This window comes from Miscanthus floridulus, chromosome 8 (genome assembly GCF_019320115.1).
Source record: "Miscanthus floridulus cultivar M001 chromosome 8, ASM1932011v1, whole genome shotgun sequence".
NCBI lineage: Eukaryota > Viridiplantae > Streptophyta > Magnoliopsida > Poales > Poaceae > Miscanthus > Miscanthus floridulus.
Window position 1 is genome coordinate 9,628,589 of NC_089587.1, and position 72,089 is coordinate 9,700,677.

The window sequence follows — 72,089 nt, forward strand, 5'->3', positions numbered from 1 at the left end:
GTGAACTGGAACACGGGTTAAACGTGGACTCGGAAAGGAAAACGGAAGGAACAGGCAAAAAAAAAGTACGTCCGAAATTGGGAAGCGGACTGGAATAAGGATTGGAGTTGGATTGGAATATGGATTGAACATAGACCGGAAAAGGAATACAGGGAAGGAAGAGGCAGAAAAAAAGTATGGTGAAAATTTTGTCTCTTTATTATTAGGTTATAGATTTATTTGGCGGAAGATTCTTTTCCTTTTTTTTCACCCAAACACATACGTAAAATATCAACTTTGCTTTCTAATGAAAACTATGTATAGAATTCTAAAGTCAAACTGAGCGGCCTTTGCAGGGAGCAACTTTGTTTAATACCAGGGGAAAGCAAATATGGGGTACAAGAAGAAAATGAAGGCATAGACATATTTCCGTAGCTAAAGATTAGGATATTCATGTTGCTATTGCTAATAGCTAGCAACTACTCTCTTTATTTTAAATTATAAAATATTTTAGTTTTTTCATATACATAGATTTTGCTATGTACTAAGATATATACTATGTTTAAATACATAGTTAAAATAATATATTAAAAAATCAAAACGCTAAATAATTTAAAATGGACGGAGTAGGAACTAGTAAGAGGGGATTAAAAAAGCCACTGGCAATAAGTGTACTAATCACTGGCACGGTTTAACAAGTTGGAGGCTACTAGGAGATGCCAATGTAGTAGTTAGCCATGCTAATTTTAAGCGTTCAAACAGCCCATAAGGTTCTATATAAGGGGGTGTTTGGTCGCCGCTCTAAAATTTTAGTCGATGTCCCATCGGATGTTTAGACATATGCATGGAGTATTAAATATAAACTAATTACGAAACTAATTACATATTTTGCGACTAATTTGCGAGACAAATCTTTTGAGCCTAATTAGTTCATGATTTGAGAATGTTTTGCTACAGTAAACATATGTTAATGATGAATTAATTAGGCTTAAAAAATCATCTCGTGGAGTACTGACGTATTATGTAATTTATTTTTTATTAGTATCCGAACACCCCATGTAACATCCTCCCGACATATCTTCTAAATTTTAGTAGCCGGATCAAAACACCCCTTAAGACTATAACGAGGGTTGCACACTGAGGAAAATTTGTTCGGATGACATGTCAGTGTTTACTCGTTTTTTTTGCAATTGCATGACATGATTTACCATTTAAATAAACTAGTTTCATGTATATTAATATATGCAATATTTAGTGTATTTCTGTTTTTTACTATAAAGCTTGTTTTTCCACACCAATATATTTGAGTAGCCTATCCAACTCGATTAAGACTAAAGGTTTTGTTATCGTAGTTGTATATAAATATTAAAATAAAATGAATTCATATATTTTTGAAAATAATCAAATACACCCTGTTTTCACATACTATTTTTTAAAAGCAACACCATGTTTTTTTAGGAAAAAAAGCAACACAGATTTGCGAGTATATATGAGACTAAAGCCCAGATACGGGAAAAAACTTCCAAAGAAGGCCCAACTCGGCATCTGGACTGTTTGTTCTCAAAGCCCTGCGCCCCTGCTCCGACCGCGACCACACTCCATCTCGCCGCCCAAAACCCACCCTCTCCAAAACCCTCCTTCCCGCGGCGGCCGCCGGCGTAGCTGACGCCGACGACGGCGAGGCAGCCATGGCCGCCCCCGCCGCCCGGAGGATAGTCGGCGCTGAGGTTCCCATACCCGGCTCGGACAAGCTGCGGTGGATCGACCTCACCATCCCCTCCTCCTCCGCCGCGCCGGCGAGCCCCTCCGATCCCTTCGTCCTCGTGCCCCCGCGCGCCGCCTCGGGGTGCCACATCATTCCTTCCGGCGATTCTCAGTATTACCTCTCGTGGTACGTGTCGGGGCTTCTCCTCACTTTCGAGCTCTATATCATGGTTCTGTTCAGATGAGTGGCACATTTTGTTAGCTGGACATCGCGCACATTAGACTTAGCTTCGAATAGTTTTGGCCTTCGGAGTTGTCTGTGCTCATGTGTCATGTTTATGTGATATGAATCCTTTTAGAACTATAACTTAAATAAGTGCACTTTCAGTATTGCTTTGATACTTGCCATGTTTAGAGAAACCCTAGGTTCATAGTAGGTGGGGATTTTCTGAATGGAGCATATGGTTGCCGACTTGCCGTCTTACAGGAGGATTCACGAGGAACACCCAAATGTGCTAGAGGTCATTGAGCTTAGTGCCTCCAAGGAGTTCTCTAGCTTTGGACTGCGGTTGGTCTTCCAGGAGGCGCTATGTCCATTTGCATTTTTATGTGAAAGAGAGGTTGATTCATTCATGACATTTTATGCCAATTGTTTGTTTTCAGTAACTTTCTGGAACATTAGAGACTAGACTAGTCACTTCTGTGGCAATGCAGGGTCGCAGGCAAGGGGAGCTTGTATATATGCTATATGTGCTTACCGTTTCTGGAGTTGCTCTCTTGTGCCACTTACGCAGTCCATTTTCCTACGTATCTGGTTCAGTGCTGCATCAGGATGATATAGTTGAGTTTAATCTCCAAACTCAAGCTCAGAGTGCAAAGGTTACAGCGGTTAACAGCGAAGCCAGGATGTATAGTGATTGGTCGACAAGATGGGTCCATCTGTTCTTACAGTCTTGGCAAATTAGCCCCGAACTCACCAGGCATGTGCTCTACTGTCAATTCACAGCAGCAAACTCATTGTTCCGCGGATTTATTGGGTTCCAGATGATTGAACTTGGGGCCTTCTTGCTGTAACTCTCCCCGAGGTTTCTGAATGTTATTGTCTTCTACTGTAGGTTTCTCGAATGAACTACGAGATGATGCTGGGATTGGACGTTTATGGACTCTCGTGTCAAGGTACTATCTTGGATTCTTGGTTATAATGGTCCACCAAGCAATAAAGGCATGATCAGCTTATCAACACGAGAATTGTTGCTAGAACATCTACTGTTTTCATGTTTCGCTATTAGCCATTGCCCCAGCTGCATAGATATTTTCAGAGACTGCCATAGCATAGGAAGAAGGAACAGCATGTGCAGTGTTCATATGCTTGTTGACTCAAATGACACTTCCATTTGTTGCTGCTATTCTGATGGTAGCATATTTGTATACGTGAATGAGTTCCAGTTTACTTCAAAGATTCTTTAGTTGTTCTACAGTCTCATGTTTTGTATTTTTGTATCTTTTTGCATGAAATTTACCTACATTATTTTGCAGAACAAAGACTGTGGGTCCTGTGCAGGATATAGTGGCAACTGTTGTAAATGAAAGGGACCTGTTATTTGTTCTTCATTTGGATGGACACTTGCGCATATGGGATAATCACATGAAACTTCTCAACTATAATGTTCACTCAAATGATATGGAAGGTAATGTCTATGTTATTTGTTCTTTGTAAGCAATGCTGCTCTTTTTACAATACAGGCAATGTTGTTGTGACACGTGTAAGCCACGATCTACATCCTTAAGTCAGTTCTGCTTCCAGCCTCATATCCAATTTACCCAAGCTGCTGGTATCCCATGTATATACTATTGTTGGATGGCATATAATTTTTGTGTGGTGGGCTGATGATAGCTTTATCTGTGCATGCTTGTTTCAGTGAGCTCATTGACATTGCTTTAAATGTGGAAAAAGTACAGTGAGGGTCAACTGTAACTTACATGCCACTATGCCAGTTTTATTTTTATTTTTGCAATAGTGCTATCTAAGAGTTAAGGGAAGGGTTTGATTGAACAATTTGAGATGCATAAAGAATAATTATTTCATGAATAAACTTGTGCAGTTGAGCTTTGTTGATGCATTGCAATTTTGCGGTCGCCTCTACAACGCTGTCCCTTGTTTGGAAACCATGGTTTCGCAAAAACGAGTTTAAGCTTTGCTTGCACATAATGCTGTTCTTGAGCAGTTATATCTATTGACAAGTTCTCTTTATCTCAGGTCATCCGTCTAGGCTATGGGTTGGTGAGGCTGATGATGATCAAGAGTTGATATCCTTGGCAATTCTGCATCAGAACACTGTGGTATGTCAAGAATGTTGTCTCACCAGTTATTTACTTGCTCATCTGCCATTCAAAAAATCGAGTATACTAGTACAACATAAGAACATAGCCTACGTTTGTAGTGATAAATTACTAGGTAACTCCACTTTTTGAAAATGGTAACAGAATGTTCTATTCTAGGTGTAACGTTAATCTGAAGTTGTGAAGTGTATCATGTTAGATGTGTCTATTGTATATGTATTTAGTCAATAGTCACTAGTGTAGGGTGCTATCTGCACTTTGTACATCTTCATATGTGGCCCCTTTGGGCATTGCAATAGATGAGTTTTGCATTCCTAACATATCAAATGTGCATACTATGTGCCAAGAATATCTCCAAACTAATTGCAAGCTGTGTCCTGCCAGTGTTTTCATGTTGGCAAACCACTTGATCTGAATGTGATTGAGAGTAAAGAAAACTTTTTCTACCATGTTGAGCAAAAGGAGTTGGACAGATTAGTGATGGCAGCTGGATTAGTTTCGAGGTTGCCTTGGTTAGTATAGTATCAAGATTGACTAATGAATTGGTGACAATGTGACATAATGATACATTACTGTGAAACATTATTGTCCCTATAAGATGATGATATTTACTAGCTGTGGACTATATAACCACAACCTGGTGATTATCTTATGCTAACTTCAGCCGGTAATAAATGATGTTCCAACTTCCATCAGCAGAAGTAGACTTGCTGCTAGTACAAAGTACAAACCTCCTGTCAGAAACTTAAATGTTGGATCTGTTATTCTACCCTTTGCTTGTGCTCATGTTTGTCACTTCATGAAATCTAATTTTTCTATTGTGGGTTGTTCGTCATTGTATGACGGACATACCTGTGATGGAAAATGTTATCCTTTTCTCATCATTATTGCTGCAAAGAGCTGACTGGTTAATATTATGATATTTTAAAGGTTCAAGATTGTGATTATGTTGCTGTGTATGGCTTCAGTTTTTCTGCTGCGGAAAGGTTCATGTTCTCTTCTGAACCTTCAATTTCTACTATACCTTTGCTAGAGGTAAAACACCACTGCTAGTTTGTTGACATTCTTCAACAAACTTTATTTTTGCAAGATTTCCATCTACTTAACTAATTGGAAATGAATCGGATGAAGGTTGATGTAGAGTTATCTTAATCTTGCCAATCAGAGTTACTATGGAGTATGGAGTTTCAAATATGTTATATTTTTATGCATTTCTGCTGAAGATACTATGCGTCATCCTTATATTTTCAAAAGTAGGTTTCCAAATATTTATGCATTTTCTTGGAAGACAACATTGATGCATCGTTGTTCCTTATATTTTTAAAATAATAGCACCCCCACCCCCAAAATAAAAAATAAAAAATCCCACTGTAGGAAAATCAGAATTGCTTTCCTTGTGTCTGGTTATTCTATTTAACCTATCACATTTGCTGCCCACAGATAGCTAATATTTCCAACCTTCTTACTCAGGGGAAGCTTGTGGACTTGAAAATAGCCACGGATAAGCTTTGGATACTTAAAGAATTTGGCTCCATGCTATATGAAATATTGCAGTATGACACCGAAACGTAAGTCTGTTGTACCTCATTGTTGTCACTATTGTTCCATTGCAATCCTTCAACCAGTGTTAGATTGGTATTTATTATGTAACTTGATAACTTCTGTTGTGCCATCAAATTGGAACTAAGCATCTCTTATTCAATGAGCTCGATTAGTGTATGATCAACAAAAGGCTAGCTAACTAACATGTATTACAGAACACACAACTCTTATTTTTTCTTTGTATCATATACTAGCAAACGTGTCCGTGCGTTGCAACGGAACCCAATACGTATAGGAATCGGACTCTGTATCATCGCTAGATGCGAGTTGTTCTAACTCGTATGAGCGCCGGTCATGAGTCCGAGTCACATACAGAGCTACGTAGGGCGTGACCCAATACTGTATTGTAATCAGGCATCATATTCATCATCGCTAGACGCGAGTTGTCATAACTCGTATGAGTATGAGTCATGAGTCCGGGTCACATGCGAGACATGGAGGGCGTGAGTGCAGTTTGAGAAGTAAAAAAAGTGGGATGGAGGAAACTCTCCACTACGTGGGTAGTTATGGGGAGGTGTACGGAAAAAATGGGTGGAGAGAAATTTTGCCTCTTTAATATTATTAGGTATAGATATTATCAACTTTATACACAAAAATTTGTAAGCCTGCATGCAGTAACATATCATACCTCCATAAATTCTTGGGGAATATTCAGGCGTGCACATGTGTAATCTTTAGTCAGTATTTGGTTTCCTTTCTTACGTAAATTCTAGACACAGTAGCTGAATTATATCGAGTAATGGTAATGGATTGGGCCATTTTTATTTATAGTGTAAATGTTGCAGTGAGAAGATTTGCTGTTATGTGCTACAAGAAGATGCTATCAGTGAACTGTTGTTTCAAAGTTCTGACAATGCATTGGATGATTTGGTCTGGACAGCTGATTCAATGTTCTCCTCCTTGAAGGTAGCTGTAATTTCCTTATGGACAGTTCAAATTCTGGAACACAGATATGTTTCAATGATTTTATCATTTAGGTTAATGAATTATGTTTAACTTGAAACATGAGCTTGCTACTTTGCACTTGCTGTTAGGTTTTTGTTATCTTTTCCTTTAAATTGAGTGATCTGCTGATGTACATTTAATTATAATACACTTGGTCTCTGGAACTCCAGAGATTATTCAGCGTACATTTGTTCTCAACTGTTGAACATTTCTCTTTGTAATTAGATATTCATACTCCCATAGTAATTTATGCTGTTCGTAATTTTGTTTAATTTAAGATTGTAACCAATTTGATCCCTCCACTTGTCTTCTTGTCTCATTTTTTTGATCTTATAAGTTTCAAAATGACCAATTTTATCAGCACTACTGAACCTGTCTTTTCAAGTGAGAAATGTCATTATTCAGTCAGTAATTTCTACACCTGTGCAGAATATATTGTTTAGCATTTCAGAACTCTTCCATGCATTTTGTCTCCACCTTTTTTGTGTGTGTTTTTGTGACTGTAGAGCACTTCAATATCCTTAGCTTTCTATACATCTTCGGTATCTGTAGGAGCAGGCATTCACTTTTATTTCATCCATGTTTCTGCGGAGGCTACTTCAACCAGGAGTAAACCACTGTTCTGCCCTGCGTGAAACCTTACTAGAGCACAAAAGGTTCCTATCGGATTCTGAGTTCCAGTCACTTACAGCAAATGGGCTACGAAAAGAGATATTATCTATTATAGAACAAGAGGTAATCTTTTTTTTTTTGTCTTTTGTTTTGTTCCTTTAAGGCTTCTATTTTCTAGTTTTCCTGTATAGCTGAATTTCCAGAATTCTTTTGGTTTTAGGGAAGTTCACAGACAGCAAGCGCTACAGCTTATCACTGGAAACAATTCTCTGCACGGTACCTCCACAATTGGTGCTGGAACAATAAGCCATATGGGTTGCTTCTTGATACTAAAAATGAAGTGTTTGGTTTAATAAGAAAGGGTTCATTTTCTCTATTCCGTTGTTTGGAGGGTGTGGAAATGCTTATTTATGGTGTGATTCTTTCTTAGTATTTCTGCAATAAATTTCAGGTTATCTGTTGGGAGCAATTAGGTAATGCTAATTAGCCTACCATTTCAGGTTCATCTGATGAATTGCACAATATTGATGACCTTGGGATGAACTTATTGGATGACATATCTGATTTTGAACTCCTCAATGAGGTCCTCAGATGCATGGGCCATATACACCATTTACTGGGGAGATCTTCCATAGCAGTATACTACGAATCCCTAATTAGTTCTATTATATCGTCTGATGAAATTGCTTCACATATAGTAAAGATTCTAGAGACGGGTTTTAGTCCTCAATCATCCTCATCCCTCATTTCATTACTTGGAACGGATACTTATGTAGAAAGAAGGCAGGCAGCTCACAAAAGTCAAAGGAAGTTTTCTGTTGAGATGTTACTATCTTTTCAAAAGTTGCAATCAAGATCCGCATCCTGGTCTTCAGTATTCGATGTGATCGAGAAGTTTATGAAGTGTTTGAACACAAACATGAGCGTCCAAGAGTATGGATCAAAGAGAGTTTGTAATGTAAATTCTGTGTTACTAGTTCAAGCTACTTCACAGGTTGCAAAAACAATGTTTGAGTGTGCATTTGATCTGTTTCTGTTCCTTAGTTATCTGGTTGGTGTTGGTGGCCAGGTATGCTATAACTTTTGATTTTTGATATTTCTGTCTGCTGTGTACCATAACTTCGCCTACCCCAACTTGCTTGGGACTAAAAGGCTTTGTTGTTGTTGTTGTTGTGTGTACCATAACTTCAACTTTGCTTCTTCGACCATGTATACTCATATAGTTTAAGATACACATTTTTGAGCTTTCATGAGCATGCTTGCCTTGTCTCAGCTGTAACTTACAATAGCTGGTCAGAACTCTCAAGAACTTTGGCCATTAGTGGGATTTTGGGCTGCTGAACCAGTCTTGTCCACATGCTATATGGCTAACTACCAACAATTGCTATGGTCTCAAAATCAGGCAGATGAATATTTGCTATTTACATGCCCTTTCAGAACGCCATCGTAACACCCTAAGGCCTGTGGGCTCAAATTGTTCATTCCATATGCAAAATATTAAGTGACAATGCCTGTTTTTTTAATCTTGTACCCCTTTGCTTCTAGTTTGAAAATTGCAAGTTATTCATTGATACAGTTATTCTTCAATGTCTTTTTGTTTCTTTCTTTGGTAATATAATAATTTGTGAATCAGGTCTCCTTATTGCAAAGTGATGTTGCCAGAATGAAACTGAAGTTGTTCCCAATGATTCGAGACATATTGGGACAGTGGATTGTTCTCCACTTTGTAGGAATCTCACCAACCTCACCACCAACCATTGACGATTTTAGCTATCAACTTTCTTCTCTTCAGCTTGGTAATACCTAAAAGATACGATTGTGGTCCTAACTTTGTTGTTGATTAAGATATGATTGTAGTCTTACCTTTGTTGTTGATACACATATTTTGAATGGGCACCCTGCTACTACATTTAGTATCTTAATGTGCTCTGTTTTTACAATGGTGTAATGAGTCCATACCTAAGGACATAACTTGTCAGTTTGGTGTTTTGTAATGGCATTCACAAGGTTTTGTCTACTGTATTTTAGGGACAGTTTTTTGTGATCATTAGCTAGTATATTCTATAGGACAATGGAGACCCTGGTCTATTGTGATTTTGTGAATTTGCTTTAACTAACTGTACAAACTCCTTTGCCTCGAAATATGTTTCCTGTGCAAGAGCCCAAAGAATGTTTTGTTAACTTCACATTCACTCGTTTTAAAACTTGTATTCCTCCTTTGATTGCATTAAACGTAAGGTTTTCTTTGACAAACTGCAAAAATATTGAGAACAAGGGTACTGTGGTGTATTGCCTCTGATTGTAGAGTACACATTTTTAATCCAGATAAAAAAAGCCTAAATTTCACTAGCTTTAGACAATAGGCAACTAACTATCATTAACTCAGCTTGCCCCCAATTTACTTTCCTGGGCCAATTACAGATATGCGTTGTTTTCTTGCCCTCTCAAGCAGTAGGGACTTAGCGAGGGCCAAATGCCCCCCCCCCCCCTAGTCTAGAAAAATCTTTAATGGAGTCCTTAATATCACCACTTGAAGTGCTAATGAAATACTAACTAATCTGCCCCCTCTCCTTTCATGCCCAAGCTCTGCCACTGCTCCCAGGACTGAACATGATTTCTTTGTTTGAGAGAGAGAGAGAGCCAAATTTGGCCTCCGCCACTATCATTCTAACGATGTTAGGCAGGGGTCGGCGAGGAAAAACATATCATTCTGGAATTTGTGGTCCTGAATATGCATCTAGTGACAGATTTGTGCTCTACAATAGCTTACATGCAAATTTGAATATAGGGAAATGAATGGGATGTCATATTTATGTAAATGTACTGGCAACTGTACTCGTTTTTTTTTTCATATCAGTATATCACAAAGATACTATTAAAACGTTTTATGCTGATTGCCGAACATTTTGGCTTCAAGAACTTTAAATTTGAAGAAATTATGTCTTAAAGCCTAAAGTCGTAAACCATGTGGATAGGTGTCTAAGACAAAAAAAAAGACCCCCCCACCCCCCCCGCGGTGGTGTCTAAGAAAGTAGATGTAATTTTTATTCTATCTCTTGTGTCAGTCTGTACACTGTACCTCATTTTATCGTTTTTCTGGTAGCTGATCTATATATTCTCACCATTTGCCTATTTAACTTTTAGTATGTGTTCTTTTCATGTATAAAATCTTTGAAGGTTGTTACTTATTTTAATTACACATGCTGTTCTCTTATTACAGGTAAAGCAGATGAACTGTCTTTGCACAGAAAGCTTGGCTGCTCTGATTTTACATTGGCTTGTTTACTTGACTTTCCAAAATCTCCTGAAGGGGACGTTATGTCACCTTGTTTTCCCAGTCCAGCGGAAGTAATCAATCTAGTAAGGAGGTTTAGTAGTTTGATTATGTGTGGAAGAAATTTTGAGTGTGTACAAACTTTCTCGGGATACACAATTAATCTATCAGCTGTTCTCATCCGACATGGTCAGTATGAAGCTGCTCAGGTACTATATTTTGTGTTTGGTCTAAAATTCATTAGAAACATACATTTTATTTGAGTGTTGCTTTATCTATATAGTATCAACTATCAGATAAGCTCTCCTTATCCTCAGTTTTTATCTCTAACAGAATCTGCTGGGAATTCTGGAAACATACTTGAACAATGGAAAAGTATCCCATACTGGTCAAGATGCAGATACTGCATGTTCAGCATACCTTCATCTCAATGGATTTTGCCTTCTGATGCTTGCACATGATGAAGCAAATATTATTTTGAGAGAATCCAAGGTTCATGATGCTATCCGATGCTTTTTCAGGTACTACCTTTTCACTATGTGGATTGAGCCTTTTTGACTATCATCAAATGACACATTTCTGGAAACCATCTTTAGTGGTTGGGTACTGCAATATTATTCTTATTTTTCCTATTGTGATACTGGACAAGAAATATATAACATAAACATATATGTTACTGAGCTATTGAAAATAATAGGACCAGCCTCAGTCTAACTGGTTATTTAAAAGCTTAACTCACAGACCAGGCGCTTGATCTACTTCTGCTGTTTAAGTTAAGTGGTAGCTGATAACATATGGTTCTCCGTCCTTAATCCCACATCTATGTACAAAAATCGTCTTTAATTAGACATATTTACTAGGGAAGAACTCACAGTCACCATTAACCTGGTGGTCATAAATCTTTGTGCTAGCACCTTGCAATAAGTCTGATACTTGGTTTTTGCAAACTCAAATTTTATAGAATTGTAAGCACAAATGTAGTAGTTACCTTACGAAATAGCGATGCAGAGCAACTCATCTTTGCCCACAACATTTGATTTGCTGTGTTTTGAAAAAGAAAGGGATTGCACATCCCTTTATTAGAAATGACAAGTAACTAAGCGAGCTTGCTATCAGCATATCATCAGGACATCTCCTTGTGTCTTTTGATAAATATCGGTAAGGGATTTTCAATCGAGGAATCCAATAGTTTAATGTTTTCTGGTATATAGGAGTCACTTCATTTGATCTAATTACCTAGTTCTCGGGTTCTGTGAAACAAATAGTTCAGACTTGAGAACTGAGGCAGCACCATATATTAGTTACTGCTATCGGATCAAAGGTATGTAACTGTTAGGGTCACCTTATTTAAGATAAAAAATTGCAGGAGTGTTTTAGTTTATCTTTGAGGGGGTGGGGTGTGGATCCATAACTCAAGATGGATGGAACCCTGAAAGGCTTGAAAATCTACTAAGAATAAAACTCTTGGATGTGTATACTTGCCTCATTGTTTAATTCCTTTTTTAATATTGCTGGGTTTTTTTGTTATAAACTTATAATTGGGCTACCTGTTGGCACTTTCTCTGGTATTAACTTGACAAATACTTTGGAAAACAGGGCTGCATCCGGGTATGAAGCTCCAAAGGCTTTGCAGAACTTTTCAATGGAAACAGGGTTTCAAGTTTCTGGTGATATCATTCTCCTAGCTTTACTTGTTCTATATATACTGCATTTAATTTATATTCTAACTGTTTGGCTTTTTTTTCCCAGGGGAATCTAGATCTATTCCTCTGTGGAGACTTAACTACTATGAGTGGGCAATGCAAATTTTTGAGCAACACTCCATGAGCGAGGGGGCATGCCAATTTGCTCTTGCTGCTCTTGAACTAGTTGATATTATTGACGGTTTAGATAATGGAATTGAAGCTGAGGGTCTTCCAGAGACCGCAGCAATGATTAAAGGACGACTTTGGGCTAATGTATTCAAGTACAGCTTGGATTTGAAAAACTTTCGAGATGCATATTGCGCGATCGTCTCAAACCCGGATGATGATAGCAAATACATCTGTTTGAGGCGTTTCATCATAGTTCTTTGTGATCTTGGGGAGACAAAGGTTTGTCATATTAAGTTGCTTATTTGCATTATTCTTTACATCTTTTTCCCCCCGATTTGTCCATGGGCATCTTTAGTGTTTTGAGGTGGACCATAGTGCCTAGGCAGCAATAAGTTGCTTGGCAGGCACGTGATTTTGTAAGTATTATAGCTAGTGGTCATGACACATGTTTACAGCCATATATAGGTACCATAAGACTTCTATCTTGGTTGTTGACATGATCTACCACATTTGATTTTGTTCTACATTTTTGGTATTCTTACATTGGGGAAAAGGGGGTTCATGCATTGTGGGATGTTGTCCAACGGGTTTCTGCTAAATTTTGTTAGAGAAAATCTACAAGTGTGCGATGTGTTAGCTATTTGATTATTTTCTTTTCGATTGTATAAGCAAGGTATGTTAATGGATCAAGCTGGCTCCTCTAATTACTATTATTACCTAAAAATCATGACTCGGATGCTTTTGTTGTGTTTGAGCCTTTTTTTTTTCTTGTCTTCCTTTTATTGTATGAAATGCATGTTGGCCAGTCTATCAGCCTTTCCCCTAAACATTGTTAGTTAAAATCATTTTCTGTATGCAGGACATATTGACCAATCTAGCAGGCTTTTCTCTAAACATCATTAACTAGAAGTCATATAAATCAAATTTGTCTGTGTTTGTGTTATCCAGTTGTTTTCCTCATCATTTTATGCAAGGGATGCTCACTATTAGATTGGAGCTTAGATTTGCCTCTCATTCGTGGAAATAGGTTCTTTGCAGTGGAGAAATTCCATTCACTGACTTGGTAGAGAAAGTGGAGCAAGAGCTCTTCTGGAAGGTTTGCCCATTTTCAGCATAGTCCAATCTTTGTGTCTTCCTTTCTTCCATGCCGATCTTATTTTTGTTTTAGCAGGCTGAACGCTCAGATCTGTCGTCTAGACCAAATCTCTATAAGGTTCTTTATTCATTTGAAGCACATAGGAACAAATGGAGGAAAGCAGCTGCATACATGTACAGGTACTTTGTTAGATTGAATAGAGAAGGTAATGCAGGTGGCAGCCACCAACTTCCTCACGTGTTGCAAGAGAGGTTGCATGCTTTATCTGCTGCTATCAACGCATTGCACCTTGTTGATCCCTCATTTGCATGGCTTCGACTCTATTTGCGAAGCTGATGATCAAATTTCTCCAAGTAAAAGACCTCGGAATCTTTTGATGGAGAACTGTATGTTTTGTCAGACTTTTAATTGCTGTTTGATTTGTCTCATTGCACAGCAACATGCTTGGTTTAACTTTTGTTCTCTATTCCAGTGGCTTTTGGCACAGATTCTGAGCTCTCTAGATTACAATTTTGTGTTGACATTGAAATCCTTGAAAAAGAATACATATTAACAGAAGCACAGTATATGCTCAGCACTCTGAAATCAATATTTGATTTTTCAGGTATCTCCAAAACTAATCGTAGGGACTTTATTGCTTGAATTTATGGAGATCAATATCTTAATTAACAATCTTTAATAATTAACACTGAAATCCGTTTTTGTGTGACTGCAGAAAGCCAATCAATTGAGTCCCTGATCGATATTCTTATAAATGAGAAATTGTATGACATTGGCCTTCACAATTGTGCTCAAATTTTGGAAGGAGTCAGGAATGAAAAAGTACTTTGCATTTACTTGTTTGGTTTCCTTTTTTTCCTGTACCGCTGTCTTAATGGGTTGCTGTTTGTCATGTTCTCTTCTGTGTCTATGATTCAGTCTGACTATCTATTGTTTCAATTGTTCTGCTGTAGGCAATTGGAGCATGTCTTTTCAGTCATTGCTCAGCAATGCTGCCCGAACAGAGCAGACAACAAATCAAGGTATGTTGACTGGCCCCTCTAATTGCACATATGGGCAGATTATTGTGCTGACAAATAATAGTGTTAACTAATGACTTGAGATGTGAACCTAATTACAGGAGAAGTTTGACTGGCAGTCAACAAGTGCCACTGCTGCCTTCTTCTGAGAATGATGCATGGGAGATCAACAATAAGAGTATTCCTGTGACCCAACAACTGCAGGGGAGCAACCACTGGGAAACCCTTGAACTATATTTGGTATGTCTTTATTTGAATGGTCTTCTTTTATTACTTTTCTCTAAGTTGGGGATCTCTATCCCCGGAGTACTGTGTTGAACTATATTCCCTCCTTTTCTTTTGTAAGGCTTGATTTGACCTGGTGCTGTCTCCAAAGTCACACTTTGACCGTTAATATCTCATATATTATAATGTTCATAACTATGAATTTGATGTCATATGGAAGGGTTTTCAAATATGAATCCAATAATACCAAATCTGTGTGGTATCATTTGCAAATTCTCCCAACTTGCTTGGGACTAAAAGGCTTTGTTGCTGTTGTTGTTGTTGTTGTAAGTGTCAGTAAAAAATTAACAAGTTCAAATCTTGGGTTGCACTAAGGAGTTGTTTTGTTGGCATTTGGCTGGGGCCAGAGGCATCTCCTTCCTCTTTTTTGCTCTTGGCCCAGTGGGTGAGTCTTAGGTGGCTCCCATGGGTGAGATCCTTTTTAGTTTTCCCGTCTTGGGGTGTGTGGGTGTTTGTATTTGAGCCTACCCCAACTTGTTTGGGACTTAAAGGCTTTGTTGTTGTTGTTGTTGTTGCGTGTGCCCCTTGCAAAAAGAAAAGGAGCGAATACTTTGTTACTGTTGACCGTCAGTCAGCAGCGGCATATGCATATGAAAATTTACTATTCTTTTATGGTGCTGCTTCTATAGGAACCAGTGCTAACCTTTTAGGTCCTTCCTAAGGGTGAGATCCTTTTTAGTTTGGGATCTGTTCTTGGGGTGTGTTGGTGTTTGTATTTGGGCTTTTGCCCCTCCTTTCTTCTTAATATAATGATACACAGCTCACCTCCGTGTTCGAGAAAAAAAAACTTGGGTTGCATGTGCCCCTTGCAAAAAGAAAAGGAGCGAGTACTTTGCTACTGTTGACCTCGTGGGACAGTCAGTGAGTAGTGGCATATACATATGAAAATTCACTATTCTTTTATGGTGTTGCTTCTATGGGAACCTGTTATGACCCGATCTACTGCGTAATGCGTAGGAGTGGGAGGTGCTCGGACGAGGCTTGAAGGCCCGACGGCGAGCTGGCGGCGCCGTGCTCGGCGCCGGTGTTTAGAGTTCGTGGACGGAGGGTGAGAGCGCTAGGGCGCCAGGAGGCTAGAGAGATAACTCTAATCTCTGGCTGATCTCATTTGCTCACAATCGTTCAATACATAAGGACTCCAATTCAAAAGCTACCAAGTACAAACAAACTGCATGCTAAAGTTTAGGATTTCAAACAAACTCCTAATGACTCGACTGACTGACTGAACCACCATGGTGACCGCGCTGCGCGCGTTCGCGCACGCGCGTCGCGGCTTTCCTCGTTTTGCCGGCTCCCTGGCTCACGCTTTAGCCACGTGCACGCTTCGTCCTCTGATACTTGTTGCCCACCATAACATCTCTCCCTCCCTGGAGAAACAGCTCGTCCTCGAGCTGGAACGTTGGATGAGCCTCGCGGAACGCTTCAAGTGGCTCCCAGGTGGCCTCCGACTCCGGCATGTTCGCCCAGTGAACGAGCACGTGCCAGATGTCGCGACGCAGGCTGGCATGCAGAACGCGCGCTGGCTGCGGAAGTAGACGGCCATGTCGTAGTGGAGGTAGTGCCGGTGTCGACGACGGCGGGGTGCCCCAGAACGGCTTGAGCACACCACCATGGACGACGTCGTGGATCCGGGCACCATCTGGCAGCTGCAGACGGTACGCCACGGCTCCGACGTGCTCCAGCACCTGGAAAGGCCCGGCGTAACGCGGGCCAAGCTTGCCGCGGCTGCCCGTCGCCAGAGTTTGGGCAGGTCGGTGTAGCATGCGCAGCCAGACCCAGTCTCCGGGCGCGAACTCCAAGCGACGATGAGTGGCATCATAGTGACGTCGAGCGTACTCCTGCGCCTGCAAGAGTCGAGCACTACCCCTCGTCCAGGAACGCATCCCGGTCTGCCAGCATGGTGTCGACGGTGTCAGTGCGCGCCGCACCCTGCTGATAGGGCACGATCGCCGGCGGTGGCCGACCGTACACCACCTGGAAAGGGGTAGTGCGCAGCGCGGAGTGGTACGCCGTGTTGTAACAATACTCAGCCCACGGGAGCCAATCCAGACACGCGCGGGGACGATCACCTGTCATGCAACGGAGATACATAGCAATGGTTTTGTTAACGGCCTCCGATTGCCCATCAGTTTGGGGGTGGAACGCCGAGCTCATGCGAAGCTGGACCCCTGCCAACCGGAAGAGGTCGCGCCAGACATGTCCAGTGAAGACCGGATCGCGGTCCGACACGATGGACTCCGGGAATCCATGGAGGCGAACAATTTCGGCGAAGAAAGCTCTGGCAACTGACGCTGCTGTGTATGGGTGTCCCAATGGGATGAAATGGGCGTACTTCGAGAGGCGATCAACCACGGTTAGAATAACACTTTGGCCGTGTACCTTAGGAAGTGCTTCGACGAAGTCCATCGATATGTCCGCCCAAACTCGCGACGGAACCGGCAGCGGTTGGAGCAGGCCAGCGGGGTGCAGAGCTTCCGTTTTGTTGCGCTGGCATGTCGTGCACGCGCGAACGAAGTCACGCACAATGCGGCGGTCATGCTCGACGTAGAAATTAACTCGGAGTCTCTGAAGTGTCTTCTGTACTCCTTCATGCGCCACTGTGTGTGCAAGGCGCAGTACCTCTGTCAACGGGGGCGATGTCTCCGGTATCATGACGCGACCATGGTGGGTGATCAGGCCGTCAGTCACCGCCCAGGGCTCGCCATGTTAGTCGCTGAATTCTCACTCTTGGTAGTAGGAGAATTCTTACTCTCATCGAGAGAGAATGACACTAGGAGTTGGGGCAATTTTCTTGTCTATTTCTTACACAAACTCACACAAATGCCATACCAACCTGAGGGGTTGGGGTTACATATTTATAGGGTGCTAGCCAGCCAAGCATATGCCAAGATGCTAGTCTAAGATGCTAAGATGTTGTCCTAGCTAAGATGCTGTCCTCTAAGATGCTGTCCTAAAAACAGAAAAACAGCCACAAGGACCATGTGAGCAGCACAACCTCACAAAGACCAGCCACACATGAGACTTATCCATCATTCTCCCCCTAAGTCTTGTGCGTCGTCTTGTGGGAGAGTTGAACCATCCCGGTCCTGGAGCAGAGCTCAAGGAACTTGATCCTCCCAAGGGGCTTGGTGAGCAGGTCTGCAAGCTGGTCCTTGGTGTTGATGTAGCTCGCCTTGATGCTCCCTTCCTTCAAACAGCCTCGGATAAAGTGGTACCTCACCCGGATGTGCTTGCTACGTTCGTGGAACACGGGGTTCTTTGCCAGGGCCAGAGCGGACTTGCTGTCCACTCTGAGCTCCACCGCTCTAGTGTCTCTGCCGAAGAGCAGTCGAGCGAGCCAGAGCGCCTGAGTCGAAGCGGTGGAGGCCGTTATGTACTCGGCCTTGCAGCTGGACAGGGCCACCACCTGCTGCTTGACCGACTGCCAGCTAACGAGGCACTTGCCGAGGAAGAAGAGGATCCCGCTCGTGCTCTTGCTGTTGTTGATGTCGCCGGCGTGGTCGCTGTCGCTGTACCCGACGAAGTGTGCCGCCCCAGGGCACCTCGGGTAGTAGAGGCCGTGGTCGAGAGTCCCCGCAACGTAGCGGATGATCCTCTTCACAGCCTGTTGGTGCTCCGTCGTCGGTCGCTGCATGAACCGACTAACGTAGCCGACAGAGAATGCCAAGTCCGGCCGTGTGTGGGCGAGGTAGCGAAGGCTCCCCACAAGACGCCGGTACTGCGTAGCGTCCACCTCCGTCGTGCTGTCGCGGCTCAGCTTCAGCCTCCATCGGAGTGAGAGCTGGGTTGCAGTCGGTGAGCCCAGCTAGCTCAACGACGTGCTTGGCGTAGGCGGTCTGTCGAAGCGTGATCCCAGAGTCATCTTGGTGCACCTCGATTCCCAGGTAGAAGGAGAGAGGCCCCAGGTCACTCATCTGGAAGGTGGCCTTCATCTCTTCCTTGAATTCCGCCACCTCCGCATCCTTGGTGCCGGTGATCACCAAGTCGTCGACGTAGACACCCACCAGCAGGGCATTTCCTCCATTGCTCCGTCGGTAGATGGCCGCCTCGTGCGGGCTTTGCTCGAAGCCCATCCCCTTTAGCGTGGAATCCAGCTTGGCATTCCATGCCCTCGGTGTCTGCCGCAAGCCATAGAGGGCCTTGCGCAGGCGGAGTACCTTGCCCTCCTTGCAGGGGATCGCAAATCCCGGCGGCTGGTGCACGTAGACCTCCTCCTTCAAGTCGTCGTTAAGGAACGCCGACTTGACGTCCATGTGATGAACACGCCAGCCCTCCAGGGCAGCTAGCGCAAGGAGGAGTCGCACGGACTCCATCCGTGCCACAGGAGCAAAGGCGTCGTCGAAGTCGACCCCTCCTGCTGCACGAAACCTCGTGCCACCAAGCGAGCCTTGTGCTTGACGATGGCACCGGCTTCATCCCTCTTCAGCTTGTACACCCACTTAAGGGTGATCGCGCGGTGACCACGAGGAAGGTCAGCAAGCTCCCAGGTGCGGTTTTTCTCAACCACATCCATCTCCAACTGCATCGCGGTGCACCATGCCGCGTGTCTCTCGGCCTCTGCATACGACCGAGGCTCGCTGTCGTCACACGCAAGGTGCAACTGCGCCTCCAGGTCGTGAGGCACCGGTCCTGGCACCGGCTGGTCGCCGAGAAGGTTCTCCATCGTACGGTACCGCAACGGCTCGCCGTCGTGGTACGCGTTGACGCGCTCCTCATCATGAGAGCGGAGTAGCGAGCTCAACCGGGCCGTGCCTGACACGAGTTGGTGGCGGAGTAGACGTGCCCGGAGTGGTGCCTGTCGGTGCTGGAGTGCGTGGCGTTGCCGGCTGTGGTGGAGCCGGCGAAGAACTCATCGCAGCCGAGGTCCTGGCTGGAGAGCGTGGTGCTGTCGGAGTAGCAGGCGCCGGGGTCGGTGGAGGCTCGGGGACTGGGGTAGACGCGCTCGCCGAAGAAGAGCCGCCTACTCCCCCAGCTCCCTCGAAGTGGACGTACTCGACAGAGAAGTCGTCGTACGTCGGAGCCGAGCCGTCGTCCACCGCCTTGTCCCACGCCCATCCTCGCCCTTCATCGAACACAACGTCGCGCGCCGTTCGCACACGCTGTGTCTTCGGGTCGAGGATGCGGTAGGCCTTCGAGCCCCCCGCGTAGCCGATGAACACTCCCGGAGTGCTCCTGTCGTCGAGCTTGCTGATGTGGCCAAGCTCCTTGGCGAACGCGAGGCAGCCGAAGACCCGCAGGTGGGAGACCGCCGGCTTGCGCCCATGCCAAGCCTCGTATGGCGTCCTGCCGTCGAGCGCCTTGGTAGGCGAGCGGTTGAGGATGTAGACGGCTGTCACCACCGCCTCTCCCCAGAAGACTGCCGGCATCCCCCTCTTCTTGAGGAGGGCCCGAGCCTGGTTGCGCTGCTCGACGACGCCGTTCTGCTGCGGGCTGTACGGCGCGGAGTAGTGGCGCTGAATGCCCTCATCAGCGCAGTACGACGCGAATTTAGCCGCCATGAATTCGCCGCCGTTGTCGGTGCGCAGCACGCGCAGCTTGCGGCTGCACTCCGCCTCCGCAGCAGCCTGCGCGCGCCTGATGGCGTCCGCAGCCTCTCCCTTGCTGCCGAGGACCATCACCCACATGTAGCGGGAGAAGTCGTCGACGAGCAGCGGGAAGTAGCGTCGTCCTCCCGGTGTGGCCGGTGTCACCGGGCCACACAAGTCCCCTTGCACGAGCTCGAGCCTCTCCTTGGCTCGAAAGCTCGCCCGCTGGGGAAAGGGGAGTCGCCTCTGCTTCGTCAACACGCAGACGTCGCAGAGCTGCTCCACATGGTCGAGGCACGGCAGGCCTCGCACCATCTCCATGGCACTGAGCCGCTTCAGGGCCTCGAAGTGAAGGTGCCCGAAACGCTCGTGCCACTGCCACGCCTCGTCGTCCCGACGAGCAGCGAGACAGAGGGGTTGTGCCACCTGTACGTTAAGGACGTAGAGTCGATTTGCGCTTCTGGATACCTTGGCAAGAAGGCGACGACGGCGATCCCAAATCCTCATGACTCCATCCTCAACCACCACGCGCGAACCGTTCTCATCCAGCTGTCCCAAGCTGATGATGGAGTTCCTCAACGCGGGGATGTAGTAGACTCCGGTGAGCAGCCTGTGCTCACCAGACACGGCGGTGAAGATGATGGAGCCGACGCCCTTGATCTCCACGCCGGAGGCATCCCCAAACTTGACGGAGCCTCGAACGCTAGAGTCAAGCTCGGTGAAGAACTCCCGTCGACCGGTCATGTGATGGGTGGCGCCGGTGTCGAGGCACCACCCGTCAGTCTTGTCGTTGCAGGAGCTGTCGCTGAGGAGGGCGTGTGCTTTTGGCTCGTCAAGGTGGAGGAGAGCCGCTACGGCCGGTGCCGCTGGAGGTAGCTCGATGCTAGCATGTGCCATGAACAGAGCCGGCTCCTCCGCCTGTGCGACGTGGGCCTGGCCGCGTCGTGGCTGTCGACAGTCCTTGGCCCAATGGCCAAGCTGGCCACAGTTGCGGCAGGTGTCGTCTCGTGCCGGCTTGTGCCTGCCGGCGGCGCCGCCCTAGGCGCCTCCGCGGGCATCACCCTCGGCACGTCCTCGCGCCCTGGCCTGGGCGTCTTGCGCGGCTTGCCACGCTTGCGGCCGCCTGTCGCGGAAGAAGGCTCCCCCTTCCTCCGGTCACCTTAGCTGGCAAGCCACTGCTCCCGAGTGAGAAGGAGCTTCCCGCCAGTGGTGATGGGCCCCGAGAGGGACTGTGGCTCATCGCTGTCGACGACCTTGAGGCGACCTATCGCCTCGATCGACATCGTGGAGAGATCCAGCAGAGACTCGATCGAGCGAGCCATCTGCTTGTACTTCTCGGGGACGCAGCGGAAGAGCTTTTTGACAGCTCTCTCCTCGCCGTAGGTGTCGTCGCCGAACTGCACCATCTTCTGCAACAGAGTGTTGAGACGGAGAGCAAAGTCATCAACGTCCTCACCTGGCTTGAAGGCCAGGTTCTCCTACTCCTTGCGAAGTGCCTGCAGTGTGGACTTGCGGGCGCGGTCGCTGCCGATGCGTGCCGCAGCGATGGTGTCCCAAGCCTCCTTGACAGTCCGCTTGCTGGTAAACGAGAACTGCATCTCGGGCGGGACTGTAGCGATGAGAGCATCCAGCGCCCGTCGATCTAGGTCGTAGTCGACGTCGCCGTACCGGACTGCCTCCCACATGTGCCGCACCTGGAGCTTTACCCTCATCACCGCAACCCACTCGACGTAGTTGGTCTTGGTGAGGGTAGGCCACCCACCGCCGGGGCCGACGTCCCTGACAACAGCCTGGAACCCGTGGTAACCACGGTACCGATCCGGGGAGAGAGAGCCATGCTGCCTGTGAAGGCCGCGATCTCCATCGACCTGTCCGCCACCGTTGCTGTGCGCGCCTCCTCCAGGAGCGCCGCCAGCGCGTCTGCGCCTGTCTGGGCTGCCGCCACGCTCGTGGACGTGCGCGGCTGCCCCAGGAGCGCCACCGCCGTGCGCGCCTCCACCAGGAGCGCCGTCAGCGCGTCCGCGCCTGTCTGGTCTGCTGCCACGCTCGTGGGCGTGCGCGGCTGCCCACTGCGTCGCCCGTGCTCGCGCTGCCTCCCCCTCTAGCAGCTCGAGGTCCGCGTCGGCACTGTCGTCAGCACAAATGGAGCTGCTGACGCTGCCGCGCAGAAACTCGACCTCCGCTGCCGCCGCACGCGCTGCATCCGCCGCCGCCGCTGCTTCCGCCTCCGCTCTGGCTGCTGCCAGCTCCGCCGCTGCCAGCCTCGACGCCCTTGCCGCCGCCGCAGCGGTCTCTGCCGCCGCTCGCTCGCGTTCCTCTGCCGCGGCAAGTTCGGCCTCCTGCCGACGCCGCGTGCTCGAGGCGACCGAGCGCTGAGACTGCCCTGCGGACATGACGCGCTACGGGGGGCTGCTGCGTGGGGGGAGGGCTGCTTCAGACGAGCTGGGAGAGGAGTGAACAGGAGCGGCCGGAGGAGCTGCTGCTGCCAACAGCTGGGGCTGTTGTGGGGCTGGGAGAGAAGATGAGCAAGAGATGCTCAGGCTACAGGATAATACGGCTCTGATACCAGTTGTTAGTCGCTGAATTCTCACTCTTGGTAGTAGGAGAATTCTTACTCTCATCGAGAGAGGATGACAATAGGAGTTGGGGGCAATTTTTTTGTCTATTTCTCACACAAACTCACACAAATGCCATACCAACCTGAGGGGTTGGGGTTACATATTTATAGGCTGCTAGCCAGCCAAGCATATGCCAAGATGCTAGTCTAAGATGCTAATATGCTGTCCTAGCTAAGATGCTGTCCTAAAAATAGAAAAACAGCCACAAGGACCATGTGAGCAGCACAGCCCCACAAAGACCAGCCCCACATGAGACTTATCTATCACGCCACGTGCACCGGAGGCAACGTCCTTCCGTAGCTGCTCAAGTTCAGGCAGGTTCACGAGCTCCCGTCGAACTTCATCATAAAAGCTGAATGATGGTGCAGTAACCGCTGACAGCTGCAGCTCTTCGGCGTCGCGCCGGGACAAGGCGTCCGCGACTACGTTCAGGCGACCGGGCCGGAACTCGACATTGAAATCGAACCCGAAGAGTTTGCTAACCCATTGGTGCTGTGGAATCGTCGATAGACGCTGATCGAGGATGAACTTGAGTGCGTTGTGATCTGTACGGACGACAAACGAACGACCCCAAAGGTAAGGGCGCCAATGTCGGACTGCTTGCACCAATCCGATTAATTCCCTTTCATATGCTGCCAGCTTCATGTGCCGTGGTGCAAAAGGCTTGCTGAAGAAAGCCAATGGGCTGGCACCTTGGTGTAAGACAGCGCTGAACCCTGTCCCGGACGCATCACAATCCATGACAAAAGCCTGTTCAAAATCCGGCAAATGCAGTACTGGCGCTTCCGATAGAGCTTGCTTCAGGGCGTTGAAAGCGGCAGTAGCTGACTCTGTCCAGTGGAAGCTTTCCTTCTTTAGAAGCTGGGTCAGTGGAGCTGCAACAGTGCCGAAACTCTGAATAAAGCGCCGGTAGTAACCGGCCAATCCGAGGAACCCGCGCAGACCCCGCACTGACCGTGGCTGCGGCCATGACTGAATGGCCTGAATCTTGTTCTTGTCAACTGCAACTCCTTGTGCTGAAATTACATGGCCTAGATAGGAGACGGTAGAGGTGGCAAATGAACACTTCGACCGTTTGACATGGAGTTGATGCTCCTTGAGGGTGGCCAGAACTGCTCGCAGGAGCCGGAGGTGCTCAGACCAAGAATTACTGTAAACCAATATATCATCAAAGAAGACTAGCACTCCCCGGCGTAAAAATGGGCGCAATACTATATTCATAAGAGCTTGAAATGTCGATGGCGCATTAGATAATCCGAAGGGCATGACCAATAATTCAAAATGCCCGTGGTGAGTGCGAAATGCTGTCTTGTGTACATCATCCGGATGGACTCGCACCTGGTGATACCCGGACTTAAGATCCAGCTTCGTGAAGAACTGAGCACCGTGCAATTCATCAAGGAGTTCTTCGACGACTGGAATAGGGAATTTGTCTTTCACTGTACAGGAATTCAGGGCTCTGTAATCGACACAAAAGCGCCAGGTTGCATCTTGTTTCTTCACCAGCAAAACCGGAGCTGAGAATGGGGATGTACTCGGTCGAATGATGCCCTGAGCCATCATTGTGGTACATTGTGCCTCGAGCTCATCTTTCTGCAATTGTGGATATCGATAAGGTCTTACTGCCACAGGCTCCGTGTTGGGCTTCAGGTGAATGCGATGGTCACAGGGTCTGGCCGGAGGAAGTCCCGTAGGAGCTGCAAAGACATCCTGAAAAGAATCCAACAGCCGATCGAGGAGGGCCGGCTCGTCCTTGCGGATAGAATGAAGACGACCAGTGGGTGCAATGTCAGTTCTCGTCGATCCAATGCCCTTCCAAAAGACTCGGCAACCACCGCGCCAAAACGCCATGCACAGATCATCAAAATCCCACAATATCGGCCCCAAGGTACGGAGGAAAGCTATGCCGAGCACCATGTCATGGCAATCAAGGGGGATCGTGTAGCAGTCAAGGGTGAAGTCCTCATGTCCAACTCCCTGTTGTGTAATACGCAGGCCAACATCACGTGCCAAACCACGGCAAGCCACCCGATCATCGTTGGCGACCGTGACGTGGGCGCCCTTGCTACTATGGAAGACCAAGCCGGCTCTTTGTGCCGCGCTGCTACTGATGAAGTTGTGTGTGGAGCCCGAGTCTGTCAGGGCCGTGAACTCGTGAGCTCCGATGGTGACCTTGAGCTGCATTGTTTCCTCAGTGCGGATGCCGGCGATGGCGTGAAGGGAAATCAACGGATGGTCATCATCCAGGATCGACTGCTTGATGGCTGGCTCCGCTTCCTCGTTGACATCATCACTGACTTCCAAGTAGAACAGCCTTGCACATCGATGACCCCTGACGTATTGTTCGTCACAATTGTAACAAAGGCCCATGCGACGGGGCTCTGTCATTTCTGCTGGCGTCAAGCGGCGCCGGTGGCGCTGGCAAAGCCAATGGGGCAGTTGCCGGAGGCAGAGCCGCTGGCGCCGTGACAGTAGGTGGCGCTGCGTACTGTCTTCCTTGTGGGCGATGCGGTCGCGCTGTTGCAGGCAGCACCACTAGGACGTTACGACGTTCATACGCACGCGCCAGCATCATCGCGCGTTGGAGATCCGTCGGCATCTGCAGCTCGACGTCCGTCCGGATCGGATCTGGCAGGCCCCCCGTGTAAAGCTGCACTTGTTGGACTGGGGCCAACACACCGGCGTGCGCCAAACGGGCGAGGAAGGACTCGGTGTAGTCATCAACTGAACCACCAAACGGAAGCCGAGCCAAATCTGACAAGTGGTTGGTGCAAGGGGGGGCCCAAAACGCTGTTGGCACATGGCACGGAAGCGTTCCCAGGAGACGGCGGCGACACCACCTTCATCGCGCTCAAACATGTAGTACCAGTGCTGTGCTGCCCCCGTCATGTGGAATGAAGCCAACCACACCTTGTCGGCCTCGCGCGTTCGCTGGGCGCGGACGAAATGATCACACTTGTTGAGCCAATCCAGAGGGTCTGCCTTGCCGTCGAACGTGGGGAACGTGAGCTTATGAAACCTGGGCACCGCACCACCGTCCTCTGGATCCCCGGCAGCCGAGTAGACGGGCGTGTTGAATGGGGCTGGGAGCGGCGATGGCGGGAAGGAGATCTGCGTGATGGGTACAGGGCGGCTTGCCATAGTTGGGTGAACAATAGCCGACCCGGATGACGGCGCAGAAGGCAAGCCCCCGTAGCTCGTCATCCCGAATGGCAGCGACTGCGGGTGCACCGACGAGCCCGCACGCCCATCGCCACCGGTCATCCTCGTGGCCAGTTGACCCATCTGCCTCTGCAGCCCGTAGATGGCGGTAGTCAGGGTGTCCAGAACGCCTGCAGAGACGACCGCCTGGGAGGGACCAACGGACAATGGAGCAGTGGATTGCGGTATGGCGGCGGCGTTGGTGGTGGCTGGTGGGGCGGTGGTTTGAGGAATGGCGGCGGCGGCGGTGACAGGGATGGGTGCGGAAGCTCCAGACATCGGCCCAGACCTGGCTGATACCAGATTGTTATGACCCGATCTACTGCGTAATGCGTAGGAGTGGGAGGTGCTCGGACAAGGCTTGAAGGCCCGACGGCGAGCTGGCGGCGCCGTGCTCGGCGCCGGTGTTTAGAGTTCGTGGACGGAGGGTGAGAGCGCTAGGGCGCCAGGAGGCTAGAGAGATAACTCTAATCTCTGGCTGATCTCATTTGCTCACAATCGTTCAATACATAAGGACTCCAATTCAAAAGCTACCAAGTACTAACAAACTGCATGCTAAAGTTTAGGATCTCAAACAAACTCCTAATGACTCGACTGACTGACTGAACCACCATGGTGACCGCGCTCTGCGCGTTCGCGCACGCGCGTCGCGGCTTTCCTCGTTTCGCCGGCTCCCTGGCTCACGCTTTAGCCACATGCACGCTTCCTCCTCCGATACTTGTTGCCCACCATAACAGAACCAGTGCTAACCTTTTGGGTCCTTCCAACTATCTGCAGTGTTTTGCGATCAACAATTTTTTTTCCATCTTTATCTGATTAGTGTGATTTTACTACTCTCTAAGTAGTGGAATAGACCTTTGTGCATGGGACTCTATGCAGCTGAGTTTAGTGTCTGGCAGAGGCCCCAATTACTATCCACTATTTGTAGATTTTGATCAATAAAATAGTTCTTCCAGCGAGCACAATTATGTTGTAGGTTTTGATCAATCAATAGTGTAGAGAATTAGGGAACACCTCACACCCATTATGGGGTGTTGAAGTTCAGAATTTCTGCTGAAACTTATGCATATATAGTACCCTTGAAACTAGATTATTCTGAGAAAGTCTGCAAACTAGAGAAAGTACAACTTTAGTCATGCCTTTTCTGCGCCTTATGGCCTGTTTGGATTTTAGAGTTTTGAGACAAATACCATGGTTTCTAAAAATACCGTAGTATGAAAACTTTGAAGTGCTTGGATACCACAAACTATGACGTTTTCTAAACTGTAGTTTCTTCGATACCATGGTATTTTTGGACTTTTTAAACATCCACTTTTTGTAAAACAGTGCTATGTCTAGCGTGCTCTTCATGCTCTTGCTGCAGAAGTGAGGTGCTTGACAAGCTAATTACACAGCTATCAACTCAAGCTGAGTCTTTTGGAAAAAAGATCAAACAGCTACATGACTTTTATTAAAAAAAAGAATAGAGCAAACAAAAAAAAAACATGTTTAATCACCCATACATAAAGTATTATGACTTCTACCATTCTACGCATCTCAATGTTGTATGTAGTGTTACATGTAAAAGCTAAGTACAATAGAAATGTAAGAATATATATGTAGGTTCTGGTTTATTAATTACATTCTACTTAGCTTGATAAATATATGATTTATAAAACGCAAAGCACTGAACTACATACTGCAATAGTCAAACAAATCGTGGTTTCCTAAAGAACTGTAGAAAACCATGGTTTTGACAAACTGTGGTTTCACACCTTACAAATGCAGTATAAAAAAACTGTAGTTGTAGGATACTTTAATATCCAAACAAGCACTTAATGTATTGTGTTTGATATTTTCTGTGTTCCCAACAACGAAACAGTACCTGTATTGCGTTGTCAATACTTTTGTTCCTGCTTTTGCAGGATAAATACAAAAATCTGCATCCTAGGTTGCCAGTCATTGTTGCTGAGACGCTTCTTTATACTGATCCCGAGATTGAGCTACCACTTTGGTTGGTTCAGATGTTCAAGGTGGGTTCCTGATAAATACTGTCTGTGGCTAATTATATATTTTTGTATAATAGTGCTGATCGACCTTTTGTTTGGCTGCTACCCTTTGCATTTTTTCAGACTAACAAGGCAGGGAACAAGATCTCGTGGGGCATGTCTGGGAAAGAGGCAGATCCTGCCGCCTTATTCAGACTATACATAAACTACGGACGCCATGCAGAAGCCACCAACTTGCTGGTGGAGTATTTAGAGTCGTTCGCATCATCGGTAATGGATCGACAGACTGAAATATCCAAATGCAAGATCTTTACAATCTTAACATATAAATCCCTGGGACCATTTGCAGAGGCCAGCGGACCTTCTCCACCGCAAGAAGATGTCTGCCGCTTGGTTCCCGTACACGGCCGTGGAGAGGGTGTGGTGCCAACTGGGTGACATGCAACGCGCCGGCCACAGCATGGATCAGTGCGACCGGCTCAAGAAGCTGCTGCACGGAGCCCTGATGAGCCACTTGCAGCAGGTTGGTAGTGCCACATCCGAAAGCAAAAGCCCGCTCTGTTGCACATATCAGTGCTGATTGCGTTCATGTTGTTCCACAATTGTAGGTTGTGGTCGACTCGGATGACGTGCTGTCGTCAGTTGGAGATGGGCAGGGGATGGAGGGCCAGAGCAGCTGAAGTCCTGGAGATCGTGTTGGTGTCGGTATATGGTGTAGAGAACGATGCGCCACCGCTGATCCTGTATGTAATTGTTTGTATGGTTAGCCTGTGTCTTTTATAGAATTATTAGAAGAAAAACAAAGATGGAGTGATGGCCCCATTTGTAACGTGAACATGGAATTGTCGATGATAACGGGTTCACCCTCCCACATGTAGAAGTAGAAGATGGATTGACGCCTCCATTACAGCACTGGTATTGTATCGATTCTGGGTGTCTAGCTTCGTGAATTGTGATGGTTGTTTGGGAAATATGACAAACGAAGCAATGGGGTTACGCCAATTGTAGCCTCCATTATATTGCTGCTCGATTTTGTTGCACTGGCGAGTGGCGAGATGGGACATGAGAACTTGAGTGAGAAGAAAAAGAAACGAAAAAAGAAAAAGGAAAAGGAAAAAACAGGAAGAATGCTAGAAGGCGGCAGCATCTTACTATTACTATTCTGAGCCTCCAAAGTTAATCCTAATGTGATGCTCTAAGAAAATAGATAAATCCTAGAAATTCACACAACATTTGAAACATAAGCCATAAATCAGAGGCTTTACATTAATCCTCATGAGATGCTCTAGAAAATTAAATAAATCTTTAAAATTTTCAAAAAATATATAAAAACACCCGGCCATCAGCCATTCGATCTATTTCATTTTTGAAAAAATTAACCACGTTTGGTATGAAAACACCATAAAATAAGCCTCGGAATCTACATATAATTACCCACCACTGCCACTATAAATTTGTTTAGTAAAACTAGATATGTACATCCCAATCGCACATTGAAAGCACCTTTGAATCAAAAAAAAAAAAAAAAGCCTACCGCCGCGTCATCCTGGAATGACACGGAGTTCTCAGCCTCGCAGGGGCTGATGATCCATCCAGTGGTAGCCGTCATCGAGTACGTACGTGGAGCTGAGGAAGTTGACTGGTACCCTAAACCTAAAGAGATGAGATGAGATGATCCATCTGCTGCCTTGGCCTCGTCAGAAATTAAAGATGCTCATCTTCGATCGATTACGCTTCCTCTACGACTTGCAAGTTCGATCAGCTCTTAGCTTTATCGCGCAAGAGAGGGGGCTGTGCACGACCAGATCGAGTTTTGCGTGCAATGCAGCACCAGCCGTAAGCAGCCTAGTTCTCGTGCATACGTAAGCCTTGTTTAGATTGAAACTTTTTTCAACCTGATGAATAGTATCATTTTCGTCTTATTTGGCAAATATTGTCCAATCGTGGACCAACTAGGCTCAAAAGATTCATCTCGTGATTTCCAACTAAACTGTGTAATTAGTTATTTTTTTTACCTACATTTAATACTCCATGCAAACAGCTAAAAATTGATGTAATGGAAAGAGAGTGAAAAAACTTGAAACTTTGATGGGATCTAAACAAGGCCGTAGTACGAGTTAAAAAGGACCTGCTGGTGTGTGCTTCACGCCATGTCTTCTTTGTGTGGCCATGGAAGACCGATCGAGGGCAAACAAGTAAGACGCACCAGGCTATATATACCAAAATAGTGGAATTCTCCGAGTGTTTATAAGTAATAATAAAACAACATCACTAGTCATGAAAATCCTCGCTACGAGATATTTAGTAGGGAAAGTTTATATTAAATTTTGAATGTTAAAACACTAGAAGAAGTCTAAAATTCTGGTTGTGACGTGCTTGTGCTTATTTGTGCTACACGATCCATATGCATTCAGATATGGTATTGCTTGTTGTAGAGTGCTTAGGTCCCAAATTAGAGGTTATTTTGGGTTTTCTAGGTACATAACTTTTACTATGTATTTAGATATAGATATGTCTATATATATAATAAAAGTTGTGTATCTAGAAATACCATAACGATCTATAAATTAGAACATAGAGAATAGTAATTTGGAGTTTCTTTTCTTTTCTTTTTCACTTTTGGGCTATCGACTCGAGCTTATGTCTTATGTACTTATCATGCGAATATTTGTTGAAACTCCATATTTTTAGGTCATAATATAAATGGCATGCTTCTTGTTCCAAAAAGTTGATGGCAACATATAGCGCCACTGTAGTGTCTCGAGGAGACCACCGCCAATGATTTATTAGCTCACGATTTTTGAGATCGGCGGACTCTGTCCTCCGGAAGAGAAATCCTAGCGTAGCCCACGATCGAACTCCCACACCGTCTGACCTGGAGTTATCTATCGATTGCACCCATGGACCACCATGGACCACCACTCTCACCCACCGGTGATTTACAGCGTGTTTGGATTGCATCACCGACCCGTTCCGGAGCCATCCGACCCTACGGACTCGTTTGGATTGAGGCATAGAATGGTGTCGTCCGACACCGAGCGGTTACGATCGTAGTTTAATCCGCGGAGAGTTCACCTCGTCCGGAGTCACCCTGATCCGGACGACTACGTCGACCGAACCAAACAGCCTATTACTGACTTAGACTTATGAGCTAACTCTAAACCTATTATCATATTGTAATAGTAGTTGGCTGTTGCGTTTGATTTTAACTGTTTTTTTAAGATCCAAGAACATAATGTTCTGGTTTATATGTTTGATTTTAACTATCCATTGCATTGTCATCTATATGATTTGTACCTCAGCGAGATATGTCGTTGGCCAGTAATTAAGCACAGTAGACTGGAAGCTAACCACGTACGTTAGGGCGATAGTTTTCCGGGTCGGCAAGTTGGTGGTTGGTGTTTGTGTGATATTAAGCTAGTTGGTGGTTGTGTGACCACCCTCGTTTAATACCGTAGTTTTTCGGGTCGGCAAGGCTGGGCTACTGCTGATGCTGATTCGTTGTGAGAGAAAAACACAGTTTCATGACTGAAAAGTATTGCTGATATGCTCAAGCGAACATGGTTAGCGCAAGTACACAAATGGAACAAGGCCATGTTTAGTTCCACCAAAATCCAAACTTTAGCACTATGCAAAAAGAAGATTCCCCGTCACATCAAACTTGTGGTACATGTATGGAGCACTAAATGTTGACGAAATCAAAAACTAATTGCACAGTTTAGTTGTACTTTACGAGACGAACGTTTTGAGCCTAATTAGTCAACGATTGAACAATTATTATCAAATACAAACGAAATGCTACAGTACACTACATGAATGAACAATAAATCGGGCGGCGCCAACTTTGGCAAACTAAATGCGGCCCAACCAATGATTCACTGCCTGAATAATGGGTTGAGACATCTTTTGCCTATTGCGAGCAGAGGTTGTAGGGTTGGGCATGGAGTCATGTGTACGCTGAGGAGAAAGGATATTTCACAGTTAAGTTGCATCATGCATGAATCCACACAATACCTTATTCTTGAGACCGAGCTTCAGCTCGGATGGCAAAGGCTTGCGGTGGGCAGCCTGCCCACCAGGGTGTGCTCACTGGGATTTATTTCCAAAAAAATCTGTAGCCTCTCTCGCGTGAAGCCACAAGGGGATTGTGACGCACCCGTCGCCTACGAAATCTGTGCATTTTGGTGATCTCAAGAAGGACACGATCTTCTGATCTGAGTGTAGCTATAGGTTTGTTTGTATATGGGTGGTGTGAGTAGTGTGCGTGTGTTGTGTGGGCGTGCTTATGTACGAACAGATGCTACAGTTGTACCCAGATGAGAAGCAATAAAAAAAAACCTTATTCTTTGGATAATACCATCACTATTAACTCTGTTTAGTAACTCCTTGTGTTCCTTGTCAGATACAATTTTTTTTTATTTTTAACATTTTTTTGTAAACTAATTTTAAATCTAACACTGTTTTATTTTTTTTCTTCAAAACTAACACTTTGGCCGTGCCTATTTCTCTGGCGCGGCGAAACGCCTGTGCCGCGCCATGCATGGTCGCGGCGAGAGAGATGACGTGGCGACGACCGGGGCGTTGACCGGTGATATGGCAGGGTCTGCCGCACCACGGATCTTCGGTGCGACAGTCCCAGGTAAATATCGCCCGCGAGCCGCCCTCCCTCTGTCTGCCTTAACGCGGTGAATGACTTTCATGCCGCGCCCTCCCGCCACTCCCAAGTGTTGTCGACGTCCGACCCTCCGTTGTCGCCTCCCTCCCTCCCTTCCCTTCCCTTCCGTTTCCTGGCCGCCTCCCTCCCTCCTCAGCCTCGTTCAAGGTAATGACACATTTTTTATTTTCGTTTGAACGGTGGATTAAAATATTATGAATGGGAGTTAATGTTAGGAGAAAAATTATGTTTGGGAACTATGGGCTATGGTTTGAAGGAAGATATTAGTTTAATTTTATCAATATTAAGGTTAATTATTTAGTTAGAAGTATGTTTATCATGTATATTTTTGTTGTTATAAGTGTTGGTTATATTATTTGAGTTGCAATGCAAATGATTAAATTTTACATTAATTTGCGTTGTTTTGATTGATGTTTAATTTGAACCGTTTTATGAGATGGAAGACATGTTTTGGGAGTAGTTGTGGTGAAAACGGAGTCGTCCTAGAGAATTATACCCCGACGAGTCTAGCAAAGATGCCCCCGTCCCTCCTGACCTCCCTGTCCCTAACTGTGACTGTGGTCGTCCGACCGACGTGTTTCAATCGAGATATCTAGATATAGCGGCTCGTTGCTTCTACACATACAGTCGTTTTAATATAAGTAATTATTTTTGTATGTTTTTTTTCTTCATTTGTATTACTAGGTTACTAATATTTTGTTAAAATTTTGTTGTGTAGGCCCATGAGAGGTGTTTTTTCTTTCAGTGGATCGACGGTGTAGACAAGTTTGACCTCAGGTACCTCCTTTTCGACGATTAGTGGAGAGGGCGACATCCACGAGAGCACTTCGAGCGGTGGGTTCCACCTCCCCCTAACCCCCTCCAATGACGGCTAAGGAGAAGTACTTAGCCACAGTTAGACGACTTGAGGAACCTTCTCTGTGCGATTACGGATATCGAGCTATGATAAACCATGAGAATACGTTGGAGTTTGTGTGTCTAAACAAGCATGAAGTAAGTGCAAAGTGTATGTGTTGAAATATTGAGCTATATGTGTTCATGTACTAATATCACCTTATTTAGGTGTTTTCAATGGCGAAGTGTCGTTTCAAGGAGTGGTTATATGGTCCTAAGAACCAATGGCCGGAAGAACCACAAAAGGTGAAGGAAAAGAAGAAAGAAAGGGTAATTTACAAAGCACCTCCTGTCATGTGTGAATGTGGTATTAAATCCAACTACGATCTAGTCCTTTCGAAGCTTGGAATAGGCTATTATTGCGGCCATATGGTTGATTATGATGTGGTTGGTTATTGGTGTTGAAAACCTAAAATTATATTTTTTAGATTTTTTGAAGAATTATGATATAATTTTTCGTTTGAACAGAGCAGTAGGAAATGCAAGTGGGAATCTTATGATGGTCAAGCTAAGTTCTTGGATGACTTGAAGGGGATACAAGTAATTGCATGGAAGAGGGGATATGGACGTGACTATGTCGACCACTTTGTTAAACTACGAAAGAAGAACATGCGTGAGTTTGCTAGAAAGAGCGATATTCGTAACCTGATCGATGTCAGGCTTGACAAATGGGGGTCAGAGAAATGGAGGGCGTTAGAGGAGGATAGGGCAAGGAAGGCTGCAATGGAGGAGGAAACAGTACAGATGCAGGTCTTGAACGACCATGTTGCTGTATTATGTGCAGTGTTTTTCTAAACGCTAAACGGTAAACAGTCGGTCACCTACCATTTAGCCATTATTCAGGCAAAACGTCTCTAAATAGGCTAAACGGCCAATTAAACGGGGTAAACGGGTGATTAAACGGAAACGGCACACTACCGTGTAGCGTTTACACGGTGTTTAAATGGGCTAAACGACCGTTTATGCGAACAATGATTGTGTGCAAGTGAGTCATTGGAAGCCTTCTTACTTTTGTTGTCTGCTTTTAAATGTATTATAATCGCGTTGGTAACTTGTTGCATTTTATACATGAAGGGATTGGATGCAGTGGGGACCATGCCACAGAGGTGGCCCATGCAAGTTATGTGAAAAACAAGTTACATGAGCACATAACCCGAGCAGGTCGCAGCATTCTATGTCCGATTGTGTTGGACAATGAGGGGGACGAGGATGAGGACAACATTGCCAGGTTGATCGATCTCATCGCTCTAGCAGAAGCGGGCTTACAGGTGGAGAAGGTTGAGGACGACACTAGGAGACTGAGCGAGCTCATCGCTCTAGCAGAGGTGGGTTTGAAGGCGAAGGAGGATGAGGAAGCATTCTTCTCTCAAGCCGCAGAGGCCACAGATGAAGCGGATGCCGCTTACTATAGGCGACAGGCAGATTAGGGCAATGGGGGTGAGCCTAGCCACATGAACGAGGAGGAAGAGAACGCGTTCTTGTCTTAGTTCGTAGATGAAGCGGAGGCCGCTTACTACATACGAAAGGTAGATCAGGGCAATGCAGTTGACCCTAGCCACAGCAACGGGGTTGTGGTAGAGGATTGGTACTCGAATGATGAGTTGCTTACTCAGTATGTTTCTGACTGAGGATTTTTATTGCGCCGTCTTTTAGTTCCATGCTTATTAATGATCAATGTAGCTATGTACTAGAACTTTCATTGTATTGTCTTGTTTTCTATTTGAACTATTGATGTATTGTACTCATGTATCATGTACTCAGATTACCCATGGTTGATCTTAAGTGATCCCATCTGTTTGTCACCCTCCGACCCATCCGTTTGTTGCTCTCCTTTGCATCTAAGTTTTTTTAATAATAGTGAATGTGTTGAGAATTTCTAAAATGAACAAAATCGAGTAAAATTATTTTGAATACAGTTGGCTGGCATATATATCTTGCATGTTTCCCATGTATTTTAAAATAGTAGCGTGTAATTTATGTTATTAGCATCAGTTCAATATAAAATAACAATAATGTTATCACTTTACTCCAGCGTTCTTTTTTCATGAGTCACGTTTGGCATGCAATCCAAGCCTAGGCACTGCCACACCATAGCCCATGGTGCGGTAGGACCTAGACGCAGACAGAAGCCGACCAGCCTTAATTGCAATTGAATAGGAGCTGCTGTTGGTGCTATAAACAACTACAAGTGCTGTCGCGACGCATTGAAACGAATATGAAGCAAATAAATAGAGTTCGTGCGCAAGTTGATAAGTTGTCACATAACATTTTCATTGGTTCATGAGTCTGCAAGTTTTGGACAACAATATTTGTTCGACATAAGTTCGACATAACCAACTAAGTCCTAGGGGTGTAAGGATCCCTCGGACGCCTCTGTCTCTTTAAATTTATAGGCAACACATTGGGAGTGTAGCCAACATCGGTGTGGTCACGTTGCCGGTGCTTACGACTCATACCCTGGAAGTATATGATACATATGATTACTTATAATCTTTATGATTGTTAGTTCATGGAGCCTACGTATTTAAAAAAACTACCTTTGTTACTACCTGTGAGGCTCCTTGGATACCAAGCGGGGCACCACCTAGCTGAGACATGCTGATCTCATCCTGCTGCCAAGGGTCCCACTGGTGGTGCTATATGCGGAAGCCCGAGGGGTTGTCATCGTCATCATTGTCCTCGTCATCCTCATCTGTAGGGTCCGTCCCAGCGCTATAATGTGGTGGTGTACGCACAGCGGAAGTGGCGCCTGTCACCGGTTGAGAAGAGCCGGCTGGTGTCCTCAAAGAGCCAGAAGACGTGGCACCCGACCGTGCCGGGTAATCAGGTTCCATCCAAGGAGTGTCCATGCAGCTCAACTTCTGAGCTAGCTTCCTGCAGCTTTGCTTCACCTTTTGCATGAACATACATTAAAGTTAGTGCATTTTCTAAACGCATATACACTAAAGAAACATTTTTGGAATGAACAAGTTTATGTTTACCTCCACAAAAGCCTTGAGAACGCCTAGCCCCTGCCCTCTAGACTCATGAAGCCTAAAACGCTACTTCATTGGACAGCCTTGACTAATTGTGTTGCCTAGGTACAGAAATACGGATTGGACAATTTTAGTACATACTTAATACCAAATGGATAACAAATTATACCATTCGAGTATCTTACCACGTATCTTTGAAGCGGGTCTCTCTGTAGTTGTGTGTCGTCCCTAGTGGCAACGTCGTACACATCTTCGATCACATCTTCCCCGTCGTCCTCGTCAATCGCCTCCTTAGTGTATGAGGACTTGATATGTGTCCTCGTAGACCTATGAAGCCACCGTAGGTACTCGTTGAAGGTGTGCTAGTCGTGTGGGAGATCCGCATCGACCGACTGTCGATCCCTAGGTCTACCACAACTAGATATACTGCATTGTGTGTCATGCGCCAATCCTTGGTCTTGTACCTCTTCCTGTGATCATACCTACAACAAAACTGATTGTTAGTTGTACCATACACACCTCTGAATTGTAGCTTTGTTATTAATCGATAACGCACCCATGCAATTCTTGGTTGGTGGAGTAAAGCGGTGGTGGGTAGCCTATCATTCTTCCAAACTACCTACAAACCCTGATGGACAAGTGAATCTCAACCACATGGAAGAAAATAAGAGGGATGTTGCAGCGATACTCGTCTGACTCATCCCTATTGATAGGACTCAGATAGTCCTAGAGCTCCAGAGCATCCCAAAGACACTAATGCACCTAAACATTTCGTAATTGAGTTAGGTTGTGATATAGTGTACATCGAACAAGACACATGTATGATAGTAAAGAGAGCATAACCTAGTGATGTGTTAGGACGTCGAGACAGTCTGTGTACTCCCTGTACTTGTGCCTCATATTCCCTCTAACTAACTCTGCTTGCATCTAGATATACAGAGTTATAGGCAGTGTATCCTACCCATTCCAATGCTGCATTGAACATGATAATGAATTAGTCATTAATAATTTCATCATATGTAACTATCTCGAAGAATATAGTGAACCGAAGTACTTACAGGGAAACCAGTAACAAGGGGCCTCCCAACGGACCATCGTTCCCAACACTAAACCTAGAGTAGGTAGGAGCAACCCTAAGGTTCGCATACCCTAAGATGCGACAACAGGCAACACATAGCTGTTGATACGTTCATGCTAGGACCGCGCTGCCCCAGCTGTACGCCGCTATGTTATCCCATGACTGGCGTAGTATGTCAAGAAAGATCTAGCTGATGGTGTTGTCCAAGGCGTCTGGGAATAGGAAAGCACCAAGGAAATGCCAGAGCCACACTCTAGCGAACCTATCGATCTAAGCCTCATCAGTATGTGGGTCCAAGTAATCAAAGCGCTCTATGATCCACGACGACAAAACACCAGAACTTTTCCTGAAATTCACCAAAGAAAATGAGACCCGATGGCTACAGGAAAGCAATGCAAGTATTAAATAGACTTGTATTGCTCACTTATTTTTCTTGAAAACCTCATCGTCCGGTGGAAGAAAGCCAGTGAACTGAGCCATCAGCTCCCTCCAGTGATCGTTGTCAACTATACCTATCACTAGAAGTCCCCCCCAACCGAAGACCAAAGATAGCCTTCATGTCCTGGATGGTCAAGGTTATCTCATCGCAAGGTAGGTAGAACGTGTGGGTCTCAAGCATCCACCTGTTATAAGAATAGAACGACTGCTAGTTATCTCAAATTTGTTATAAGATTGTTTACGTACAATGAAGGCACTCGCACCTGTCTATAGCTGTAGTAAGTAGTGCTGGGTCAAGGGGCGGAAGACCGTAGTTGACAACATGGACAAGCTCAAGGAAGCCAGCACATCATATGTACGGCATGTAACGCTCGTCCCACTGGTGCGCCCTGGTGTGCGTGCGGGGCCTCAAAGGAGGCAAGGGCACCTCTGCGTCGGTGTTAGTTAAGAAGTGTGCTCGGTGCGGGTCATCGTACTCCACCTCAAGAAGAGGGTACAACTGGTGCTATGTGGGAGGGCCCATCCTGTTATAAATTGATAAACAAAGGGTTAGAGTATTCAAATTAACAATATTCAAATTAACATTATGTAGCATTGCAAAATTTGAACTACTTGTTATGCAATAGGAACACAATATGAAAGCACATGTATATATTCAAAGTAACATTAACAAACACATTAAACAACTTCACTAGGAAAATAAGCAACTTCTATGTATGGACCTACTGCCCTCGTCTTCTATGCCTGCTAGCCTTGTGACCAAGTTCTTTGCAAACAGAGCAAAGATTTCTACCACGGGTCTCATTGAAGTCTCCCCCTCTATACATGTCTTCGCCATATCCTTTCATAGCATCCATGTCCCCCTTGAGTCGCTTCTTCTTCCTCCTACCCTTCCCTACCTTCATTAGGTCTGGATGCGGTAAGTAGTCATAACCATGATAAGGGGGCCACTATGTCGGGTCAAGGTAAGGCTCAAAGATCTTCTCCCATATACTAAGGGTGTTCGAGCGGAGATACAAGGGTGACATGTATGGCAGAGCCTCGAAGTCATATCCACAGACCCTACGGCCGGTGATCATGTGAGAGTAAGGGGCATGCATGATCTGAAGGACATTGCAACCGCACTCTACTTTCTCAAGATCAATTTGGTAGTTTCATCCACCATAACATTCGCCGCCCAAACTTGTGCCACCCTTCCCTTGCACACTAAAGACATGCCGGTGAGGTCCATACGGCTCGGCGGTATGCTACTTGGCCAATTCCTCGGCCTCCTTCAAATGTTTTGTTCTAGCTTTTCCAAATCAGCCATACTCAGCTAGATTCCTCTGCGCAAGTTCCCACCTCTTGCCAAAATATTCGTTGCACTTTTGAAACAAGAACTCAACAATTCCAGACACAGGCAATGACCGAACTCCGATAAACACATGGTTGAAAGACTCTGATGAGTTGGTGGTCATGATGTCGTACCTGAATCCACCCTCATCATATGCTAATGCCCACTTAGCCTTATGTTCCATCTGCGCCTCGAACCATGCCTTGCCAGCTTTGTTAACCATCTTGTCTAGTTCTCTCTTTATCTCCTTGAACTGGTGCTCTATACATACACAACATAGAGCCTTTATCTTGTGACAAACCTCCTTCTTCCTCTGACGCCGCCAGAAATTAGTGGCAAAATGTCGCATGCACCATCTGTGCACTATAGGCGTGAACCCATCGATATGTTCACTTGCAGCATTAAGAATCCCAGGGTGACAGTCCAAGATCAAACATACAGTGCGAGATGGGCCAAGCACTTGAACACACAGAAGCCACATGAACCATGACCACGATTCATTATTCTCTCCCTCTGCCAAAGCAGAAGCCATGGGTACTATCTGGTCCTCTAGATCAACAACAGCAGCCATCATCAACGTACCCCTATACTTTCTGGTCTGGAAGGTGCCATCAACAAGTACGACTGGCCGACAAAACTAGAATGCATGTTGCGTCTACGCGAATGATCAGAACACACGATACAAGACATGACTCAATGGGTCCCAGAAATACATCCATCCGGTGTCTACAAACCATTTCAAGTCAGGATTGTAGTAGTGCATTGCACATAATATCCAAGGAACCCTGTTGTACGCTTCCTCCTAGCTACCCCAACGAATAGCCAAGGTAATTTGCTTAACATGCTAAGCCTTTTCGTACTTCACATCATACTTAACGAATTTGGATATAGACTGTTGTAGTGAAGACACTGAAATGTCGTTATTCTCATCAACGAGCCCCAATATACGACATGCAAGGTAACATGCAGTGAGCTACTGATGATTTTCCTTCCCCTTATTTGATAGGCAAGTGTGGGGTTGGACCACTTTACTTATCCTTCAATTGCCATCACCCTATCTCTTTCATGCATTTAACCTCCACATACAACCATTTTTGCATATCACGTGGTACCTTAACTCCTGGTCTGAATGTGTGATGGTGTACGGCCTATGGTGATACACAACATAGTCCTGAAGGAACAACTTCATCTTTGACATTGTATTGAATATCATCCCCTTGCTGAGGATTTCATTCTCATGGTCATACAATGATTTTCTACACATCTGCACACCGGTGTCATAGACTACCATATTCGTCATGCTCACATTCCTATAGTTCGGAATGCCACTAAAAGGTATGTTCATCTCCCTCAGTTGGATAAGCGCTGTCTCTATGTAAGGTGGTGGTAGAATGTACTGTTGTGCTTGGCTAATTCTTCACCATGAATCATAGGGGGTACCACCCTCTGCCAAATCTGTGACTAGCTTACCGTGAGCCAGCATAGCATGAAGTGCCTTAGTTGGTACTAGTAATGCCATAGCATGAACTGGTACTGGCATGGCATGAACCAGTTGTGGCATGGCATGAACCGGTTGTGGCATACCATATGTACCTCCTTTGTCATCATCAGATTCCTCTGAATCACTGCTAACTACATCACCGATCCTATCCTCCTGCTCCTGCTCCTCCTCTTCCCATTCGAACTCGTTCACATCGAAGTCATTGTTTATACATCCTACTGGGGTTGAATGAAGCTGCTCATGTGTCAACTGATCCTCCAAATCCATGTTACCCTGAGTTAGTTCCCCTTCCACCCACAAATCTTGTTCATTGCCTCCAAAACTGTCATTGGACGGCCCTTCATGATCACCATGCATCCTGTACCCATTCTCCACCACCATCTCAGGCATGGGCACATTGGAACCTTGGAGCACCCTATTATAGCGGGACCAGTAAGCAGGGTCGCGCAAGGGCATCAGCACATAGTATGCCCTAGTCTTCCCACTATCAAACCTCCCCTTTAGTGTAAAATCACTGCCAAACTTTGTATTCAAACAGACACAAACGTCATTGAAGCTAGGAGGTTCATCAAACTATTCCAATTCTTCTTCCATATCCTAAAACGTACCATCTTCTTTTTTAACACTTTCTCCGTAAAAAAACTCGGACACAACAATCCATCTACAAAAGCATTTGATGAAACTTTATCAAGTCATCCAAATCGCCGTATCACACACTACTAAGTACCGACACTTGAAAACTAGTATCTATACTGACAACCTTTACTACTATAAACTAACTAAATAATAAATACCTAATCAATCCCTAAACCCAAAGTCCTAACTAACAGTAACCTAAACCCTCACTACCTAACTAAACCTTAACTATACTACAACACACAACCTAAACCCTAAAAACTACCTACCTAAATAAACAAATTCACTAACCTAACTATACTAAATCACTAACCCTAACTATCCTAAATTACTAAGCCTAACTAAAATAACATTCATAATAATAAGAAATCTAGAGAGGGGGCTACCTTGATATGAGCGGGGACCTTTTGGGGTCACCCAAGCCAAAGGAGATGGCCACTGGCAGCAGGTGGTCAGCGGCGGCGGCGCCTGGCGGTCGGCTGTCGGTCGGCGGCGGCGGCCACTGGTGGCAGCAGCGATGGGCGGAGCCAATGGCGATGGCGCAGGCGGCAGCGGCGTGCGTTGGGGTCGAGGGCGAGGGCGGGCGCAGTGGGGGCGTTGCGGGCTTTTACTGGGCCTTACCGCGCCACCAGCGCTGGCGCGTCACAACCGCGCCAAGATGGGTGGCGCGGTAGACCCTGCCACGACGATGCCACGTCATCCTCCTTCCACGCCACCATGCATGGCGTGGCACAGGCGTTTCGCCGCGCTATGGCAATAGGCGCGGCCAAAAGTGTTAGTTTTGTAAAAAATAAAACAGTGTTAGATTTAAAATTAGTTTACAAAAAGTGTTAAAAATAAAAAAATTTGTAGCTCCTTCCTAAGCTCGGTAATAAAACTTTCTTTTTCCTAAGATGGTGCATTCAAACATTTAGGCTTTAAATGGATGCGCATGTAGTTATTTCAATCCACATGTGTTGAAGTGGATTGGAGTGGAATTAAACTAAGTTCCAATCCATTTCACTCCAACACATGTGAATTGAAGTAGATACACATGCATCCAAACAAGGCTTTATGAGGTTCCATGAAATCGGGCCAACCAGAGTAAATAAATACACTAATAACATGAAGAGTCAAGAGTGTATAGTATACCCATGTGAACTGAACAATATGCTTCTTGCTCAAGCTGATGTTCCATTACCAGTGATACGTCCACTGTCTTTCATGCCTCTGCTGTTCTGATATGATGGTGGAAGATAAAACTCGACCTGAAGGGGTTAAGACTGCCCCCATAATGTTCCAAATAAGAAGACCTTCTCACCAGATCGAGAAAACCTCCGAACCCCCAACCCACCCTTACTTTCCACCCTTACACGGTGTCTTTCCGTCACCCAAGTGAGCCCACAGCATTCCAAATAAGAAGACCTTCTCACCAGGTCGAGAAAACCTCCGAACCCCCGTCCCACCCTTACTTTCCACCCTTACACGATGTCTTTCCGTCGCCCAAGTGAGAATTGGGCCGATGTCCCTGTTATGATATGATGGTGGAAGATAAAACTCGACCTGAAGGGGACTGCCCCCACAACATTCCAAATAAGAAGAAGACCTTCTCACCAGGCAGAAAAAACCTCAAAACCCCCGCCCCACCCTTACTTTCCACCTTTACACGGTGTTTTTCCGTCGCCTAAGTGAGAATTGGGCCGGTGTCCCCCCAATGCTTTGGATATGGGATGGATGAGGGGATTCTTTTAACCTCAGCCTAAAATTTGCTTCCACGGAGAGTCGAACCCAGAATATGAGAAGTGCCGCCCGGAACATAGGCCCTTTGGCACGACGGAGGAAGATCATCGTCGGTTCCCTGTAACCAATGCCAATTTTTTTAGTATAGCATTTCATGATGGATATCTACAATGTTGTTACCTGACTGGTTCAAATCGGTGGGTAGGTACCAATTGCCAGCCGGTCACCGGCAGGAACCTGTGCGAAACAATTCCAAAATATACTTTGAACACACATATGAAAATTCTGTTCATAAAGGTTGCCATTTTAAATAATATAATAATGCTCCATCGCGGTGCAACAAAGCGCAAAGCCCGGCCGGTTTAGTGTCGGAGGCCCGGCCCGTTTAGTGTCGAGGCCCGCAGCCCACCACCAGTGATCTAGTCTACCCCACCACCCTACCGGCCCACCGTCGTCGTTGGAGGCGACAGGAACAGGATGGGGCGGGGCTGCGCAGTTGCTCTCGCGGCGGCGGCGGCGGCGCTGCTGGTGTCGCTGCCTATGCTGCTGGTGTTGCCGCCGGACGCGGACACGTATGAGCAGGAGAGCCGCCGGATGTTCGTGGAGTGGAAGGCCAGGCACAAGAAGACCTATAAATACGCCGGCGAAGAGGAGTGCCGGTACGCGGTGTTCAAGGAGAGCCGCTGCCGCATCGCCTGGGCCAGGGCCGACGGGGATACCACATCTGGCCTCAACGGTCTCAGCGCCCGCTCCATAGAGGAGATCTACCGTGGGTACGGGGTCCGGAAGGGAGGAGCAATCGTACGAGCAGGAGACCCGCCGGATGTTCGTGGGGTGGAAGGCCAAGTACGGCAAGACCTACAGAGACGTCGGTGAGGAGGAATGCCGGTACAGGTTGTTCAAGGGAAACCGCCGCGTCGTCGTCCGGCTCAACGCCGGCGCCGCCGGGCAAAACGTGTACGGCATCAACCAATTCGGTGACCTCACCAACGACGCGAAAGCTGCTACCCGGAGATGGTGGATCAAGAGCTGAGCGCCAGGTGCCAAGCCGCCGGCCCCGACCCGGACCCCGACCATGGGAGGCGGATTTGGTACAAGGTAATCATCTTTTTTTTTTTATGAAACTGTTGCCTAGCTGTTTTTAGTTTCTTTATTATCATTGTTGTTTCTTTACATGTGGTTGATTACCATTTGCATGAAATGGGGATTATGGATTTTGTTTCCCGCTCCCACGTACTAGTCCTCTAATTATTGATTTTGTTTGGTCAACTGCACTAGTTTCTTTCGGTATCCATATGAACACAAGTAGGGGGATGCCTTCTGCCTGCAGATCATGAGACCAAACGCCTATTTCAACGGTGTACCAGTTTGTAATGGCTTCGTATGTGCAAAGAACTCATGAGATTTTGAGTAGTGCCTTGGTCGGTAGACAAGGGAACAATATTCCAGAGCTAACCACAAGTATGTGGAGATTTTTGTTAACCTCTCTTTGGATATGATTTGATTAACCTAGCAGTTCAATTTGTATTATTACTACTAGTATACTGGTAACTGGGAATTCCTACATGGTTTTACCCATAGTTGTATAATTGTGTGATTCTATTACCGACTGGAGTACAGCATGGAAGAGAATCGATGGGTTTGGTTTTATGATCAATGAGTGTTATAGAAAAACATATTCCTTTGATCAAACATGGACATTAAAGTTTCTCAGCATTTGGACTGAGATAAGCTTAGCTGAAGAGGGGGGGGGGGGGGGGGAAATTATATAGTGTGCTAATGCTTGATAAGCTGGTGTGGTGGATCCATGTCGTTTTTCTCTAATAATGGATGATCTCTCCATCTGCTATCATTTGACATGATGCTAAATAGCCTGTTGGTCTTGGAAACATCTTAAGTCTGAATCTCGTGTGGATGTTTCTTAATCCTATTGGTACCAGTGTTTAATCATATATATAATTCTCATTCACTACTATTTACTTTTTTTTATATAGGTTTGCCGGTGCATTGCTACGGAAGCGGAGTCTGGAGGTAGCGCCGTTCCTGGAGATGAAGCACACATGTGGATCTGAACGTCACTTGTGTGTGTTGCTGGAGAATTTTAGAATAAATATGTTGCTAATGTAATATGGTAAATTGGAGATGAAAATGTATGTATGCATTTCCAAGCTATGATTAAGATTGTTGTTTCTCATGGCCTCATGGGTGGGGTGTTTTCGGCTATTTGCTATGTCAAACTGGCGGGCCTCCTAGGACAACCGTTCCATCGTAATGACTCTTGAAAAGGCCTCTCTCTCCTGCAATTGTAAAAACAAGATCTTAGCAGTGGGAGCCTTGAGTGTCATGTTGAACCAATCTTTGATCATCGGGCAAACAAGGCAATGCATTTACACTCAGCTACTTTTCATCTTTATCTTTTAATTGACTACTACGCGATTGGTTGGAAGCACCGAGTTCTATGGAATTGCTTCTTTTCCTGTTGTCGTTCCTAAACATTCTTCAAATTTTGTCTTGCTTATATAGTGTTAATTTTTACAGGATGTTTAATTGTGAATTGTTGCATATTATCATGGTTGTGAACCCATGATAAATAGATTCTATAGTTTAATAGCAGTAGTGATTAATAGTCATTATCCACTTACGAATTTTTGTTCCTCTGTGTCAAACAGGGGATTGTATCCTTTTGGGGAGTACATTTCTTATACCAACCAGTCATTCACTATTCATGAAATCAAACATTTGTGGAGGAAACATCGCTGTGCTAGGACATATGGTAGAGATCTGAATATCAGAGTGGACATTTTTGAAAATCTAGCTGAGAGGAATGTTCTGTGTTGTGACTGGAATAGCTGGAAAGATCCAATTATCTGGTTAGTACTACAGTTACAGCCTAGAATAAGTTTTATGTTTTACAGTATTTCTCTTGGCATGACCTGCATATATTATTGATAGGAAGAAGTGCAGAAAATAGCAACGGTGATAAGTTTCCTAATTTACTCCAGAGGCACGCTAGATGATGAAGATATCTGTCACATCTTGCACTTACACATGGCTTAGGGTTTAGAGAACAAGTTCTATAATGTTTTTTTTTTCTTAAGCCTTTTTCTTAAGCCTTAGGTGAACACTAACCAGTCATTTCCGTTAGTGCGCATTTCTTATGTAACTAATCATTTGCCGTAGTGCATTTATTCTTTGTTGTTTGTTCAGTTTTTTACACACTAGTGCAGTTGGTTTACTTTCTTTTCTTGAGTCATTAGTTTTCATACAAAAGCTATGTGTAAAAAGCATGCTGAATGGTGCTAATTATTCCCAATTCTAGGTTTGATGGCGCAACAGATGCAGTTGGGATTTAGTTTTTTTTTCTGGAGAATGTTCATCCTAGAATGAAGGCTGCTGCATCTGCTCATTTTGGATTGCCAGACTCATTGTATGCCAGGCCTAATACGTGCTTGTTTAGTTTCCAAAAAGTTTCCCAAAAAAATGCTACAGTAGCTATCACATCGAATCTTGCGATATATGCATGGAGTATTAAATATAGACGAAAAAAAAACTAATTGCACAGTTTGGTTGGAAATTGCGAGACGAACGTTTTGAGCCTAATTAGTCCATGATTGAACACTAATTGCTAAATAAAGACGAAAGTGCTACCGTAGCTAAATTCCCAAATTTCGTAAACTAAACACGCACTACATTTGGTGAACTAATGCGAGCTATCATATCTTAATCCAGCAAAGACCAAGAAGCAGTTGATTGGGCTTTGAAGGGTGCGAATCCAGATATTGTTTTGCACACGCGCATGGTGGCGAATAGGAATGGCACACTATTTGTGGATGCTTGTGTAAATTGAAGTAACTATATAGATTGCCCCATCAGTTCAAGAAGGAAAAGTGCAGTATAGTATGTTACATAATCTACTGCTATTTTGTGTGAACACAGCAAGGGAAGGCGGCGCCAAAAAGGCTTCCTGCTGTGATACTGTAGTCGCTGCAGGTGCAGGCACCGAACGACTCACCTGCAACACTGTAGCCACATGCAGAGGCCGGCATAGAGTCAACCCTGCTGTGTTATCTAATTACTATTGCAGCATGTGCGCTGTACTAGGACTAGATGAATAGAGTTGTATAAATAGACTACCACGGCAACTCAGTAAAGAGAGTTCAGATTTACCATCTTCCATACAGGACTTCTCCCTCCACCTGCAGACGCTCATCAGCAAGCTGAAGAGCCATGGCGTCACCATCGACGAAGAGGAGGCGATCTCCAAGTACCTCCACTCCGTGCCGACAAAGTACATCTAGATCACTCTCTCCATAGAGACGATGCTGGACTTGTCCACCCTCACCATTGAGGATGTGACAGGCCGTTTGCGGGCGGTGGACGAGCGCCTGGAGTAGGCGACAGCAACGAAGGACAGCGGCAAACTGCTGCTGACGGAAGAGGAGTGGGTTGCTCAGAGGAACTCTGGGAAGGCAGCCTCCTCAAGCCGCGGTGGCGATGGCAAGCGTCGCTGAAAGGTCCTAATGGCTAGAGGGGGGTGAATAGCCTAATAAAAATTTCTACAACAACACTTAACAAAATGGTTAGACAAATATGAGGCGAAGCAAGTGTTGCGCTAGCCTACTCAAGATGCAAGCCACCTACCATAATTCTAGTTTAGATAGTGTATATTCACACAAAAGCTATGACACTACCCTATGTTAGTGTGCTCTTAAAGACTAACTAAAGAGCCACACCAACCAAGCAAGCAAGCTCTCACAACTAGCTACACTAAAGAGCTTGTCAACTAGTTTGTAAATGTGCCAACAACACCAAGTGTGTACCACCATGTGTATGTGTATTAGCTTTTCACAATCATTTCCCAAAGGATGTTAGCCACTCAACTTGTCACGCCACTCGATCCTAGCGACGATGCAAAGTTAGATCACTCAAGTGGCACTAGATGACCGATATGCAAACAAGTTTGCCCCTCTTGATAGTACGGCCATCTATCCTAAACTCGGTCATAAACTTCTCTACACATCTATGACCGGTGAAATGAAATACCCTAGGTTATACTTTTGCCTTGCACATTCCATTTCAACTCCTCCAATGTCGATGCAACATATGCACCAACACGATCAACAATGATATGATCCACTTCATATCATCACGTGATCATATTGGTTCATCGATCTTGACTTTACTTGCTCTTCACCATTGCCATCGTTCATCGGCGCCAAGTCTTGCTCAAGCTTCACCGCCACGTGGTCCATCACTCCAAAGCCTTCGACTTGCCCTTCATGCTTGCAACCGGTCCATCAAGCTAGGTCTTATCTTGATCTTCTCCACCTTGATCACATGACTCAATGTCATGTCTCATGTACATTTAAGCTCCTTCATCATCACATGTGTGAGCTTTGCAACATCTCCAAGCCATTTTCACCTTCATGGCATATGTTGCTCACACACATGTACCTGTGGACTAATCACCTGTGTATCTCACATAAATACAATTAGTCCACCTAGGTTGTCACTCAATTATTAAAACCAAACAAGGACCTTTCACTCTCCCTTTATGATATTTCTCCCCCCTTTTCACTATTTTTACTACTATCTTTGTTTCTCTCCTCCTTTGTCATCAATGACCACAAAGGTTCTAAATATAGATAGTATTACCTGTAGGGTTGAGATTATTAATGTCAATCAATAGGGTGAGAATCATTTTCCCAAATTTGGTCTAATCTAGATCATTTGCCAAAGATATTTAACTCGGTTTGATCCAAGGACAAGCTTCTTCACACCTCCAAATAAGGGTTATCTTGTACCATGTTGAGTTAAACACTTAGAGCTCATTTTCTAGATCAAACACTAGGTTTACAAACCCATAAACATATCATATGCTATCACTAGATCAAATCAAGCATAGAAGCAATAGTGATATCATATAAACATCAAATTCATTTGATTTTCATGAATGAGCTTAATACAATAGAACCATTTGAAAGGTCCTAATTAGATTGAAAATATGACTAGATGCACTAAACATGTCCTTAGCAAGGATGTATGCCATGCTAATCAACTTTTACCTTGGATTGCTCAAAGGAGAGACATATCATATGAGTGGGGGTGCATCAACACATATTTGAGAAATCCAATATGTTCAACTCATTCTTTAGCTTGCAAAACCTTTTCTCATCCAATGGCTTGGTGAATATATCGGCAAGTTGATCTTCGGTGCCTACACTCTCAATGCAAATGTCTTCTTTTTGTTGGTGATCTCTTATGAAATGGTGGTGGACATCAATGTGCTTTGTTCTTGCATGTTGAACCGGATTGTTGGTTAACTTGATTGCACTCTCATTGTCACATAGCAATGGCACTTTCTTGAACTTATTTCCAAAGTCACTTAAAGTGGCCTTTATCCAAAGTATTTGTGCACAACAACTACCGACGGATATGTATTCGGCTTCGGCGGTTGATAATGCAACACTATTTTGCTTCTTTGATGACCATGAAATAAGTGATCTTCCCAACAATTGACATGTGCCCGATGTGCTCTTTTTTTCAACCTTGCATCCCGCATAATCCGAGTCGGAGTAACCAACTAGCTCAAACTTTGCTCCTTTGGGATACCATAAACCAACATTTGGTGTATGCTTTAAGTACCTCAATATCCTCTTTGTAGCCTTCAAATGACTTTCTCTTGGTGAGGCTTGAAATCTTACACACATACATACACTAAACATGACATCCGGCCTTGATGCGGTCACATAGAGTAGGCTTCCAATTATAGACCGATACAACTTTTGATCCACCATGTTTCCACTTGCATCACTATCCAAGTTGCCATTGGTTCCCATTGGTGTGCTAATGACTTTGCTATCAATCATGTCAAACTTCTTGATCATGCCCTTGATATACTTGCCTTGACTCACAAATGTACCATTCTTTAATTGCTTGATTTAAAGACCAAGGAAGTAACTCAATTCTCCAATCATGGACATTTCAAACTCATTAGCCATCATCTTTTCAAACTCATCACAAAATTCTTGATTGGTTGATCCAAATATGATGTCATCTACATAGATTTGCAATATAAATAGTTCTTTTCCAATCTTTTTGATAAAAAGAGTGGTGTCAACTTTGCCATTGTGAACCCTTTAGAGAGGAGGAAGTCCCTCAATCTCTCATACCATGCTCTAGGTGCTTGCTTCAAGCCATATAATGCCTTCTTCAACTTGTACACATGGTTGGGCTTCTTATCATCTTCAAAACCAGGATGTTGCTCAACATATACTTCTTCATTGATATAACCATTGAGAAATGCACTCTTAACATCCATTTGATAGAGCTTGATGTTGTGGGCACAAGCATAGGCTAGCAAGATTCTAATTGCTTTCAATCTAGCAACCGAGGCATATGTTTCTTCAAAGTCAAGACCTTCAACTTGTGTATAGCCTTGTGCTACTAATCTTGCTTTGTTCCTTACAACTATCCCATCTTGATCTTGCTTGTTTCTAAATACCTATTTGGTTCTAATCACATTGTGTCCCTTTGGTCTTTCTACCAACTTCCATACTTGATTTCTTGTGAAGTTGTTAAGCTCTTCATGCATAGCATTGACTCAATCAACATCCTTCAAAGCTTCATCTATCTTCTTTGGTTCAATGGATGACACAAATGAGAAGTGTTCACAAAATGATGCCAATCTTGATCTTGTTTGTACACCTCTTGAAATATCTCCAATTATAGTGTCCAAAGGATGATCTCTTGCAATACTTGTTGGTTGGAGCAACAGAACTTGACTGCTTGCACTTTCTTGATCATTGGGTTGAGATGATGTACTAGCCACTTGATCTTGTTCATTATCATGAGATTCAATTGCACTAACTTGATTTGTATCATCTTGCACATTTGAGTTGGAGAGCACTTGCACTTGATCATCTTCATCATCAATCACTTGCCTAGGCCTCAATTCACCAATATCCATGTTCTTCATGGCATTTGAAAGTTAAATACCTCTAACATCTTCCAAGTTCTCATTCTCTACTTGTGAACCCTTGGTTTCATCAAATTCAACATTATGAACTTCCTCAAGAGTACCACTATTTAAATTCCAAACTCTATATGCTTTGCTTGTAGTGGAGTAACCAAGTAGGAATCCTTCATCACATTTCTTGTTAAACTTGCCCAATCTAGTACCTTTCTTCAAGATATAGCATTTGCAACCAAAGACCCAAAAATATGCAATGTTGGGCTTTCTACCATTCAGGAGCTCATATGGTGTCTTCTCTTTCAATCGGTGACAATAGAGGCGGTTGCTACAATAGCAAGCCGTGTTGATAGCTTCGGCCTAAAAAGATTGACTCACATTGTACTCACTAAACATAGACCTTGCCATATCAATGAGTGTTCTATTCTTCCTCTCAACAAGGCCATTTGATTGTGGAGTGTATTTGGCCGAGAATTGATGTCTAATTCCAAATTCATCACATAACTCATCAATTCTAGTGTTCTTGAACTCACTACCATTGTCACTTCTAACTCTCTTGATGGTTGTTTTAAACTCATTGTGAATGCCTTTGACAAATGATTTGAATGTTGCAAATACATCACTTTTGTCCACTAGAAAGAATACCCAAGTGTATCTAGTGTAATAATCCACTATGACAAATCCATATTTGTTACCATCGATACTAGTGTATTATGTTGGCCCAAACAAATCCATGTGCAATAACTCAAATACTTTACTAGTGCTCATCATGCTTTTCTTAGGATGGGTGTTTCCAACTTGTTTGCCGGCTTGACAAGAGCTACAAAGCTTATCCTTTTCAAACACAACATCTTTCAAGCCTTTAACTAAGTCATGCTTAATCAATCTATTCAATTGTTTCATTCCAACATGACCAAGCCTTCTATGCCATAACCAACCCATGCTAGACTTAGTGAACAAGCATGTAGATAATCTAGCTTCACTAGCATTGAAATCAACCAAGTATAGATTCTCATATCTAAAACCTTTGAAGATCAAATTAGAGCCATCTACACTTATGATTTCTACATCATCTACTCCAAATATGCATTTGAATCCAAGATCACACAATTGAGCCACCGATAGCAAATTGAAGTTCAAGCTCTCTACTAGCAACACTTACTATCATAACCATCATTGCCATTGGTGTTGATTGAGTTGAACATTCTTGTATCACCGGTCATGTGTTGAGTGCACCCACTATTAAGAACCCAATGCCTTTCTCTAGCTTTGTAATTAACCTACAAAAGAAGATCAATTCTTTTTAGGTATCCAAACTTGCTTGGGTCCTTGAAGGTTAGTTACTAAGCTCTTTGGAACCCAAATGACTTTCTTCTTTGAGCCCATCCATGATTTACCAATGAACTTAGCCTTCACACCATTTGTACCCTTAGTAAGCATATAGCATGAATCAAGCTTAATGGAGGATACATTAGCATTTTTGCTCTTATTTTTGCATTTTTGCTCTTTATGACCAACTTGCTTGCAACTAATGCAAAACCGACCATTGTTCTTCACAAAACTAGTCTTATGAGGAGCAAAGGCTGCCTTGCCTTTCTTGGGGTATAGCTCAATCCCTCTTTGTAGAGAGAAGCTCTTTGGCTACCCAAGCACATAAGCAAGCGGTCCTCACCACTATAAGCCTTAGCTAAGGTGTGAGTGAGCTTAGTGACCTCCTTCTTGAGGTTCTCATTCTCAACCACTAGTGAGGTATCACAAATGAGACCATCACTACTAGATGAGGTTGAAGTGGAAGTGCTACAAGAAGGGTTAGTAGTAGCAACAATGATAGGCATAGATAGTGATGTATCAATTAAATCACAAGTTACACCTACATCACAAGTTTCAACATGCTTCTTTTTATCTTGTTCATTAAGCAAAGTGGAATGAGCTTTTTCAAGCTTTTTGTGAGCCTTGCCAAGCTTCTCATGGGTTACTTCTAGCTTCTCATAAGTTGCTTTGAGCTCATCAAGGGCTTGCTTAAGGGCTTTTACCTCCTTATTCAAGCTCTTGCATTCACTTCTCTTAATGTCAAAGTGTTCTTTTGCATCTTCTAGCATGTCAAATAATTCATCCTTAGTAGGTTCATCATCATCACTATCACTATCTTTTTTATTTTCATGTTCATTATCATCAACATATTCTTCATCACTTTCATCACCACAAGATTGTACCTTAGTGGCCTTAGCCATGAAGCATGATGAAGATTCGAAGAGAGAAGGCTTCTCATTGATGGCAATGCTTGCAAGAACCTTCTTCTTGGTGGTCTTGTGATCATCACTATCATCATCATCATCACTTGAGGAAGCATCACTATCCCAAGTGACTACATATGAACCACCCTTCTTCTTCTTGAAGCCCATCTTGTCCTTCTTCTCTTTCTTTTCCTTCTTGTCCTTCTTCTTGTTCTTCTTATTGTCATCATCATTGTCACTATTGTATGGGCATTGAGCAACAAGATGATCTTTGCTTCCACACTTGAAGCACCTTCTTGACTCTTCTTTGTTCTTGGATGAAGACTTCTTTCTTCTAGCACGGTAGCCCTTCTTCACCATGAACTTGCCAAATCTCTTGACAAATAGAGCCATCTTCTCATCATCATCATCATCTTATGATTCATCTTCTTCACTTAATGTTTCTTGCTTTGCTTTGCCCTTGAATGATGTGGCTTTGAATGCCACGCTCTTCTTCTTCTCATCCTTCTTCTCATCTTTCTTCTCCTTCTTTCCTTCCTTCTCATCTTCATCTCTATATGTATCATCGGTCATGATGTCTCCCAATACTTGGTTTGGTGTCATGGTGTCCAACCCACTCCTTACTAGAATAGTGACCAATATGTCAAATCTTGAAGGTAAGCATCTCAAGAACTTATGAGAGAAGTCCTTGTCCTTCACCTCTTCTCCAAGTGCTTTGAGATCATTGATAAGCACTTGAAGCCTATGAAACATCTCTAGCACACTCTCATCCTCCTTCATCTTGAAGCTTGCAAACTTTTCTTTGAGGATGTATGCCTTTGCACCCTTCATGGCTTGAGTGCCCTCAAATGATTCTTCCAACTTCTTCCAAGCCTCATGAGCCATCTCAATATTCTTGATTTGCTCAAATGTTCTCTCATCAATTGCATCATGAATAGCACTTAGAGCAATGTCATTATTTTGGAGAAGTACTTCTTCGGCCGCGGTGGGATTCTCCGAATCACCAATCTCAATTTTGGTTTCTACCACCTTCCACACCTTTTTATTGATTGACTTAATATGTGTGGTCATCTTTGACTTCCAATAAGGATAATTTGTGCCATCAAATTAGGGTGGCTTCTTGGTGTTGTTGATTTAAGCCATTTTAACACCAAAGGTTGTTAAGCCTCAAATAATGGTGACCTCGGCTCTAATACCACTTAAAAGGTCCTAATGGCTAGAGGGGGGGTGAATAGCCTAATAAAAATTTCTACAACAATACTTAACAAAATGGTTAGACAAATATGAGGCGAAGCAAGTGTTGCGCTAGCCTACTCAAGATGCAAGCCACCTACCACAATTCTAGTTTAGATAGTGTATATTCACATAAAAGCTATGACACTACCCTATGTTAGTGTGCTCTCAAAGGCTAACTAAAGAGCCACACCAACCAAGCAAGCAAGCTCTCACAACTAGCTACACTAAAGAGCTTGTCAACTAGTTTACGGTAAAGTAAAGAGAGTGATCAAGATAGTTATACCGCCGTGTCGAGGAGTGAACCAATCAATCACAAAGATGAATAACAATGAAGACCAATCACCTCGAAATCAAAGGATGAACACAATGATTTTTACCAAGGTTCACTTGCTTGCCGGCAAGCTACTCCTTGTTGTGGCGATTCACTCACTTAGAGGTTCATGCGCTAATTGGCTTCACACGCCAAACCCTCAATAGGGTGCCACACAACCAACACAAGATGAGGATCACACAAGCCACGAGCAATCCACTAGAGTACCTTTTGGCTCTTCGCTGGAGAAAGGTCAAGAACCCCTCACAATCACCACGATCAGAGCCGGAGACAATCACCACCCTCCGCTCAACGATCCTTGCTGCTCCAAGCCATCTAGGTGGTGGCAACCACCAAGAGTAATAAGTAAAATCCGCAGCGAAACACGAACACCAAGTGCATCTAGATGCAATCACTCAAGCAATGCACTTGGATTTACTCCCAATCTCACTATGATGATGAATCAATGATGGAGATGAGTGGGAGGACTTTGGCTAGGCTCACAAGGTTGCTATGTCAATAAAAATGGCCAAAGATGTGAGCCATAGCCAGCCATGGGGCTTAAATAGAAGCCCCCATGAAATAGAGCCATTGTACTCCTTCACTGGGCACACTGTGCTCTGATCGGACGCTCCGGTCCAACTGACTGGACCCTAGACATAGCGTCTGGTCCACTGATGGACGCCACACGTCACTAGCTTCAAACGTTGTTCGTCAGATTTCAACGGCTATGAAGCTGATCGGACGCTCCAGCAAAACTAACCGGACGCTAGAGCCTCAGCGTCTAGTCGAGTACAGCAAGGGTCCAAAACTGGTTTTCCTTGACCGGATGCGTCTGGTCCACCTCGACCGGACACAACCCAGCGTCCGGTGGTAAACCCTAGCCACTATACCGCCAAGTTAGCACGACCAGACGCAGGCAGTTGGTGTCCGGTGCATTTGGATCTAGCATCCGGTCACTTGACCGATGCTGGCATCTCCTTCGTTCTCTTCATCCTTGATCAAATGTGCTAATCACCAAGTGTATCACCTTGTGCACATGTGTTAGCATATTTTCACAAACATTTTCAAGGATGTTAGCACTCCACTAGATCCTAAATGCATATGCAATGAGTTAGAGCATCTAGTGGCACTTTGATAATCGTATTCTGATACGAGTTTCACCCCTCTTAATAGTACGGCTATCAACCCTAAATGTGATCACACTCTCTAAGTGTCTTGATCACCAAAACAAAATAGCTCCTATAAATTATACCTTTGTCTTGAGCTTTTTGTTTTTTCTCTTTCTTCTTTTCAAGTTTAAGCCCTTGATCATTGCCATGCCATCACCATTGTCATGTTATGATCTTCATTAGCTTCTCCACTTGAAGTGTGCTACCTATCTCATGATCACTTGATAAACTAGGTTAGCACTTAGGGTTTTATCAATTCACTAAAATCAAACTAGAGCTTTCAGCCATGGCAGGGCTTCTTCGGAGAAAAAGAAGCAAGTCAACCCCAACGCTTGTCGGCGCTGTGGGAAGATGGGCTATTTGGCACGGGAGTGCCCAAATCGTAAGCAGGAGAAGAAGGCTCAGGCTTATCTGGCACAAGCTGATGATGAGGATGAGGCCACTATCCTGATGGCGACATTCTGTGCACTGCACGACATCGAGGCCGAGGAGAGGGAAGAGGCGACGACGGTGGAAGGACCTAGGAAGGCCCTGAAGACTATCAACCTCGACGAACCACGCGTCCAAGTCCACCTCGGACGTGTGGGCGCCGACCAGGAGCAGCGGTGGTATCTAGACTCTTGTGCCAGCAACCACATGACAGGCTCCAAGGCATCCTTCTCTGAGCTCGATGATGATGTTACCGGTACGGTGAAGTTTGGTGATGACTCACGGGTGGAAATCCAAGGGCGCGATACCATCATCTTCAGATGCTAAAACAAGGAGCACCGCGTGCTAATGGATGTATATTACATCCCACAGCTATGTTCATCAGCATTGGTCAGCTGGATGAGCGCGGTTGCGAGGTACTGATCAAGGATAGAGTCCTTAGGATCAGAGACCGAGAGCAGTGACTTCTTGTCTAGATGAAGAGGTCCTTGAACCGGTTGTACCTGCTCGACCTGAAGGTAGAGCAGCCGGTATGCCTAGCGGCAAGGCACACCGAGGAACCGTGGATGTGGCATGCCCGGTTCAGACATCTTAGCTTCGACGCGCTTGGTCGGCTAGAAAAGATGGTCCGAGGGCTACCCCACATCAAGCACGGAGGCGAGCTATGTGACAGTTGCCTGGCCGAGAAGCAGAGGAGGCTACCATTCCCAAAGGCGGCCAAGTATCGTGCGAAGGATGCTCTTATCCACGGCGACCTCTACGGGCTGATCACGTCTGCTACAAATGGTGGTCGGCGGTACTTCCTCCTGCTCGTGGACGATTGCAGTCGCTACATGTGGCTGCAACTCTTGACGAGCAAGGATGAAGTGGCGGTGGTGATGAAGAAGTTCAAGACATGCACGGAGGCCGAGAGCGGCAAGAAGCTCTACGTGCTGAGGACTGATCGCGGTGGCGAATTCACTTCGGTGGAGTCTGCTACGTACTGTGTGGATCAGGGTGTGGTGCGACACCACACCACGCCGTACTCGCCACAACAGAATGGTGTGGTGGAGAGGTGAAACCAGACAGTGGTCGGCATGACCTGATCCATGATGAAGGCCAAAGGCATGCCGACAAGGTTCTAGGGTGAGGCGGTGACCACGATGGTGTTCATCCTCAACCACTCTCCAACCAAGGCCCTGACGGGAAAGACGTCGTTCGAAGCTTGGTATGGGCGCAAGCCGAGCGTGTCCTTCCTCTGAACATTCAGCTGCATCAGCCACGTCAGGAAGACGAAGCCGAACCTCACCAAGCTAGAGGACAGGAGCACACCGATGGTGTTCCTGGGCTATGTGGAGGGTACCAAGGCATACCGGCTCTACAACCCACGTAGAGACAAGGTGCTTGTCTCGCGTGACATCGTGTTCGATGAGAAGGTAGCTTGGGACTGGAATAGTCTGAGCACGAGGGAAGCTAGCGGCTTCACCAGCACCTTCGTCGTCGAGCACCTGGTCATCCACTGTGGTGGAGACGCTGGGGAAGAGGTGCCGAGCACTCCGGGAGGAGTGCCGAGCACTCCAGCGGTAGAGCCGAGCACTCCTGGGGCAGTGCCGAGCACTTCGGGAGGGATGCCGAGCACTCCTAGAGGGATGCCGAACATGCCAGGAGTGGTGCTGGAAGGTTCTGCAATGGTGGCGACCACTCTAGGACGGGTGCTGAGCACTCCCGTGGTGGAGCCAAGACGTCTTGCAGTGGTGTCGACCACTCCAAGACTGAGACTAAGCACTCCTACAGTTGTGCCAAGCACTGTAGGAGTAGTGACGAGCTATCCAGAAGTAGTGCCAAGCAGTCTAGGTACTGTGCTGAGCACTCTGGTGGAACAGGGAACTCTATCAAAACTGATTGAGTTTGCCTCACCTCTAAGTGATATCACTGAGTTCGTGGATGCCTTCCACGAAGGTGAGGAGGTACGGTTCCGTAGGCTGGACGACATCATCGGCGGCATAGGGCCCTCAGGACTGGCTAGTAGGCTGCTCAATGACGTAGAGCTACTGCTCATCAGTGCTGAGGAACCACCCACGTTCACGCTGGCCGAGCACGACAGAAACTGGCAACGGGCGATGCTGGAGGAGATGAAGGCGATCGAGGAAAACGAGACTTGGCAGCTTGTCGATCCACCTCTAGGATACCATCCGATTAGCCTGAAGTGGGTGTACAAGGTCAAGCGGGACAAGCTCAACGCCATTGTCAAGCACAAGGTGTGCCTCGTCGTCCGAGGCTTTGTTCAGCGCAAGGGCATAGACTTTGAGGGGGTCTTTACGCTAGTAGCACATATGGAGTCAGTGCATTTGCTACTAGCCTTGGCAGCAGCAAAGGACTAGCACGTCCATCACTTGGATGTTAAATCGGCCTTCCTCAACGGTGAGCTGGCAGAGACGATCTTTGTCAGGCAACCTCTAGGTTTCACCGTCAAGGGAGAGGAGCACAGGGTGCTGCGACTGCATAAGGCGCTCTACGGGCTGTGGTAGGCCCCACGAGCATGGAACACCAAGCTTGACGCCACGCTGGGCGAGCTTGGGTTTCAGAGATGCGCAACCGAGCACACGCTCTACACATGATGATGGGGGAAGGAGGAGCTCGTCGTCGGCGTGTATGTGGATGACTTGATCGTCACTGACGCACGCACAGAGGATATCGACAGCTATGGTGGCTTGTTTTTGAATGAGCAATCTCAGCACACTCTCCTACTACCTCGGCATCGAGGTGAGACAGGGGAAGGAGGAACTCACGCTCGATCAGAGCGCGTATGCCTCCAAGATGTTAGAGTGGAGCGGCATGGCTGAGTGCAAGCCATGCGTGACTCCGATGGAGGAGCGGTTAAAGCTGACGAAGGCTAGCATCGCGGCGAAGGTGAATGCAACACTCTACCAGAGCATCGTCGACGGTCTACGCTACCTAGTCCACACGAGGCCAGACATTACGTTCGTCGTGTTCTACGTTAGTCACTTTATGGAGGATCCTAGAGAGGATCACTAGGCTACGGTGAAGCAGCTACTGCGCTACGTTAAGGGGACGGTAGATCAAGGGATCATTTTCCCAACACCAGCGGGAGTAGGCTATAGCTCACTATGTTCAGCGATGCAGACATGGTGGGGGACATCGACGGGACGACAGAGCACCTCTGGCGTGCTCGTCTTCCTTGGGTCGGCCCCAATTGCATGGCTGTCACTGAAACAGAAGGTGGTGGCGCTATCTACGTGCGAGGCAGAGTATATAGCGGCGGCCACAGTGGCGTGCCAAGTTGTGTGGCTGCACCGGCTGCTGGGCGAACTGACCGGCATGGAAGCTCACCCACCAGCACTGATGGTGGACAACTAGCCCGCCATCGCCCTCGCAAAGAATCCAGTTCTGCACGACCGGAGCAAACACATTGACGTGAAGTTCCACTTTCTCAGGGACTGTGTCGATAGAGGGCAGATCATCATCGAGTTCATCGAAACTGGTCGGTAACTCACGGACATCCTCACCAAGCCGCTCGGACATCTTTGACTTACGGAGTTGAAGGAGATGATCGGCATTGAGGGGATACAAGGGTTAGCAGTAGGATTAGAGAAAGATTGTTAGATAATCTACTGCTACCTTATGTGAACACAACAAGGGAAGGCGGCGCCGAAAAGGCTTCCTGCTGTGATACTGTAGCCGCTGTAGGTGCAGGCGCCGAATGGCTCACCTGCAGCACTGTAGCCACATGCAGAGGCTGGCGCAGAGTCAGCCTTGTTGTGTTATCTAGTTACTATTGCAACATGTGCGCTGTACTAGGACTAGATGGATAGAGTTGTATAAATAGACTATCACGGCAACTCAGTAAAGAGAGTTCAGATTTGCCATCTCCCATATAGGGCTTCGGCCAACGCTGGTGTCTTGTACTATGTGTGTATGCTCTGTTCTCCCTCTTCTTCAACCTCTAGTGTGTGGGGACGGACAATGCTTGTTCGTGGTCGGCTTAGCTAATGGGTGCTCGGCAACACTAGCGGGTGCTCGGCAAGACTGGTGAGTGGTTCACTCACCTGAGCCGGTGATCCTATGGGCTAACATAGTAGAATATTGACATCCTGCAATTTCACCTGCCTACTTATCTCATTCATCATTAGTCGCTGAAAATGCTTCTTTGTAGCTGAAATTGTTAATGTAACCTAAGATAGCGTCGCATATTTCTTTTATTTCTCTAATATAATCTTCAAACTTAAAGTTTGAATCGGTAATAGTCAATTTCAATATTTACTAAATATCTTCCGGTTTCAGAATGTCCACCACATTTATCATGCAGATAATTTGTTAGCAGCACTTAGTGTTGTACAACATGTCAGGCAAGCTAAAGAGCTAATCAGTAATGAGGCGATAGTTGGCTATACGCCTATGTTTTAGAACACTGTCTCTTCTATATCATATGTTTTGAACAGTTGAAGATTAACTCCTATCATTACTCTAGGCCAGTCCATGCAAGAAAAGCTGTAGTTCTTTGTATTAAGAGAGCCCTATAGATTAGGAATATCAAGGGTGCACCTCTGGTGGCATTGGTCTCAGACACACCAGCATTTGTGAAGGAGATAAAGTCAGACATCAGTGAGTTTGCAGAGGTTAGCTGCTAGATTGAATTGAATACTACAGGGTGAACTTAGCACCATATTTCAAGCACCATGGAGATTGATTATGTATTTCTGGAAATATTGGAAAGTTGGATGTTCATTCTGCAATTGTTTTCAGGTACTTTATTTTGATTACAAGTTGTTTGCCAAGACTTCTGGTCTGGAGATAGTCGGAAATGACAAGGTATTATTCACTCTCATCATGTCATGGCCCCATAACTGTTACTATTTCCTCTACAGATTTCTGAGTTCTGAACCTTATTGGAATCTTTAGGAGTAAATTTTTATGCTAGATTTGTGTCAAGGATGTTACAGTTTATATCAGGAAATGGAAAAACAAACAAATATAGATATTTCCTAAAGTTGCTATATTAATAATGCACAACTCTATTTTGCTAGTGTGGAGCTACAATTTTGGCAAATTTTTCAATTAAATTGCTTCCGGGTTTCTTGTCATCTTGTGCATATTTTATCCTGTGCTGCTTTCTTGAGGATCTTCTTTCTCTGTTTTGCTCTCTTTGTCTATATGTCGTGTTTTCTATTTTGAAGCATTCTTCCATACACATGTGGAATTAAGACAATCCATATGTGTATATACAGTTCTTACAACATCCTAGCAATTCTAGGACAAATTATGAGGTAAAAGAAATGACACATGTAGCCCTCTTTTTAACTTTAGAGAGATCTGCTTATCATATTTTGAGCCCGCTGGTAGACATTAATGACCCGTATGTGATTGGTGCTTTGGGGGAGTTAATTCACCTAGAATTTCTTTTTTTTGAAGTAAAAGGCAGGAGCTCTGCCGCTCAATTAAGAAGGGAAAAGAGGTTTATGTAGAAATGGCTCCCACGGTGCCGCACAAACTAGTCCTTTGACCGAAGGATTACACGCATGTCACGGCTAGTTCATATATCTCCTGCCACAGTCATCGCCCTATGTCTTCTTTGGTCATGGATGCTACCTGTTGGGCCGTTTTGTGAACATTTTTGAAGATCCTCCTGTTCCTCTCCTTCTACAAGTTCCAGACAATGTAGATGAAAATTCCATTGAAGCGTTTGTGTTCCTGCTTTGGCACCTTGCTTGCCATCTTCTCCCACCAAGTACCGATTGAGGTGGGTCTTGCTGTGGCAGCTGTAAATCAAAATTTTCCCAAGATAGCACCTGAGCCCAAACAGCTCTTGCAAAGGGGCATGACAGAGAGATAGGGACGGACCCATAGGGTATGCAGGGTGGGCCACCGCATACCCTGGTCCCTGAGGTCCGCCAGTCATAAAGATAGGTGGAAAATTTTAATGTAAAAAAATAAAAAAAGAAAATTTTCATCAAATTGCATAAGAATTTTTTTTGCTGCGCATACCCAGAAGTAAAAACCTAGGTCCGTCACTACAGAGAGAGATGTAGCCCTATCTCCAAAGGGCCATTACACAAGACACAATGGTCTTGGTGCGGCCATCCCCTTTTCTGAAGATTATCGGCCGTTAAAACTTTGTCATACATGAGGATCCAGGCATGAATTTTGCATTTATGCTCCGCTTTCGCCTTCCAGATGAGTTCATGTTGGAACTTTCGATGTGAACCTTTGAATTGTATCCTGTATGCCGAGCGAGTAGAGTAATTTCCGTCGGCCATCCATTTCCAAATAATGGAGTCTTCTAACTCGGGCTGTAGCTAGACGTTTTGTAATATGATCCATAGGCTGTGTTGTTGTTGTGATACACCTTTGCAGCGATTTAATCCAGTTACCATTGTGTAGCTCTTGCCGAACCGTCCTGATCTTCCTATGCACAAGCATGAACAGGTGTGGCGCTAAGTACCTGGGTGCCTCTCCATCTAGCCAGCTGTGGTGCCAGAAACACGCTTTGTTGCCATTGCCAATCGTAACCGTGGTGGAGGAGTTGAAAAGGAGCCGATCTGTGTCTTTGCATGGCACTCCCAATCCTACCCAAGGTTTAGGATCCTGACCCCATTCTTGCCATAAAAGACAGCTGTGGCTTGTCTTTAAACATGTCATCGCTTTTTGCATTTAGTTATGTCTTGAACCCTCAACCTAAATCAGCCTACCCTTCCCTTTTCTTGTATAATTAGGTCGAGAGCCTTCAGGTGCCAACTTCACATTCCTAGGCAGCGTCCACAGTAACTTGCTAGTCGAGGGGCTCTCGACGTAGGTTGGTTGGGGCCATATCTGGAATAGATACGCCGACCCTCTAAGCTGTCGACAACAGCCACACCAATGCGCCTTGACCCTGCTCCTTCCTCCTGCTTGGTGGGACGGTCAATGGCAAAGCCCCATCCCAGGGATGTGAGGAGGCTACTGGAGTATGGCGTCCGGTTATCAAACACTAGGGAGGTGGACAAGAGGCGCCTCATGTTGTACTGTAGGTCAAGGAAAGATCATGTAAAGAGGTACCATGCCCTTCCACTATACAAGAGCCCGGCATGATCGATCATAGGCTAACACCACTAGATTCAGGTTCTTTGCCAAGTGCCTGAGGCACTCGACAAAGGCCAAATTGCACTCGGCAAAGCCTTTGCTGAGTGCGGCACTCGGCAAAGAACACACGGTAAAAAATTGATCGGCAAAGCCCTCTTTGCTGAGTGTCTTTTATCGGGCACTCGACAAAGGCTTTGCCGAGAGCCCCGGGGGCACTCGGCAAAGAAAAGCGACCGTCACGGCGCCGGCCCCGTTGACGGTCACTTTGCCGAGTGCCAACCCTGCAGGCACTCAGCAAAGATTTTTTATTTTTTTAAAAAAAATTCTTTGCTGAGTGCCCTCTATCCGGCCCTTAGCAAAGATGTTTTATTTTTTTTTCTAAAAATTCTTTGGCGAGTGCCCCCTGGCCGGCGCTTGGCAAAGTTTGAATTTTTTTTAAAAAAAAATTCTTTGCCGAGTGCCCTCTGGCCGGCACTCATGGTCATGGCACTCGGCAAAGCTGGAAAAATAGTTTTCCGAGCGCCCATTTTTCCAGCTTTGCCGAGTGCTGTGACCATGGCACTCGACAACGGGGTTCTTTGCCGAGTGCAACACTCGGCAAGGTGACCCAAAACGATAATTTTTATTTTTTTTATATTCCATCATGACAAATAAATTCATACAAACATATATCATATATATATCTCATTCATCACATATATATCTCATCCATCCACACATCCATCCACACATATCACATCCATCACAATATATATCACATATATAATAATAAGTGCTCAAGTCCATCCAAATAAATCCACAAGTCCATCAAAGTCCACAAGTGCATCACAAGTATATCACAAGTCCATCACTAAGTGAACAACAAATGAAAAAAATACAACGTGCACTCATCTCGGCTACTGCGACTGTGGTGAAGGCCCAGCTCCATCATTCGGAGGTGCATGAGGTGGATTATTCAAACCACCGTCAGATGAAGACTGCACAAAGGAGAAAAGATTGCATGTGAGACAAGATTATTTGGATAGGTAATCTAGGAAGGTAGAGGCCATACAAGCAAAGCACAAGCGAAAGTAAAAAACTTTCATACTCATAGGAGTAGCTGCAGCTATAGGACATAGAGGTGGAGGTGGAACCAATAGCCCAGCTGGCAGAGAGAAGCCCATACGTTGCCCAAGCCCTTGTAGGAACTCCGTAATGTCCATCAGCCTCTGCGCTTGGGCCTACCGCTCGGCCTCCAGCTGGGCCGCCATCCTCTGTTGCTCGGCCTCCAGCTCCTAACGTTGCCTCATTTCTTGTTCTAGCTGGGCCTGCAATATTTCACTCCAATGTTTCAGTAATGCAAAGCTAATTAAGGTGTGTAAAGATCAATGTATGACGAGTAAAACAGGAATAACCTCGAGTGCATCAACCCGATGCTGTGCAGCGGTCGACCGTGTGCGAATGGCTAGGCTCTCGCTCGTGCTCCGTGCTTGGATCTAGGAGAGAGAGGGAGTAGAGGCTGTGTCGATGATGTCGTCGCCAAGCCAGAACCGCCCATGCTTCTTGCCTTGCCCCGCCCTCATGACGACCTCTCCATCGAAGTCCTAGGTGCTCGGATCGTGGTCTGGCCCATGAAGCGACTTTGCCACCTCAGTGTACTCACTGATGCGGGAGTGGATGCTTAGGTTCGTGTATGCCTTGGGCGGGTCCTCCAGGTTGAAGGAGACATCGGACGTCGCCTTGCCCTTATGGGCCATACACCATGCCTAGAAGTCCGAGCAAGCTTGGCCACTATGTGACGCCGACTGTGAGAAAGACAGCATGATGATTAGAAATCAGGCAGAACTAAGTGTCACAATAGATAAATGAATTCGTGTACCCATGCTTATTTGTATCCAGCGAGGTTGCGGCTGCTTTGATGGTGTGCTAGACCTTGCATATGCAAACAATGGTCTCGGGCATCCCTGTGCATCTTGAGGTACTCCTCCGTGAACCACCTCTCCACCATCATCGCCCAGCACTCGAGATATGCTTGGCACCACCAGGGAATCATCTACACGTCATCAAGTATTGGACATATAAGAAGATCAAATTAAACCAACTTAATCTCAAAACGAATAAATATTGATGTTCTTCATTTACCTCAAGGTACTGCTCCCGAGCCAGCTGCATCTCTCTTACGTCTTTCTTGGTTTTCCTCTCTCCAAGCTTCGACCCGTAGTAGGTTATGATAGTCTAGATGCGCACCTCATGATGCATGTCAGTGACGAGTTTTTTACAGGCTTTGGTAGTCACCTGCTCCGCTCTGGCCTCAAATCCCTCCTCACATCTGTAATAAGTCTGCATACAAAAGTGATGTATCCATTCATTATTTCAAGAAAAGTCCAATGAATGCGATGTATTGAGCAATATTGTGCAAGGGAGACTTACCCAAAACTCTGCCTTCACCCACGCCGCCTTGTTGGGGTACTCCGCATCAAGGGCGATGGCATAGTGGTCAAACGAGTAGGCTGGTTCCATCTTTGATGCGTACGTGACAATGCCGGGGAAGTGTTGCCTGCACAGAAGACCCAGGATGTCGTTGACTAGTCGTGCGCTACCACCCAACACAACCACCTAGTTCCTGCACAAGTGATTAAGAAACGTTATTAGTTTTTTTCATCATCATATGAAGTAGTGGTGATAACATATAAAGTTACTTTTGCTCTTTGGGGCGAATCACTAGGCGTTGGTGAGGAAGCAGAACCTATGGGAGGCTCATGGGACCTCGCAAGTAGACACTCGAAGAGGAGTCAGAGGAAGCGGAACCCATGCCTGCCGCCTTGCACTCGTCGTCCTCGTGCGGCCCCTCCTCCTCGTCCGTCTACCAAACCAGCTCCTCGTCCGACTTGTCCATGGGCACCACCTCCTCCTCTAGCTCCTCCTCACGCGGCGTGGGAGGAGACGACCCCCTCCTGCGGCTGGCGGTCCTCCTCCTCCTCGTCCTATTCGATCCCTCTGCCGCCCCCTCCGCCTCCTCCTACAGCCGGCGTGGTCTTTGGTAAATCGAGTTCACGGACCTATGATGGTCGCCCACCATCTTTGTTCAATCACCTGCAATAAAAAAGAAAAAACAAGATGTAATTAGAAATAGGTGCAAAAATGAACAAAACATACTTACAAAAAACATAGTAATACATGTATTAGAAATATATGCAAAAATGAACAAAACATAATTACAAAAAACATAGTATTACATGTATTAGAAATAATCTTCATGATTGAGATTAGCTGGATCATAGGTCTCATCATCACTATCAACATTGTCCAACTCATCAACACTATCCGAAGGAGGAATGTTGTCTTCATTGTCATTGCCTAAATGTAATCGCTCAAGCATTTGTATGTCCTTTAGATTTCACACCTCGTCTCCAGCGTCCTCGTCATCATCCCTTTCATTGTCTACTTCCATTCCTATCTCTTCGGTTAAGTCTATGTCAAACCTCCCTTATAGCCCCTCTTCTTGATAGAACTCTCCATCATATGTGTTTGGGTTGAAGATGTAATCTTCATCATTTGGGATAGGTAGTTTACCGTGTGGCGATACCTTGTGCACAATAGACCAACCCTTAAGATGCTCGGCGTCTTTGCACGCGTATGACGTATAATAAACCTGGATGGCCTATTGAGCCACAATGTAGACATCTTTTCCTGGATAGACGGAATCCTGTCGAATCTCGACTAGCCCAAGCTTAGGGGTCCATCTCATTACTCCAGGAAGAAACCAGTGGCATTTGAATATGATAGGAGTAAGAGGTTTAGAACCATAGAATGATAGTTCATAGATTTCTTCAATTCTTCCATAATAGTCGAGTTCATCAGTGCCGGGCGTAACAACTCCGTTGTTTGTGGTTTTTCGATTGGGCCGACTCTGCTCGTAGCTTGCTGTGTGAAAATGATATCCATTCACGTCATAATCGATAAATGACTTGACCCTAATGGCACAGCCATTTGCAACCTGTCTCAGCTCGTCACTTATAGGCGCATCAGTTTGGGTTTTCTGTTTGAACCAACAAATGAAATCGGGGCTCTCTGGTCCCGCACCCTGTGAAAGAAGGGTATCATTTTCTTGCGGGGTAGGTTGCCTTGATCCATGTCAGGATTGATGAAGAAATTCCCTATACCAAGGAGAAACAAGGGGGTTGGACGAAGAAACATGGACATACGGCAAAATGAAACAAGTTCATTCAGAACTTACCTAATGAACGGCTGCACCTCGATAAGGTTGGTCAACACATATAGCATGATACTGTGCCACTCTTCATTTTTTAAATTGCTTAGTGGTCGATGCACTTGCGCTTCCGAGTTGCCTTTGGAAAAGGCTGAGGTTCGATTCATTTTCGCCAGCATTGTAACGAGGGGCTGGATTATAAACGCTAGAAAGGTTCTTAGTGTAGTATTTCTCTGTGAAGTTCAACACCTCCTCTAGAATGTATGCCTCTGCAATGGAAGCCTCAATTTTGGCTTTATTTCTACATTTTTTGCAAAGAGTCTTCAGACATCTCTCGATTGGATAGCACCAATGGGCCTGCATGGGCCCCCCATCTGTGCCTCATACGGGAGGTGCACAATCAAATGTTGCATCGGCAAGAAGCAGCCGGGTGGAAATATCTTCTCCAACTTACACAGCAACACGAGTGCCACTTTTTCCAAGTCATCAATGACGGTCCAAGAGAGGTCCTTGGCACAAAGCTGGCAGAATAAGTAGCTCAATGCTGCCAGCACTTGCCAGATATGCTCCGGGACATTGCCTCGAACCATCGTCGGAAGAAGCCACTCAATCCATATGTGGTAGTCATGATTCTTCATCCCATTGACTCGTAGAGTGCCTAAGTTCACTCCCCTCTTTAGATTCGCTACATACCCATAAGGGAACATTAGCGTCTGAATCCATTCAAGTACTTCCCTCCTTTGGTCCTTTTTCAAGACAAAATCAGCCTTAGGCCTTCTCTAGGTCTTGCCATGACTAGGAGGCTGCATCTCTTGATTTGGTCTATCGCACAACGTTGTCAGGTCCACTCTAGCCTTAGGGTTATCCTTAGACTTTTCAGTGTCCATGAGTGTTGCCCAAAGTGCCTCGACGACATTCTTTTTAGTGTGCATTACATCAATGTTATGTGGCAGAAGAAGGTCATCGAAATAGGGGAGCCTCGTCATGCCCGAGATATGAGTCCACATATGTTGCTCATCATATCCCACAAAACCACCTTCTTCATTAGGCACAAGAGCATCTATCTAAGCATGAACCTCGGCACCAGTCATAAAGATGGCAACGGGCACAAAATATTCACGTGCCCGCGGATAGAAAACCCGATGGACATGGATATGGGTTTAAGTTTGTGCCCATGGGCACGGGCATGGGTGTGATTCTAAACCCAATGGATATTTGCTCGTGGGCATGGAAAAATGATATCCACACCCGCTAGACCCGCGCCAATGACCCTATAAGTCTATATACGGTTGTATGTCTTTATTCGTGTTAATTTGTGATGACTTGAGATACACTAATGTAGATGTACTTTTGATTACTCTTGTATGGTCAATGTGTCATACTTTATCTAATGTTGAGATATAGATGTTTTTTTATATATTGTTTCTTACTTGCTATTAAGATATGGTTGGGTGCTTTGTTGCTTCATTTTTGCGGGTATACGGGTGTGCCCGCGGGCATGTGATATCCGTGAATAGCGGGCACGGGCATGGTTTTCTACCCATGATGGTTAATAGGTGCGGCCGTGGGCATAGATTTTTGCTCATGGGTATGGATATCTAGGGCTAGTATCCGCGCGGATTTTACCCGTTGCCATCTTTAACCAGTCATCATCTGCGGTGCAGGGTTTGTCACTTTGACACCTTTCATAAAGTTCTTGATGTCTTGTCTGAATGGATGGTCAAGAGGTAGGAATTGATAATGTCTATCGAACGACGAATACTTGCCACCCTTTTGCAACCAAATGAACCTCACACCTTCCTTGCATATTGGGCATGGGAACTTCCCGTGAACACACCAGACGCAGAATATCCCATACGCCAGGAAGTCATGCAGGGAGTAGTGGTACCAAACGTGCATTTTGAAGGTTGTCTTTGTAGCTCGATCATATGTCCATACCCCTTTGTCCCAAGCACGGACCAATTCATCAAACACGGGCTCCATGAACACACCCATATTACTCCCTGGGTGTCCAGGAATTATCAATGACAAGAATACGTTATGTCGTTGAAAGGAGACACCGGGGGGAGATTAAGGGGGATAATGAAGATGGGCCAACATGTGTATGGGGCAGCCATCATTCCATAAGGATTGAACCCATCTGTTGCCAGCGTGACACATACATTACGAGCCTCATATGCTTTGTCATGATGTTTGTCATTAAAGCGGATCCAAGCTTCACCATTAGATGGATGTACCATCTTGTTAGGATTGTACCGTTTGCCATTTTTGTGCCATGTTATCTATTTCGTGGATTCCTCAGTCATGTATAGCCGTTGGATCCTCAGTAGGAACGAAAGGTACCATAGGATTTTCACGGGGATTGTAAGTTGCCTCTTTTGGCCATCATCAGAGTCTACCTCCAGGTACCTGGAGGATTTATACTTTGGACAGAACTTTGCATGCTCGTGTTCTTTCCTAAATAGGACGCACCCCTTCGGACAAGCATGTATCTTCTCATACAACATCTTAAGTGCACGAAGGAGTTTTTGTGACTCGTACATGCTCTTTGGTAGAATGTGGTCCTCTAGAAGGAGGGTGCCAATCACGGCCAATATCTTATCGAAGCCTTCTCAACTCAAGTTTAACTCAGACTTCAACCCCATTAAGTGTCCAATGGCATCTAGTTGAGACACCATTGACCAATCATGAAGGGGTTTCTGTGTCGAGTCCATCATGTCATAGAACGCCTATGCGGCTCCCTCCATCTCCTCCTTCTCACATCCCTCAACGAATTGTCCTTGGTGAAAGTCATCTAACATGTCTGCTACCCCAGCATCAGCATCAAAAGCCTCCACCCGTGGTCTCACCACCTCCTCTCTCATACGATGGGCTTCACCATGGTGGACCCACCAGGTGTAGTCCGGCGTAAATCCATTCTTCACAAGATGTTTACCCATTTCCACCTTGTTTACCCTTCTCCTGTTTCCACATTGAGAGAATTCCTTATTTGACACTGGGAAAATGAGTCGTTCCTTTTTTGGCCCTAAAATTTTCTTCGTTCCCTATTTGACACTCACTTCAACTTTCATCCCTAATTTGACACTACCATCAAATCTGTTAGCTAACGGTGTTAACTAGCTGTTAAAAAGACGTTTTTGCCCATAGAAAAAAAGCGGCGAAGCAAATTTGAGAGGAAAAAAAACCTGCGCCCGCCTCTGATGCATGTGCCCAGCTGCAAAAAAAAGGCGTAGGTTTTTTTTCCTCTTAAATTTGCTTCGCCGCTTTTTTTTCTAGGGGCAAAAACGTCTTTTTAACAGCCAGTTAACACCGTTAGCTAACGGATTTGACGGTAGTGTCAAATTAGGGATGAAAGTTAAAGTGAGTGTCAAATAGGGAACGAAGGAAATTTTAGGGCCAAGAAAGGAACGACTCATTTTTCTAGTGTCAAATAAGGAATTCTCTATTCCACATTTGCTGTAGGGACACAAAACTAGGCAATATCCTTTAGCAGCCTTGCCAAATGCACTATTTAAGAAAGCATTGGTCTTGTTCATCCATTCCATGGTGTAATCACTCTGACTTCTCTAGCCCGTGTACATCCACTGATGGTCATCCATCCTCTAACATATGTATCAACGAGTAATGTAACCATCAATTGCATCTACATGGTGTTCCTACTGTCTAATAGGTGAGGATAGGTCCTAATCCCACCCGTGGACGCGTAGATGAGGTTAGTTTCCATGCTCTACTCCTATCCGAGACAGAATTTCAGCAGCACCTCCCCGCTGTTCTCCAGATACACGTCCTGCCAAAGAAGAGTGCGTATCCAGAGAACAACAGGGAGGTGATGCCAAAATTCTATCTCGGACCGGAGTAGACCATGGAAACTAACACATCTATGCATCTATGGGCTGTCCAAAAAATGTGAATAATCCGAAACAGATATGGTCATAGATATGCAAAGATTTGCATACCTCCAACCGTATCTCTTTTGAACAGGAGACTCCTAACTGGGTTACGCGATCTACGACCATGATATGGAAAGAGGGGTTATACCTAGGGTGGCGGCGGAGTCAGGCTAGCGGGGCCATGGTGGGTCGGTGTAGTGGCGAGGCGACGCGGTGCAGGCAGACCAGCACGGCGATGGGAACTCCGACTTGGCTCCAATGGGCTCTTCTCTACAAAAATGGAACAAAATACTGTCATTTTAAAAAAAATTCAGCAGAACCTCCCCTGTACGGTGAGGTTTCCAAAATCT

General features: G+C 45.4%; 1 protein-coding gene and 1 pseudogene across 1 annotated transcript; both read left to right on the forward strand.

Moving 5' to 3' along the window:
- The first annotated feature begins 1,530 nt into the window (after positions 1-1,530).
- LOC136475668 (nuclear pore complex protein NUP160-like) lies at positions 1,531-28,952 on the forward strand. Its single transcript, XM_066473248.1, is given in 30 exon segments — positions 1,531-1,870; positions 2,171-2,303; positions 2,398-2,574; positions 2,576-2,663; positions 2,799-2,859; positions 3,220-3,371; positions 3,941-4,023; positions 4,954-5,058; positions 5,494-5,591; positions 6,411-6,531; positions 7,123-7,305; positions 7,403-7,595; positions 7,683-8,251; positions 8,816-8,978; positions 10,403-10,665; positions 10,790-10,977; positions 12,053-12,123; positions 12,206-12,549; positions 13,298-13,366; positions 13,442-13,681; positions 13,683-13,752; positions 13,839-13,970; positions 14,082-14,140; positions 14,142-14,188; positions 14,320-14,388; positions 14,487-14,625; positions 27,919-28,026; positions 28,126-28,272; positions 28,352-28,525; positions 28,611-28,952. Coding segments are annotated over 30 exon segments (4,521 nt in total). The 5' UTR covers positions 1,531-1,667; the 3' UTR covers positions 28,683-28,952.
- Positions 28,953-43,694: 14,742 nt separating this feature from the next.
- On the forward strand, positions 43,695-45,647 carry LOC136475671 (uncharacterized; annotated as a pseudogene).
- Positions 45,648-72,089: the final 26,442 nt, after the last annotated feature.